The 72089-nt window shown below is 39.3% G+C and overlaps 3 protein-coding genes across 6 annotated transcripts; 2 read left to right on the forward strand and 1 right to left on the reverse strand.

Annotated features, from left to right (window-relative positions):
- Positions 1-2116: 2116 nt before the first annotated feature.
- LOC143849955 (Syntaxin/t-SNARE family protein) lies at positions 2117-14387 on the reverse strand. 3 transcript variants are annotated; one of them, XM_077359273.1, is made up of 7 exons: positions 14157-14387; positions 13224-13341; positions 12374-13000; positions 12057-12243; positions 2969-3070; positions 2358-2417; positions 2117-2261 (listed from the first exon to the last, which is right to left on the reverse strand). In XM_077359273.1, the coding sequence occupies exons 1-5, from the start codon at positions 14231-14233 to the stop codon at positions 3045-3047; spliced, it is 1035 nt and encodes a 344-aa protein (XP_077215388.1). In that variant the 5' UTR covers positions 14234-14387; the 3' UTR covers positions 2117-2261; positions 2358-2417; positions 2969-3044. The 3 variants fall into 3 exon arrangements, with proteins under 3 accessions (XP_077215388.1, XP_077215387.1, XP_077215389.1); XM_077359272.1 differs by having other exon boundaries at positions 2117-2417; XM_077359274.1 differs by lacking the exon at positions 13224-13341 and having other exon boundaries at positions 2117-2417; positions 14157-14365.
- A 5398-nt stretch (positions 14388-19785) lies between these two features.
- LOC143850772 (myosin-2 heavy chain-like protein) lies at positions 19786-29069 on the forward strand. 2 transcript variants are annotated; one of them, XM_077360023.1, is made up of 6 exons: positions 19788-20149; positions 25322-25492; positions 26216-26377; positions 26505-26677; positions 27215-28772; positions 28855-29069. In XM_077360023.1, exons 3-6 carry the CDS (start codon positions 26354-26356, stop codon positions 28915-28917), a joined length of 1818 nt encoding a protein of 605 aa, XP_077216138.1. In that variant the 5' UTR covers positions 19788-20149; positions 25322-25492; positions 26216-26353; the 3' UTR covers positions 28918-29069. The 2 variants fall into 2 exon arrangements, with proteins under 2 accessions (XP_077216137.1, XP_077216138.1); XM_077360022.1 differs by lacking the exon at positions 25322-25492 and having other exon boundaries at positions 19786-20149.
- An 8743-nt stretch (positions 29070-37812) lies between these two features.
- On the forward strand, positions 37813-50929 carry LOC143850704 (uncharacterized protein At2g23090-like). The gene is made up of 3 exons (XM_077359928.1): positions 37813-38044; positions 38187-38227; positions 50574-50929. The coding sequence occupies exons 1-3, from the start codon at positions 37972-37974 to the stop codon at positions 50691-50693; spliced, it is 234 nt and encodes a 77-aa protein (XP_077216043.1). The 5' UTR covers positions 37813-37971; the 3' UTR covers positions 50694-50929.
- Positions 50930-72089: the final 21160 nt, after the last annotated feature.

Genomic DNA, 72089 nt, shown 5'->3' on the forward strand with positions numbered 1-72089 from the left:
ATGAAGGATATGCTCTTCATGCTTACTTTTTGGGCTGGAAAGAATTGATATTTCCACTACCCTTGCTATTAGAGCAGTCCAAAAGGAAAAGCGAAAACTACTAAAAAAAACACACATACATCAAATATCTACATGAATCCTCTACAAATTGAGCTAAGTTAAGCAGCCTATAACGTGTTTTGCATAAAAGGTGTATTGGAACCATACACATAAAGAGCATCAATGTATACATCTCCCTTTCTTTGTCATATAATCAATGTTTTAAATTGGAAGGGGGACACTATTTTATTTCATGCTTTGATGCCGTGGGTCTCATGATCTCCACCCAAGTCCATGTGTGGGATGGGGCCCACTATTTTACACCGGCAATTTTTTTACACCTCATTTTTGAATGGTGTGGGACCCTCTATTTTACACCAATGAATAGCAGTGGCCAAGAAGTAAGCTTAAGCATTGATCAATCATTTGAGAGAGAGAGAGAGTTAATTCCGTACAAAAAATGGAGGAGATTCCATATTATGGTGAGGAGAAGGGATTCAATTTGGTTGGTAGAGAGCTTTTCAAAGAATAGTGTTTTTAATGAGTTTCTAATACGATCAATAGAGGGGGAGAGATTTTAAGGATTTATCTATATTTTCCTTAATTTTCTAAGTAAAAGTAAACTTTATTTATAATTAAGGGTAAACTTAGAAAAGAAAATTTTAAAAAGTTGTTTGAGGCAGTGGACGGTAGCATCCATAATTAAGAAAATTTCTTGGAGATACAATTTTCCCAAAAGATAACTACTAAAGTGCTACACTTCAATGGTCATAAAAGAAGGGTTATTCCCATTTCCAAACATGAAAGTTCATTAGTGTGACACTACCTTGTTAATTATTTATCAGATTGTGGTTATATGTTGGTGGTTCAAATCTCTCAGATTGTGGAAAATGTAGTGTGTCGGGCTATTATATCCTTTGGTGATTGTGTTGAGATCTGCTACACTGAAGTTTATATTCCTGCAGAGTCACCGCTTATAATGGTTTGGACATATCCAGCGTAAGCCTTTGGATGCTCTAGTAAAAAGAGGTAGAGACGGACCGAAAACAACTTGGGTAGAAACAATGAGTAAAGACTTGATAGCTAGGAACATAACAGAGAACATGACCTTGAATAGGATAGAATGGAAGAAAATGATCCACATGGAAGAACCAACTAAAGCCATGATTACAGCCAGGTAGATTCCTTTCACCTTCTTCAGGAGTTTTTATGAAGGATACATTTAGCCGACCCAAACTAGTTTGAGACAAAGGCTTTGTCGAGTTGAGATGAAAGTCACAAATTAACGTTAAAGAGGACCTAGCATGTGGTTCTTCTCGCCGCATTCCAGGTTTTTTGTAAAATTTTACTTGTTTTTTTAGCTACAAACAGATATGTCCAAAATCTCTCTCTCTCTCTCTCTCTCTCTCTCTCTCTCTCTCTCTCTCTCTCTCTCTCTCTCTTGAGGGATGATCTCAACATCTTTCACTTGAAATGTATTGTTATTGAAAAGATGGTGCTTGTAATCAGTCCTTACAGGAGAAAGGACAGGAGAAGAGGGTACAATGGCCAGAAAGTGGGGTGAAAATATCATTTCTCCGGTAAGCTCAAGCAATTAAAGGCCGAACCACCTTAATTATATAAATTCTTCCACACAACCACCCCATTCTTCGCAAGAAAGAAATGCCTTTTATCATTTTTAACATAAGTGGTAACCCCCTGCAGCAACCCTTCGCATGCTTCTCTGTTGCTAAAGTAGCTCCCATACCGTACCATTTAGCACTCATTTGGGGTATTTGTAGAACAATCTTTCTTTTGAGACCTTTGTAGACTCAGAACTGGCTGCAAGAAATAAGCTACTAATCTGATTGCTAGGATCACCTGATCAGTGTGTTTTGAATGATTACCCTCCACAATAGGCCCACCGTATGAACGGGCAGGATCCCATGTAGTATCATTGATCCAAGGTCAATTCTGAAGTAATAAAATCTGACCAATGTAGCATGTGGGTTCTCCAGTCTTTGGGTCCATGCCTTTGAACCATAACCCACAAAATTTAGAGTGCACATAAACATCTAAGCAAATTACCCCCATGCCAAGCATAAATAACAAGGAGATTGGATGAAATTGGAGCAAGAAATGGGATAACAACAGCATTCTGTATCAGCTATCCTAACCTGTTTGGATGAGGAGCACTTCGTCTCTACTTGTATTAAAGACAATTGTTGGATGAATCTCTCTACCTGCTTCAATCTACGACTTACACTTCATACAGCAAAAAATTTACACGATTTTTGGTATTAACAACCACAATTTACAAATAGGGAAATTTACCAGACCTGGAAAGCACAACCATTGGGGTGATAACTTCCGTGGTCTTCGTTCACAAACTATAAGCCCTGTCATTTGTCAACAATAAAATAAATAAATAACACATCCAAAAATGATGTCCAACAATAACCCAAAAAGAAAACATAGCAGTTTACATCCTATCAATTACCAACGTATGGGTGTGTATCTCGACAAATTCTTATATAGATCCATGTGTTTGGATGCAACATGATACAAGTGCATGCATTTCTATTTCATCTTAACGCATTTGTCTACAATGCTGATTAATAAACCATGAGCATTCCTTCATGCTTCCACACGCATGTACATGTGCCCCTTGAGATGCATTGGATTCCTTATGCATGCAAGGTTGATAAAGCATCTACCAAACAACACCAGAGCAGTGGAAAAACTGTAGAGTTGACCCCGGTTCAGAACACATGGGCCATGCACAAATTGGGTCATGCATAAAGACATATGTTTGCATGTGTTTCTGTGCGGTGGTAATACTTAAAAGCATGCATGGACATGAAAACACATTTTTTCGGAAAGCTATGAATGTAATTAAAAAAGAAATAACTACAAAAGAGGCAAAGTTTGCATTCTAAAATATGGATACCTCAATCAGCCGCCAAAAGAATTCTGCAACTCCAGATCCCATGTACCAATGACATATAGGGAGTTTGAATACTCCTTTAAATTGAATGCATCACAAAAAAGACTGCAAAGAAAAGTAAAATGGTCAAGGTTCCATCCTTGCAACTAGAAAATAATCTAAAAGTTCCATTCACTAGTGTATTAATGTAGCACATACATCACACAAGGCAGCTGACAAGTCAATTCAAGACATGCAATTAAATCTCGCTAGGAAAAAGGCGCTAGAGGTGGTTGCAAAATTTACAAATGACCATTTGTTAGATTAATACTTATTTCTGAGCCAGATGATTCATCTTGGTCTTCCTTGGAACGGTGCACCAGTAGAGTCCTTTTAATAGAAGGCAAAGATCATTGACAGAAGGCCAAATCCGTGCAGGGCAGTAGATACTCTTAAGTCTTAACAAACAATGAAGTAATCCTTCACAATAGGTAATGCTGCAGTGTTGCCAGTATTTTTATTTTTTTTAAATTGACAATTTTATTGAATATTGGTTGGGACAAGCAGTCCCTTCCATATTACATGATAGGGATCAATGATCCAGAAACATTCCCTCAAGGGATTACAAAGAACTGACCACTAACATTTCCTCCCTCGAAACACAGTGCTCTCAGATTCCGTACTCCAACATTGAGTAGCAACTTTCCTTTCAGATGATGATTATACCCCCTTTAGTCCCCCACGCATCTTTAGCCACCCATTGTTGATTTGAACTACCCCATATGCCATTGATTAGCGATTCTGATACACTCATCGACTTCGATTCAACAATAGCCATGACATCCGGTTGCCATGCTCGACACAATTCCTTCACGGCCAATCATTTTCTTCCTGACCCCAAGCCCCTGATAGTCCAGATAATTATCTTCATTGATAAATGATTTGATAAAGACCCCTTGGCTTCTCTCAAAGCAACCGCTTCAATTCCCTCCTTCCTTTCTCCTTGACTTTTTTCGCAGTTCAGGTCGTTGAATCCCTATTATTCCCAGACATATATTTTCAGACTCATCCCCGCGGCCGCAAATTACATCCAGCCGAAGGTTTGGAAGCTTTTTTGAGTTCTCAGCCAGCCTTTGCAATGATTCCAGAGACTTGTTGGCATTTAACAAATGGGAATCGACAGGTACGCCACCCAATCCATTACTCGAAGTGACACCGATATTTGGCCGAATTTTTTTCCATTTTGGGGCAAGATATTCCTGCATAATATCCTCTCTATCAGTGTCTTTCTCCTTTCTAACTAACCACTTTGCTTTGGGAGGCTGTGCAAACTGCAGATTCGCCTCCACAAAAGTCCGGTGGATGAGTTGATTGATCTCCTTTTTCAGAAACCTTAGTTGAGATGGAAGGGAGGCATCCATTTTTTGCCGCTTCATGTCACCGGTATCGCAAGCCGGCCACCGGACACTCGATCTACGACGCTGTAGGGGGAAAGTTCTCTTATTTTTTCTCCCCGTTCTCATTTCAGCATTTTTCTTTCTGCTTTCCTCCATTAGTGGACAAAAGTTATCTTGCCTGACAGGCACCACCTCCCAGGCAGACTGAGCTTGTGCCACCTGCAATTGATTCATGCTTGATTTCACCACGATATCACTATCTGTTCCCTTAGATTTCCGAAGACCATGCTCAAAAGCCTTATTTTCCTTTATTTTCTCTTTTACCACAGACGTGACCGGCGATAACGTCAAGGTGCATGGATCTTGTGCCACCTGTCCCCATATTCCTTTTGATATGGCCACGTTGATGTTATCTGGTCCCGTCATTTTCTGCCTCGTGTTTGTCCAGCTAGCGTTTTGACAGCTCTCATCTAGGGCCTTCCTCTCTTTAATCCTGATTGGTTGTTCCTTAGCCACGTATTCATTTGACTGAGCCTCATTCCTCGTATCTTTTTTATGTTTGAATTTTAACCCATCGATCTGACAAGAATCCCGCCTTTCCCAGGAATTTGAATGGACGGACCTGATTTCCCCCACCACCGATCCATCCCGATCGTTCATCCTCCCTTTGCCTTTTTGCATCCTCTCAGACAACCAATGAGATTCATCAGGTGAGTAGCCGTTGAAAATTGTTTTTTAGAGGTTTAACGATTCTGCCCTGGTCTTCTCGGCGAACTAATTTCCTCAGTATTCCGCGGCTTAAGTGGTAGTTTTTCCCCGTTCATAGACCTTTCAGGCTTCTTGTGATTGGCGATCAGATCAAATGGATAAGTCTCCTTCAAACTAGTGAATTCGATGGCTGCATTCTTTGTATCTTCGTCGGCAACACCTATCGAATAATACCGGTTCTCCACTTTTAATCTTACTACTGATCTAAGAAATGCCCATTCAGAGGTGAAGACCTTGGCCTTAGCATATTCAAGACTTTGAGGGTTGTCCCCTTCTAATTGAATCTCCATTACCGTTCCGAAAAGACTAGCGAGGGCGTAGACCGTAGTGTATGCCCAGGCATGCATCGGGATCCCATAGAATCGAATCCATCTAGCTTTCGCCCCCGTTTTTAAAGCAGGGTTCCAAGGATATAGAGATAAGAGAAATTCTCCGAATACGCTTGCGCCTCTTTGGAATATCATATTAGCCTGCTCTTCATTTTGAAATCCAAACAGAACTTAATTCTTACTAACTGTGAATGGTTCTGGAAGTTCAGGGAGTCCCCAAAACCATTTCGCCCATGCCCAAATTGAGGCAAGATCCCAATCTTGTTTCTTTAAACGGCCAACGAGATAGGTTTTTAGCAGTTTGATTCTGTCCTGAACTTCTCACCCGGAAATTTCCACTGTTTTAGCAACTCCATCATCTACTGTCCTTGCATCACCATTTTCAGGCCATCTACCTCCATTGACATCATGGTTCCCTCGTTCTTTTCTAACGCCCTATTTGTTCGATGTCTGCTTTTCTCCACATCTTCGGCATTAAAATCTTCATTTGAAATTATGATAATCACATCTCCCACACATCCAATCTCCAGGTACAACTTTTATTTTACGTCCAATGGCAGTACCATAAACATCTTCCTTCTCGATTACTCCTCCCATCCCCCTACCCCCCGTAAAACCCAACTCCAACTAAACTTTCAGTGTTATAACTAGCTAAAGTTTCATTTTTTTTTGAATGATATAGCTAGGAAAAGTTATTGCCGATCCAAGATAATTGAAGGTCAAATCTATACAAGCCACACTCTACTCTACATTCAAAGATATTCTTTTATTGAATGTGAAAATAAACTTTAAAAAAAAAAAAACTGGAAAATAAACTTATTAAATACATCTAAAGATATTAGTGAAGTCCCCATAGTTTGCTTGTCTACTAGCACCACTATGACCATTGGTTTAGCAAAATTAATTTGTTGCACTGAAGATAATTAATAGAATCTAAATATCACTGTGAGATTAAGAACTTGCACCATGAGATATCCCAAGAAAGAAAATAAGTTATCATCTGCAAATTGTATATGGGGAAGTTGCAAATTAGAATATTAGGTTTTCCACCAACCTGTTGAACACTTCCCAAGGTTCGCCACAACCTTGAACAAGAAGGGAGACTAAGGTTTCACCTTTCCTGGGTATCAAACCCCTCCAGCTTTTGGCAAGCCTTTTAGGGAGGCAATAATGAGTATAGAGGACCAATGCTCCAAATCAGAACATTAGCTTTACCACCAACTTGTTAAACAATTCCATAGTTCTGCCGCAACCAGGAAGAAGAAGGGGGAACAAGGGTTCACCTTTCCTGGGTATCAAACCCCTCCAAGCTTTTGACAAGCCTTTTAGGGGGGCCATTAATGATTACAGGGGACCATGCGAATGATACACGCACCGACGCACCATAATCTACAATTGCAATTTCTCACCAAACCCAACTTACCCAGCAGTCTGAAATCCCACCCCAACATAGGTGTTTTCCATGATTATCGTCGACATAGTTGCCCCTCTCACAGCTTTATTAAGAGAGTTAATGCACTCATGAGACCACGATATAATGTCCTTGTATAAAAGCCCCTTGAGACCACAATATAAGAAGGCGAGCACCTTCCTCAATCTGGCCGCTAGCACCATGGACAAAATTGTGCACACACATTGCCTACTAAATTTATTTATATGAAGTTCCTCAATACTGCCTCTTCATCCTTCGTTGATACGACTTATAAATTAGGCATCAACACTCCTGTCAAGGCAAGCTTTCTCTCATGGAACTCTTCGCAAAAGAAAATTAATATAAAATATTAAAAAAATGGGTCCTCTTTAATAATTCCATACATGAAAGAAATCCAGGCAAAGAACCATCCAGACTAGTGCCTTGCGTCCTTTCATCGCAAATACTGCTTCAATTGCTTACCAATAATTATTCATCTATAGTGCCATGACCACTTCCTCAATGATACCAAAATCAATTGCATCTAACTTTGGTTTAAATCTCTCAACTGCCTTATATAGAGATTAGTAAAAGGAGACAGTTGGATTGGTGGTTACCATTCAAAAAAAAAAAAAAACAATTGTATTGGTGGGTACCTCAATGATGAATGTTACATTTATGTCGTTCGAAGGCGGAGAACTCTAGACCTAAGATCAGACCATTTCGGACCATCTGAGGGTCGGACGGATCGGTGCCACGGATAGATGATCAAGACTATGCCAGATCATGTTTTCCCAAGGCCAAAAAACATCATCCAGATATCAGACGGCGAGCAAATCAACAACCCTTGTTTCACCAAGGGTCTTGATTTTTAATTTATTTTAGCTAGTTATAAGCAAGGTTTTAAATTTCGGTTTCGGAAGGAGTTTCGGTCCTCACCGAAAACGAAATTTCGGAAATTTTGTTCGAAATCCCACGAAATCAGAAAATGTAAGATTTTATCCCGCACGAAATTTCTGCCGATATGGCCGAAATCTCGGTAATTTCGCCCGAAATTTTAGGGAAATATTAGATTATGAATAAAATCCCGTTTTTGAAGTGATTTTCCTAAATTTTCGGACCGAAATTACGTTTCGAGTTTACTTAATTTCGATTTCAGTCTCGAACAAAACCCGAAATTTCGGGTTCGGGTGTCAGTCGAAATATAAATCCTTGGTTATAAGTTGAAATATTCAATTGGCAGAACATAATCTTGTTTTAGTTATTTTAGGAGTTTAGGTTGCTTTTTCTATATTAGAAGAATTTTAGCTTTACCAAGGGAGATTTTAGGGAAGTTTGAGGTATTTTAGGATGTCTTTTTTTAAGAGTATTTAGGATATTATCATTTGTGTTTTAGTAGAATTATGAAGTTTAGTTTGAGGAGAACTTTGTCATGGCAAGTTCTGTAAATTCGCATGATGTAAAACATTTTTTCATGGCTGGGTTATTTTGAAATAAAGTGAAATTTTCTAAGATATTTTCCTTTGATCCATCTTCAAGTTGAATCAAGAACTCCAATGAGAGCTCCTTGTTCCTCTTGTTATCTCATAAATTATTTGATTGGATTCCGGCAGCAACTCCATATTGAACCTTCTTCCTGCTTCAACTTTCACGATTTCTCACAAAGATTTGTCACATGAAGCAGCCTTCTCTACTTCTGCAAGAGAAGCCGCTTACTTGCTCCAAGTTGCCAATCCAAAATACCGAAGATCGCCTCGATCAACAACCTGGAGACCTGATAAGTTTCAGCCCAAAATCCCTTCAATCCAGTCAATTTCTCCACCTTCTGGTTCCCTAAGGTTTCTTTTTTAAATGGCTGCAAATTTTAATAAAAGAGGGGGAGAGACCGAGATGGTCAATACAAACTTTACAAGAGCAAAAGAAACAAGCACAGCATAAAAAAACAAGGAACCTATAAATCAAGGAGGGATAAAATCAAACATTTCAAGCCCCGCCTTAACTGCACTGTCCCTAGCCAGTTTGTCCGCCATGCTTTTGGCCGACCTCCGACAATGCATGAAAGTAATCGAAGATCCTTCAACAATAGCTTGCATCTCGTCAAAATAGGGGTTAAATCTCCAAGGGGGGCACCGAAGAGCCCCTAAGCCATAGGATGCCGCTTAGGGAATCTCCTTCCATGATCACCCTATCCAAGCAACCTCCATCTAAACTTTTAATCCCCTGATGGACGGCTCTAACTTCCACCTCACTTGCATCCCTAACTCCAATAGGCCCTGCAAAAGCCCAAATGATTTCGCCCCTCGAGTTTCTTAGGACACCTCCAATGCCCACCAAACCCAGGTTCCCTATACTCAATTTGTCAAAATTCATTTTAAGAAGCCCTTGATGCGGGAGCTCCCATTTTTTAACAATTTCAATGGGTACTTCAGAACTCGTATAGATTTCCTTCCAAGCCTCCTTTAATGAATAAGAAGTGGGGAGACTTAGCAACACCTTCAAACACTCTATTATTCCTCTCTCCATAGCTCCCACAAGGTAGCTAGAAGAGAGAATATTGTAGAGGGTTTTGACTTTCTTTTTTCAAGAAACTGTCTACCATCCCTACAAAAGGTCTGAAAGCTTAGGCAGAAAGACCAATAAGATCCCGAATCTGTTAAGGATTTTACCCCGGACCTCCCTATCTAAATTACAATGAATGAAAAGGTGGTCAATAGACTCCCCTGCCGCTATGCACATGATACAGTGGTCATCAATCAGAATTTCTCTCTTCCATAGAAAGCCTACAATTTGAATCCAATCACGAAAGGCTGCCCAGCTGAAAAATGGTGACTATAGGAGGCGTTTTGATTTTCCATACTCTGGCTCTTCTTAAGAGCACAGGGCAAGGCACAAGCATGTTGTAGAAGGATTTGACAGTGAACACCCCAGTAGAGTCCCAGCTCCATATCCTTTGATCCATTCCAGACCGCTTCACATAGAACCCTTCTAACAATTCAAGTAATCTAGCCACTGCCACCATCTCTCTTTAAAAGAAGTTCCTTCTAAAGGCTGGCCTCCATCTATGAAGCACGGGTGCGGGTGCGGGGTGCGGGTGCGGGGTGCGGGTGCGACACGACACGGGTACGTGGGTACGTGATTTTCCAAAAAACTTGGGTGCGGGTGCGTTGAATATAATAATAATTTTTATTAAAAAAAAAAATTAAAAATAGGAAAGCAATCAAATAACCATAACATCACCATTCACCAAAATGGAAAAAGGGCTTTTATAATTTAAACCCCCCTCCCCCCAAAAAAAAATGTTATTGGCAGCCCTCCTCTTTTTTTCTTTTTTTTTTGTTTTAAAACACTTAAAAACGTGTCGGGTGCGTCGGGGTGCGCACCCGACACGCACCCGACCGTCAAAATTTAAAAAAAAGGGTTTTTGAATCGGGTGCGCACCCGACACGCACCCGGGACGCACCCGAGCGCACCCGTGTCGGATACGCACCCGATACGGGTACGCGGGCCTTTTGAAGCACCCGTACTTCATAGGCCTCCATAAAATCCGATCTCCACTCCTCTCAAAACAATCTTTCACTAAGCCATAGGAAATCCTAACCAAGAACACTTGGTTCTCAGTTGACCAACACAACAGCCTACCTATGGGCTTTTCGCCAACCTCCATCCATCACAGCCGCCCAGCCATCAACCACATATACCAACTCTTCAACAGCCGCCCAGCCATCAACCACATACACCACCTCTTCAACAGTAAAAAATCGACTTGCATAGCCCAACAGCTGCAAGCCTTAACCTTCAGCCAATCCTTCACCCAGAATAAGCACCCCTATTTCAAATTCGATTGAAACCCAGCCACAAATTTACTGTTTGTTTTGCGCAAACCAGTCCTTTACAATATCCTCACTGAACCACCATCCTAACACCCTTATTTAAGACCTCCTAGCAGCAACCTCTTCACCTTATAGTTTGCTGCCAACACCCAGCCCACATCAATTGATTTTACACAATCCTAAAGTCGCATAAACCCAGCCTATCTTCACCCGCAACACTCCCATGCAGCCACTTAAATTCTACCCAAGAACCCTAAACTTACAGTTGCAATCCTCCACTTTACATCTTAAAACAGCAAGCCTTAAACCCAGCCGTTACCACTTTGTTTCAGCCGATCCTAACTAATCCAAACTCCTTCAACAGCCATCTTGATTCTTTAACACTTTCTTAAATCCTTAACAACTTCTTGATATCCACCACCCAATTCCTTTCATCTAAACCATTCACCAAGAAATCCTTCCTCGCCACCCAACAACTTCTTTAAACCCCAAGAGCTTCCAACCACTATTCCACCTCAAACCAAACCTCCAATAATTTAAACCATAACCTTCCCTCTGACCACTTTTGATCTTGTACTTTCAATTAAGATTTTCATTAGTTTCAGCCCCTTTTGGGCCCTTTTCTAACAGTTTCACGTGCCCCTTTCAACCCTTTCAATCACCCTTTTCGTTAGTTTCCCTTCCCTTTTCCCTTGGTTTTCTAACCTAAGACCACCACCATACTCTTAAGCTTCCACCACACCATCTGTTTGTTTGGTATCAAAGCTTCCACTATCTGCCTCTACATTACTCAAGGTCTTCAAACTCCGTACCATATACCAATGGGCTGCTGATGTGATTATTTCTTCTCCTTGTATTCACAATATGGTGGAAGAAAGGTGTGTTCTTGTCACCATCCTTTAACCACTTTTCTCCTTGCATGCTGCTTTACACAAGCAAGTTTTACATAAGATAATCAAAGTTGAAGAGAATCTTTGACTTTAAAAATTACACTGCCAGACAAAAATAGCGAAATGCAGTATATGGATGTTCTAGAATCACATACGCATTGTGACCCAGAGATAGCAAAACTAAGTAAAAAGCATATTCCATGAAAGAAGTACACCAACAAAAAGAGTGTGCATATAGAGATACTAAAATATATGTCATACGACTATCATCAGCTGCACAAACATAAAGAACTTTTCGTTTCATAGTGAACATTAATTAAGCCTCCTTTACAGTTTCAAAGTAATTATTCGATGAAAAGGCAGAAATTTTTCAAACAATGCAAAAACAACTTCTGTGAGAAAATTTACTCATCTCTACAAACACAATTTACAGTTAAGAAAGAAATTATAAAATGAAAGAAGTAATCTTTAATTTAGAGCAGCTTACCAATCAGACAAAGAACAAGAATGACCCAAAAGGCTAATTGAATGGGCCGACTATATTGAATTTGATACTGAGACCTTTGAAGCTGTCGTTGAACAGCTCCAAGCCATCCATACAGCTGCTTATTATAAGATTCATCATTACAGCTATCCAGGCAGCTCTTACTTTTTTCATAGCAAGCATTGATGCCCTTTAAGAAAAAAAAACAAAATAAGGAAAATCCTCATAAATATCATATTGCTGTAAGCATGAAATAATCAAGAAATGAAATTCTAATTACAATAAGAATAATATAGAAAGAAAAAAAACAAAATTCTCACCCTACTCAATTGATAAGACCGCAATGGCATGGTATCCGCAGCTTGGTGACAATCCCCACCCTTCCATTTCCTGAAACCATTCTTCAACCACTTCAGTTTAGGCGTTGATGATTCCGTTGACCTGGTGAAGGTAGTAAAGCTGGGAATCTTTGGCGGCAAATCTGGTTGTCCATCAAACGGCCGCGGCGGGGTGTCCTCAACTGAGACTGCAATTTTCCAGGTGCCAATGTCGGCACTGGCACTTGCCGTCCTCCGATACCCATTCACCTTCTCCTCCCTTGTCTCTTTCATATCCAACTCAAGTGAATGGCACGAATTCTTTGAACAATCAGGTATTGTGTCAGCAACCATCTGTTCCAAATTCCTTTCTTCATCCTTCCCAGCAGGAATTGTCACAATCATGTCACCGTCGGGTAAGGGTCCGGTAAGAAACAAAGCAAGCTCGTCACTTTCTCCTTCATCCAATCTCACCCAAGGCAGCACAGTCTTTCCATCCTCGAGGACCAAATTCCTGATTGAATCCTCTATAGTTAAAATCTGATTCTCAATTGCAACCACAAATTGGCGATGTCTGGTTCTTGCATCCTCCGTCAAGCATGATCTCACCGCCCGCTCGAACTCCTCCAGCTGCATCAACAGCCCGAAAATCAATTCTCAAAATTCAAAAAAAAAAAAAAAAAAAACCTAATCCACCCCAAAAAAAAACCTTATTCCACCAAAAAAAAAACCCTAATCCACGCCAGAAAAATGCTAATCTACCCATTTTTAAAAAGAAAAGCCCTAATCCACCCCAAAAAACCCTATTCCACCCGAAAAAAAAACCTAAAAACTAAGCAAACAATAAAACCACCTGCCATTTCGCAGTGCCGAGTGCGGTTTGCATCTCTCTGCGAAGTTCATCATAATTTCCAACGAATTCAGAATCATCCTTCCTTCCACGGATCCATCTTCTATAAGCAGATTCCATCCTTCAAAAAGAAAGACAAAACAAACCCTAAGACAAACCAAATGCAAACAAAAGAAAAAACACCAAATACCAAAACAAATAATATATTGAAATCCTACAAGTAACACTAGAAATTTACAATTCCAGATCCAACAAACAGAAATCATCAAATAAAAAGAATCAACAAAATCCACCTAAAAACTAAGAAAAAACAAAACCTTCAAAAATAATATATTGAAACCACTCCAGATCCAACAAACGAAAATCATCAAATAAAGGATCAACAAAATCCACCTAAAAACTAAGAAAAAACAAATCTTCCTTAAAACTAAGAAAAAACAAATCTTCACAAATAATATATTGAAACCCTACAAGTAACACTAGAAATTTACAATTCCAGATCCAACAAACGTAAATCATCGAATAAATGATCAACAAAATCCACCTAAAAATTAAGAAAAAACAAACCTTCAGAGATAATATAATGAAACCCTACAAGTAACATAGAAATTACCCAAAAAAAACGTAAATCATCAAATAAAGGATGAACAAAATCCACCTAAAAACTAAGAAAAAAACAAACCTTAAAAAATAATAGATTGAAACCCTACAAGTAACACTAGAAATTACCATTCCAGATCCAACAAACGTAAATTATCAACAAAATCTGCCTAAAAACTAAGAAAAAAACAAGCCTTCAAAAATAATATATTGAAACCCTACAAGTAACACTAGAAATTACCATTCCAGATCCCCCCCCCAAAAAAAAAAAAAAAAAAAAACGTAAATCATCAAATAAAGGATCAACAAAACCATAAGACAAACCCTAACCCTAACCTGTCGGCGGATTCCTGAACTTCCTCTGCGGCAGAAAAAAACGGATCTTTCTCCCATCGATCGAAATTCGAAGTCATCTGATCCTCTTTCTCGCGATAAAAAAAAAACTACAAGGAAAATAAATTAAAATTTGTATTTCAAATTAAAAACCCTAACCCTTGAAATGGGGTTGGTGGGGAGATGAGAAAAGAAGTTTTTCTCCCTCTTCTCAGGCGTTCTTCTTGAACCACGAGCGAGTTTGGGGATGGACCAACGGCTACGATCTTTATTTCTGGAACAAGTGGTATCATCTCAGCCGTTCGTTTCAATCACGAGCGCCAATGGAGAGTGCTACTTTGTCGGTTAGTACGGAAGCCTCCAAGTACTGTCGGGTTCCAAAGGTTGCTGATATTCCCACTACCATTTTTTATAACGAGATGAACTCGCCTTGTCAATTATTACTGACTAACTGTCGAAAGTGGTGGGGTAAATGGATATTCGAAAATTCCATTACTGTCCGCATCCGAATCCGTTTAAAGCAAATATTGTCCGCATCCGAATCTGTTTAAAGCAAATATTACCTGGTTAATGGTATATCCGATCCGTTTAACATTCGATTATGAGAAGAACATCATTTGTAGTTATTAATAATAATATCATTAAATTTATTTTTAATAATGACACACTATCTTTTGTTTCTAAAAGAAAAATGAATTTTCTTTTTGGAAAAAAAAATAAGTGTTTTAGAGACGAAATAGAGTAATAAGGAAAAGAAAGATAAAGTGATGCAGTAAAATGTTCAAATTTACTGGATAAACGGATATGGATAATATCCGAATTTGAACAATATCTGTCAGAATCAAATTTGGTAATAGATATTAAATATTCGTTGAATTTGAATCCGAATCCGAATTCAGATAGCGTATACTGTAATCAAATTCGGATATAGCCATATCCGCTTCGAATTCGATCCGTTTACACCACTAGTCAAAAGTTATTACAATTCCCAAAAACCTCTCGAGCTAATTAAAGAGGAAAAGATAATGTGAGTTAGTTCAAATATCTGTATCCTTTGCGTAACCTGTAAACCTGTGACATATATAGCTAGTGAAATTGTATATAATCATCCCCATTTCTTCCCCGCACCCCCTTGTAGTATGAGAAGAGAAATCATAAATGAACTAGAAGGAGGGTGGCAGGGAGGGAAAGATGAGGGATACATCACTTACAAATTATATATATTCATCCCCATTTCTTACCACGGCCACCCCCTTTTAGCGTGAAAAGAGTAATCATAAATGCACTAGGGTGGGGGGGGGGGAGAGGGAGAGATGATGAATATATCATATATTCACTTCCCTGTATACTTGTGGGAATATGGAAAATCCATCTCTGTTTAGTAAGCATAGTTACAATGTTTGAATTCAAGAATCAGAGGCAAAAATATTTAGAAATTTGGGAAAATATTTGGAAAGTAAATAATATCATAACTAAGGGAGACGAATGGGAGAGCCCAACAATGACAATGTTACATTTGTGCAAAAGAAAAAAAAAATCTAGTCTTTGTTGATTTTCCTAAACCTAAGGTGAGGCTTACCACACTTGTGACATTGTGGTGAGAACCCATTTGGTCGGTCTCACCGTTCAAAAAAAAAAAAACATTTCCTCGGTCTCCTCGATCCTACTCTCAGTCTCACTCGCACGACACCAATTGTTTTGGAAAATTATGAAAACTATATGCATTTTTCTATTTACTATGCATGTATCTATTATATAGACTTATTTTTTTAAAGGAAAACACGTCTAAAATGGGATCCCATACAGAAGACAAAGACGATGGTGAAAATCACCGAAGATTTAGGCATTTCAACTGATTTTTTTTCACTTCGGCTCTGTTCCTTTCGACGTAAGATTTGTTTTATGTTCGACGTAAAATTTGTTTTATTTTCATTTTTACAATATGAAACAAATCTTACGTCCATTTTTACGTTGAAAGGAACAGAGCCTTCATCGGGGTGTGAGCTCACTGTATTGTATTCTTGCACATCAGAGGATATTGTTCTTTTCTTTTTCTTTTTTCCAAACGAAATCATGTTTTCCTAGCAACCCTTTTTTCTAATTAGGATACAAAAAAGACATGAAATCATGGTTTTAAATTTCGACCGAAATTCGAAATTTCGGGTTTTGGTAGGTACCGACACCGAAATGTCACATACCCGAAACGGTATTTTATTTCGTCCGAAATTTAGGAATTTCGGTCGAAATTCGTGTTTTCCGAAATTTCACCCAAAATTTTTTTTTTTAAAATTTATTTAATATTTTGCCAAAATTTCAGCCGAAATTTGGTATCAAATATAATATTGTTTTTATCGTTTCACCGGATTTCGGCCAAAATTTCGATTTCAGTGGGGTCCGAAACCGAAATTTAAAACCATGAATGAAATGATGGTTAAATGCATGTGTTTATTAGATTGATGTGAGTTCAATTTTTTGTTTTGAATTTTATGAGATATTTAAAAATAATGAATGTGAATTTCACGAATTATTTTTAACTTGTAGTGTAGTAATCTTTTTAATGGGCTTCTGAGAGCTTTTGGGAATTGTAATCACGTTTGACAGGTTAAATAATAAATGACAAGGTGAGTTAGTGCCGGTGTCAGAACATTGTAGTGCAGATATTAGTAGCCTAACTTTTGTATCCACAGCCTGTGAAAATATAAAGTAGGGGAGTATGACAATATTTAAAAAGGGATTGGCTAGCATGCATCGCAAATGGCATTTCGCGGATGGCCTGCCACATAAGCTCACTTTTCAGCAGATTTTGTCTTCATTCACGAGGTGGATGCTCTCACATGAAACAGATTATCTGCGAAATGGCTTCTGCGATGGAGGCTAGCAAAATCGATTTAAAAAATAGTGAGGATATCAATTCATCTTATAAAACTAATTTCGGGGTTTGACAAAGCCAACGGCCTCATTATTTGACTGTCCTCATGAATGACGAGAACAAAGAGACTCCTAATTTGGATTTTCTTCTCATAAGAATGAAGGACCAACGCCAAGTTGCTAAATAGTTTTGTCCAACCAATCGGTGAGATGAGAGAAAGCACCAATACACCTGGTTTGAAGTGTTATGCTTTTTATTCTGTTTTGCCAATCTTCTGGTTCATGATTTATAAATTCAAGTTTGGGTACCATGAATTTTGTTTCACGATAAATTAGTTCTGTCAAGCGATGAGAGAGGGTGAGAGGATTAAGGGTGTCAATTTTGGCTCGGGCTCGGAGGCTCGCTCGAGCTCGGCTCGAGTCCTTAACGAGCCGAGCCGAGCCGGCTCACCAGGCTCGTTAAGCTTAATGAGCCGAGCCTAATTTAGGCTAGGCTCGGCTCGGCTCGGCTCGTTAAGAATTTAATATATTTAAATATATATATATATATATATATATATATATATATATATATATATTATATATTAATTTATACATTAAAAGGGTTGTCCAGGGAGTGAAAGGGGGGGGGGGGCAAAATATGTCACTTCATTTTTGGAACCCCATTTGTTACTAGGACCACCCCCATAGTGTAAAAAAAGTAGTCAAATTACACTAGTAGGGCTGTCCAGGGAAGATGAGGGGTGTGAACATAATATAACCCGAGCTCGGTAAGGCTCGCGAGCTGCTCGCGAGCCTGGCCGAGCCGAGCCGAGACCGAGCCTGGTTCGAGCCCGAGCCGAGCCTGGCCAAGCTCGGCTCGTTTACACCCCTATAGAGGATAGACAAAGAGCATGAATGAGTAGAGGGTGAGATGTGGCTAAAAAACGAGGAAAATTCCCCAAAATTGTAGTAATTAGAAATAGAACGGTCTTGTGCCTTAAATAGCTTTAGCTTTTAATTTTTTTTCTTTTACCCATTTACCCTTTCTTATTGATAAAGGCACATTAATCCTCTAAAAATCTCTCTCTCTATGGGGTGCAACTCGGGTCGGGCTCAACCCAAACCTGACGGATTCAACCCTATTTTGGCTTGGGTTGGGTTGGCATTTCATCGGGTTGGGTTTTAGGCCATTATCCTAATTGAGGCCTACAAAATGGATGGTTTAGATAAATCTTAGGTGGGGCCAGCAATACAAAAGTGGTTGGGTGCTGCTGAAGCATTCCTCTTAGTTTTTATACCTACAACTTAGGAATTTGCACCTGGTTCGGACATCTTCTTTTATCCTTCCTCTATGCGCTTTGAACTTTTTCTATATGTAAAGAATTATAAAACACTAAAACTGAAAATTATGAGTAGTTCTGAAACTAGGTGAGTCTATGGGTATACTTTGAAGGAGAAAATAACAACCTCAAATGAATTAAAATAATAAGACAAAATCTACTAAAATGTGACCCTATGTGGCTATTCCCTTTGCAAAGAGGGTGGTGATATTTTCACCCTCCTGCAGTACTTGCACACCCCCTTTTTGACATAAAGTTGCCCACTTTTAACATCAAATCAGGTTCTAAGGAGGGTGTGTACGTAATGCCCGCGGGGCGTGGGGGGTGGGGGTGAAAATATCATATAGCCTCAAATGGCTTACTGCGAAATTGCCTGGGGATTTTGCTAGGCACTTTCACATAAAACTATTTCATGGTGGACTTTGCACTAGCGAATGGCCACACGAGCTCACTTCTTAACATATTTTGTCTTGTTCACTTAATTCACATGAGGTGGTTCTTCTCTCTTGCAAAAGTCAATCGTGAAATGGCTTCACTTGAAATTGCCTAGCAAGTCTCCCTTATTATAAAGATTAAAACAGAAAAATTGACAAATTGTTATGGTTTGATCGAATGACCCAAAACATTGATCTTATCATTGAGGATTTTTAAGAAAATCTCGAGCATTCTATGCCTTAATCTTCTGGAAATGACATCCTTTCTGCACAATTCTACAACCATGTGGATTAAATTATGATGATCCACTAGATCAACGATCCAGATTACATACATATATCCTAACGTTGATAAGCGATCGTACATGTAGTCGGACAAAAAGAAGGTGAATGATATCCCCCCTACCGGATGAGATCCAGCCCTTTAAAATGCTCCGTTTGGTTGCTAGGGATGGCTCGGAAAAGTAGTAGAATATGAAGTTAAAGGGAGTCAAACAGGATGAGAAGCATTTTAATTTGTCTAGAATTACTTCGGAGAATAGTGAACCAGTGTTTGGTTGCACGGCATATCCTCGGAAAGTAGGAGAAAATGTACGGGTGTCATTACTAATATAGGGATAGAGGGAAGAAAAGAAAGAGAGAGCATCATTCCCTAGAAAATTCAACCAAATTTTTTTATCTTTGCAAGGATTTGCTTTTAAAGGGGACGAGAAATCCACATCATCACACAAGTAATTATTACATGAGTAAAATCCAAGAGAGTCCAATGCTATTTTGGCAACCAAACATGGAATGGGATGCCAAATCCAAACGGCGACCGAGCTTTTATGCAACCAAACGAAGCAAACTTACGTTTGTTCGTCAAGTTTTTAAGGCAAAGAAAAATGTTAAAGGGGGTGAATTTATCCTCAAGCAGTGAACCACTCGTAGAAACCGTTACAGGGGATTTTATCGGTCCAATTGGGGGGACAAATATCATTCCCCAAAAAGAATTACAAATAAAACTAACGTTGGAGATGCGTTTCAAAATTGTGCCGTTACAAGAACCCTTTTTGAATTTTGCCTATAAATACCCCATTTTTTGTTCTCTTATCAGAAAGAAAGAAACTCCACACGCATTTCCATCTCCAATCCATAAAATCGAAACCCTACATTCTTCCCTCTGGTTTTATCCTCTCGTGATCTCTTCTCGAGATTGATCCCGTTTTAAAGAGCTTTTTGTCCTTAGATCCCTCAATCTCTCTTCTTCGTGTTTTTTTTTGGATCCTGAATCTGCTTTTTAGATCTGGTTCTAAGAAATCCAGCCATGGATCTCGAAAAGAAGGCGAATGATACTGAAGAGTCCGGAGTGGCAACGCCAAAGATAGGAAAGGTAATTCTCGAACTGCTAGATGAATTTTATTTTTTTAATGGATGAAAGATGAATTTTATTTTTGTAATGGATGAAAGATGAGTTTTATTTTGTTCTTCATATGCTGTTTCATCTTCTTTAGTATCTAGGGTTTGCTCATGAGAGTTTTTTCTAATTAGTTGCTCGTCATTTTCGTCATTAGGGTTTTATGGCCATTAATATTGATTCCAAGGAGTAAAAACCCTAAGGGATAGGGAACCAAAACGGGCATTCCTGATTTATGCGGAATCTTCATTTCTTTTCAGTTACAGATTTTTGCCCTTTTTGGATTTGTTTAGAGCTTAAAATCTAGTTAATTTTTGCGAAGATGTGAAAAAACAGAGACACAGATTTGAATGTACTTATCACTTATATTCTTAAATTCTCAGATATATATATCTAAATCCAGACTAGAGAGAGGGTGCTTTGCCCTTTTGGGCTACAAAATCGATTGGTAGATTTCCACGTTGAAGTCTCGTTGAGATTTGCATATTGAAAAACAACTACTGAAAAACAAAGAAGAAGAGCAAACTGTGTTTAGAAATCCTGTTTGAATTTTGAATGTCTTGGAGACAAAAGATGGTTAAATAACTTGGTCTCAAATGAGATGTTAGATATTTGCAATAGGAGGAATGCTTGTGTTAGGCACTACCAGATACTCATACAATGGTATAGTACATCTTAGAACATGGTACATCGGTCCCACCTTAGGGCAGTGTATACAACAATTCATGTGATAGAGTACCCCTTTGGGGATCTCCAAAGGTCAAAAAGCATGTTGATTGGTGTGATCCTAACAGTTTAACCGAGCGCCCATTGATGAAGGTAGTGTTAGAAATGGAGATAAGGTAGAGAGGAAGAATAAGAGGAATGGGGAAGATGGGAGAGTCTCCAATAATGAGTCCTCCCATGTAAATGATGTATATATAGGCCCAAAGTAGGGAAAACTTGTACAAAGACTACAATACCCCTCATCATACACATAATACCTGAACTACCCTTACATACCCTTCAACACTCCCTCTCAAGCTGGAGTGTATAAAGTATGGAACTCCAGCTTGGTACGAAGAAAACTACAATGCCCATGGAAACAACTTTAAAACCCATGCAACAAAAAAGGATAATCACTCATGGATAAAGACAGCATGGTACACAACACTCCCCCTCAAGCTGGTGTGATAAATACATAGTGACATAAAAAAAAAGGGACAACGGCAATAAAAAACAACGAGCTCCCCTTGAATCAGCACTACTACCATTAGAGCGATCACCACAGAGCCTCCCCCCGAATCAGAGCACAAAGATCAAATCTGTATACTAATAACGATCGAACGGAAGCGCCTCGGGGGGAAATAACAACGAAGCATGAACAAAATATGCACACCTTTACCAAAGGTGTGCACAATGAATATAACAGCGAAGCACCACGAGTAGACATCAGCGGGACAATACATCGCCAAAACTTCAACCACCAGAAAGGTGAGAAGAGCCAACAACCAACCAACAAACAGGGTGATAGAAAATCAGCCCATCACAACAACAATCAACAACTAGAGCTCAACAAAGGAGCGCACGACAACCAACCAATGATGGCCAAATAGCACGTCGCCTGAGAGAAACAACCAACCACCAACGGCTAAACAGCTCGTCGCCTAGACAACAACAACAAGGCTGAAAGTAACACCAACGACCGGGCATATAGCCACCAACAACGACAAGGCCGAAAGCAACGCTAACTACTCGGCATATAGCTACCAACCACCAACCACCAACAAGGCCGAATGCAACACAAACGAACCGGGCATATAGCCACCAACAATGACAAGGCTGAATGCAAATACAAATGATAGGGCATATAGCCACCAACAACGACAAGGCTGAAAGCAACACTAACGACCGGGCATATAGTCCACCAACGACATGGATTGCAACGCAAACCACTACAACCACAACAAAGGCATAAAAGTACGTCAAGCAACTACACTCACCATGTAGAAGCATCAACAATACGACTCGTAAAGCGAGTCCACCCACAACCAACCACAACAACCAACAATAACCCAACCAACCAACAATCCAACCAAACAACCAACCAAACAACAACCAACCAACAACCAACCAAATAACCAACAAACAAACAAAGCAACAACCAATAGGGCGCACATACCACCAACCAAGCGGGAACAAGCCACCAACTAAACACCAACAAACAGCCAAAAAATCAGCAACCAAACATCAACCAACCATTCACAAATCACCAACTAGGCAACACATCAGTACGCAAAGAAGCCACCAACCGGCCAACAAATCACCAACAAAGAAGAGTGAACAACATAAAAGGAATCCCACCAAGAAACACCAAGCATGGAAGGAACCAACGAAGAACACAGAGAAGAAACCAACCAACCAATGAACTACCAACAAAGAAGACGAAACTAGATCATGCAACACCAAGACAACACGAAGATAACACTCGACAACACTTTGTCCATGAAACGACATGAGGTCTTCAACACTCCCCCTCAAGTTGAGGTCGAACTTGCAACGAAAAGAACAACTTCAACGCACAACACCTCTCTCTCGGACATTTCACCACATACTTGGTGTGCACCTTTAAGATCCAGATAAAGGCCATATAATATATAGAGAGAAAAACAAAGATTAAGATGGAGTGGAAAGGGAGGAGGATTTCAAGAAAGAAAAAGAAAGGGAGGAGGATTTCAAGAAAGAAAAAGAAAGGGAGGATTTAAACCATGAAGAATGTTTAAAGAGCTAGAAAGAACCCAACAAGGGTATGGATTCAAAAGAGAGAGATTTAGGGATTTTGAACCAAAAAAAAAGGGATTTAGGATTTAGAATAAGAGAAAAAAAACAAGAAAGAAAGAAACTAATGGAGGGATTTGGGGTTTTGGATGGAGAATATGGTAGAATAGCTGGTGGAGGAGGATTTGAGGTTTTGGATGGAGAAGAAACCCAAAATGGGTTTTTACAGCAAAGCCGTATGGGGTGGGAGAGAGCTTACAGCAAAGAGAGTGGGGTTGTGGGGTTGTTAGGAAAGAGAGTGGAGAGAGATGGATTTTTGTTTTAGGTGGATATAGACAACACCTCTCTTAGACATTTCACCACACACTTGGTGTGCACCTTTAAGATAAAGGCGATAGAATATATAGAGAGAGAAAGAAATGGGAGGAGGATTTCAAGAAGAAAGAAATGGAGGATTTAAACCATGAAGAATGTTTAAAGAACTAGAAAGAACCCAACAAGGGTATGAATTCATTAGAGAAAGAGATTTAGGGATTTAGAACAAAAAAAAGAAAGGGATTTAGGATTTAGAATAAGAAAAAAAAACAAGAAAGAAAGAAACGGATGGAGGGATTTGAGGTTTTGGATGGAGAATATGGTAGAATAGGTGGTGGAGGAGGATTTGAGGTTTTGGATGGAGAAGAAACCCAAAATGGGTTTACGGGCAAAGCCGAATGGGGTGGGAGAGAGCTTACGGCAAAGAGAGTGGGGTTGTGGGTAGGGGTGCAACTCGGGTCGGGCTGAGGCCAACCCGAACCCGACCTGACCAACCATTTGCTCAACCCGAACCCGACCCAACCCGAGTTCCAACCCGACGAGGTTCAAGCCAACCCGACCCGACCCGAGGAACCCTTTTTGCCAACCTGAACCCGACCCGACCCGAGTTCAACCCGACCCAACCTGAGATTTTAAGCTTAAAAACTAAAAAACATGATTAAAAATGTCGGGTTGCTCAAGCCCTCAACCCGAACCCGACCCGAACTCAACCCTAGTTGAGAAAACTCAACCAGAAAACCCAAGTTGCACCCCTAGTTGTGGGGTTGTTAGGAAAGAGAGTGGAGAGAGATGGATTTTTGTTTTGGGGGGATGCGAAATTGATTTTTGTTTTGGGTTTACGTTAAGAGTGGGCAAGATGGGTACCGAGAGTGATACAAGAGAGAATGACATGAGGGACTCCTCCCTCTCCACGTCATTCTAGGTGTAAATCCCTTTAATACATCCTATTAAAGGGATATACACCTAGAGAGAATGACATGGATTAGGGTTAGGATCAGAAACCCTAGAGCTCTCATACCATGTTAGAAATGGAGATAAGGTAGAGAAGAATAAAAAGAGGAATGGAGAGTCTTAGTAAGGAGTCCTCCCATGTAAATGATGTATATATATAGGCCCAAAGTAGGGCAACCTTGCACAAAGACTGCAATACCCCTCATCATACACATATTGGGTGATTGGAAACTCCTTTATTTTCCCAAAGGTGTTAGCCCCAGTTCCTACTCTACTTGAAGTGAGAATCAGAATGAGAGCCAGAAAGACAGAGGGGATAATGGTTGTGGTGAGGGTTACTAGCTGCTTCATAGCAAAGAGAAAGAGGCTAAATCTGTTAGAAGAGATCTTATGGCTGCTAAGGCTTCCCCGAACATAGGAGTTGGACGTGAACCATAGGATGGAAATCATTGATGAAGTAGAAATGTCCATAATCCGTGTGGGCCTTTGTGTCATTGATGAAGTAGAAATGTCATTAACGTCCAAATCATTGATGAAGTAGAAATGTCCATAATCTGGGCCTTTGTGTCATATCCGTTAGTAAGGCAAGTGTTCAGTCTGTGTCGGTCAATTAGTTTAGTACAATCCCTTTGGTTGAGGGGAGGTTGTTGCCTCCTCCCTTGGGGAGTTGGGCGGGAGACTTAATCAAACTATCTAATCGGATCACACTTCACTTCACGCTTTATTGGCGGGACTTGTACACTTGAGTCGTCCATAGCTACGAGGCACGCATAAGAGCCCTATAATAGATGAGAGCCCTACGCCCGCTGCATCTAGGCTAATCACATGAGAAGTTACCAAGACTCTAATGCCTTTTTTGGGGACCTCTGCCTGTTAGAGTGATATGTATGAGTAGTTTCATAACAATAAATGGTTGTTCATTCCTTTCCACTGAGCCGCAAGCCAAGACTAGTTCATGTTATCAACAAGAAGAATTGTCTGTGCCCATTAAATCTTGTGAGTAGGTCCATAACCATAAATATTTATTCATTCCTCTCCAATGGCGTTGTTGGATTTGTGCTATGATTCATTACAAGAAGGAATAGTTTTTCACTTTTTCTTATACAGCAATGGATGATGATGCAGGCGTATCTTGACTATTCCAACCCCCCCGCGAATTGAAAGAACAATGAGGAAAGAGGAAGGGGATAAAGCCAGTGCCCCCATCTAAGCAAAGTCATCAGCAGCATACATGTGAAAAAAGAGGCACATGTACTGAGCAAGTCCCCATGGAGAGGCTCATATCCAGGGGCTGAGGTGACACTCTTTCTGAGGATGGAAGTGGTAGATACAATGACAAAGAAAAGGGATGAATCACATGCTTGCCCCACTTCCGACTCAATTAAAATATGAAGAAAGATGCACGCATGTCAAGGTCCTGTTGGAGAAACTCGCTAGGAGGTGTCCAACAAAGGAGCTTACATACAATGCCTTTGAGAAACTCACTAGATAAAGATGTTTAACAAAGGAGGTTACATATAATGCCTTAGAGAAACTCACTAGGATAAAGATGTCCAACAAAGGTGGTCACATACAATGCCTTAGGCATATTTTGCTCTCTGGGGAGGCGCAAGGTGTATCCCTTTAATAGGATGTATCTTCTTAAAATGTACTTGTGAGAATACAATTAAATTTATTTGGGGACATTGGAATTTCTAAGGACCAACAGCCATATCATATCTCACTTTCTATGTACGCTTGAACTCTACTAATTAAGAAACTGAAGCTTCCGCCGATAATAAGCATGCAGAAAGTTATGACATGGAAGCTTATACTTCTACCAATTATGTCACACATGCAGTTTTTACCATTTGTACTCTCTTCCCGCATACCTATATATGTCAATCAAAACAGCTGTACTCAGTTTTTATGGGACATTCTTTTATATAGTATATGCAATAAAATTTTGATGGACAATTTGCAGCATGGTAAAGAACTTCCATCCTTACTGTCAAAATTTTCTGTTTTTTTTTCTTGCAGAATAGCGCATCGAAAGAGACTTGCCAATCGGTCTTAAATTCTGTCAACAAATGTGCATCACAAATCAAGAAGCCTCCTCGCCGAAGAGCTGCTTCTCCACTCAATTGGTTCCCTCGGAAAAAGACTGACTCTTTCTTGATGAGGAAGATAAGGCTTCTGCAGGTTTTCTTATTTTCCTTCCCTATCCAGAAATTTTTTTTTATGAAAAGATCAGAAGGTTATTTCTGATTTTCCCATAAAAACCAAATTTTTTGGGAGTTCTAAAGTTTCTTAGCTATCTCTGTCGCAGGAAGTAGGAGGCATGAATTCATCTCTTGGTGAAACTCTGGGTGATTCAAATCCTCATTACTCGAGGATAGAGAGAGAAAAGATTGCAGCTAGAGAGGCAGCGCGTAAAGCTATGGAGGCTCGTAAAGCTGCAATGGTGGAAGCATCTTGGTGTCGAATACTTCGAGCAGCCAGGTTACTTTTTATCCATGTCACAAATTTCATTCTCGGGAATTTCTTGGCAAGGGAAAATCTCGGGATATATATATATATATATATATATATATATATATATATTTTCAGGGTTATATCGGGAAAAAGGATAAAAATAAAATTATTTAGAAAATATGTAAATATATAAAATTTTTAAAAATATATAAAATAAAAATATTGGGATAAGAACCTATTGAAGAGCTTTTCCTTACCTATGTCCCTTGCCTCTCTGTCCCTTAGCCAATCAAGCCTTACTTTCCCTTTTCTTCTTTTGTTTCCTGCCCCGGTCTGCTTATCGTGAAATTATCGCGATACTTTATGATAAAAATGGAAATATCACCATAATTTTAATATCTCGGGATTATTTTGGGATTTTGTTGTTTTATCAAAATGTCACGATAAAAATATCTTGAAAATATCGGAGATATTTGTGATAGCTTTTTATTTTATTACGATATTAGAATTAAAAGAGGCATACAAGAACTTGGTATTTTCTTGCTCACTTCAAGTATTTCTCAGGATTCCAAGCAAAGAGGCAGAATCCCAACTTGTGAAAGCAGAGAAAAGTGTAGCAGAAGCTTTTGAAGAGGCGGCAGCAATGGGAGTGACAATGTATGACAGACCCGATTGTCCACGGCAACCATGTGAAATAGAAACTTCCCCAACTACTGGAGGAGGTTCCACTCACACTGTAACTGCGTCTTTTGAGACTGCTTTCGAGGTAGATAAGGAAGTTGCAGCAGCGGTTAAGACTGCATTCATACAGTTGGCACATTGTCCCACTTCTTTAAATAAAGATGAATTTCGAGACTTGCTACGAAAGATCAGTCAAAATCCAGATGCAAGTGAAACTAATCAAGAACTATCGGATTTATGTTCCGAATGTGAATCAGATGCCGGGTCAGAATTGGAATCAGAATCAAATGCCAGTTTTAGTTATAATGACATAAATGCATCAAACATTGAAATTCAACAAAATAAGAAAGGGCATCATGAAAAGCTTGTTGGCATAATGCTTGAGAGACTTAAACGTTTGAAAGAAGACGAACTTTCTTCTCTTGCCGCTATTGTTGCAACGTGTGGCTTGAATGCTGCTCTTCTTGAAGTAGAAAATGGTAAGCAAAATGGCTCTGACTCTAACACTGATTGTACTGTGGGCCCAGCAGTAACTTCTCAGTTGAAAAGGAAGCAAGGCGGGACAGAACTTCCCAGTTTGGACAAGTTTTTAGTGAAGCATGTTTCAAGACTCGAAAGAGAGGTTCAAGAAGCTAAGAACACGAGAAAAAATGATCTTTTGAAAGAAAGAAGGAAAACCATGGATGGGCACATTTCTGAAAGCAAAAGGGCTGATTCAAATGGCATTGCAACTCTATCTGAGGCTGTCCCAAATTTAGGAAGTATCCTTATAAAACACACTTCACGGTTTGAAAAAGAGATTCAAGAGGCAAAAAAATTACAGAAGACAATTGAAAAGGACTGTGAAAGGTTGGGAGACATGCAGGAAAGACCACAAATGTGTAAAGAAAATATAGACTTGAACATTCCTATGCAAGTTGAAATGGATCAGATAACAAGAAGGTTGCCACAGCACAGCTCTACAGTTAAACATATGTCAAGAATTGAAAAGGCGAAACTGGAGGTGCTAGAGGCATTTTCAGTTCGAGATGGAAAAGGAATGAAAGAGTCATGTGAAGACAATGGCCTTGACAAGATCTTAGTCAAGCGAGTGCACAGATTGGAGAGGGAAAAAATGCAAGCATTGGCACTAGGGAAGAGTGATATAATTTCAAAGGACCAAAAGAAGCAAGGTATTGAAGTTACAGCTTCAGAGGCCTTAGACAAGGTTCTAGTAAAGCATGTCTCTAATCTTGAAAAGGAAAAAATGGCAGCTCTTCAAACAAAGAACCCATCAAGACTTGAAACAAAGTCGCACCCAGCTCAACAGCCAGTAGTTGATCATATCAAACATGCAGAAACTCGTCAAGAGGCTAGGGAGAGAGAGATGCGAGAAGCATGGGGAGGGTTGAGCTTGGGAAATTCTATAAGGCCCCATCTCTCGAGACTTGAGCGAGACAAGGCAAGTTACTTGTTAATTCTTATTTCATATCTTTAAGTGTTGTAGACAATTCCAAGTTATCTCATTATATATGTGTTTGCAGGCTGCTTGGATAAGAGCTGAAGAGGAGGAGAGAAGGCGATCAAAGGGCATAGATCCTATCTGATACTGACTTTTTGTTGCTATGGTTCTGCTCCTATGAAGATGTTAAAATTTCTTTTATGTTTGTTCCCAAAATAATGAATCAAAACAGTATTCTTTCCAAGTTTCTGTGGATCATTGTTCATTTTGTACTAAGATTAGCTCATGTTTGTAATCCGCCTTCATCTTTTGAGGTGCCAAGTTGTGCACTGCAATCTACATTTCAGCATGTAAAGGGCGGCAACCAGTAGGGTTGTGTGTTCTTGAAAAGGAGCAAATCTAAAGGTGAGCAACCTGACAGACTTCTTGTTTTGTGGAGCTCATTTCTTTGACGAGTCTGCTCTCAAACTTTGGGTTTGGACTCATGATTGTAATAATGTAATATATTATTTCACCATGGGGAGGACATGGTGTTATGTGAATCAAAATGACACTAAGGCCATGTTTGGCAACTGTGATTTTTTTTTTTTCATATTGTGGACAGGGGGGGGGGGGGGGGGGTGTTGTTGGATTGAGCAGGCAACAAAACTCTGTTTTGAGTAGAGTTTTTCTTTGTCCCTGTTTTCCAGCCACTTCTCACTCTCTCCCCTCACTCATGCCCTCTCAATTCTTCCCCCTCTCACCCTCCTTTGCTCCCTCCCTCACCGCTTGATAAACTAATATTCCGCGAAAAAAAAAACTTCCATGGCTGCCAAACATGTTCTAAACAAATATGGGGCAAACAATATTCACTTTTTCTTGTGGTATAGTTAGTTCTCCTATTCAATTGAGGGGCACCTCAGTGGCTTACTTTTGAAAACCTTGATGTGAATGTCTTTACTCTTTAATATCATAACATGTAAATCTCAAGCATGAATGAGTCCCTGATTCACAGCAGCATTGTGCTCCATTCTATCTAGATTGATTATTGTCTCATAGGCCTTGTCTCTAGCTTCCCTTAATACCTTCTTAGCTTCTTTTTTAGCTAATTTATACTTCTCAACGTTCTCCTCATTTCTACACTTATGCAAACATCTATAACACTCCCCTTTATAACTTCTCTACCTAAAATTAACAACGAAAGAAAAAGAAAAATCACTAGTAAAGAATCTTATATAAATTTCGAATGGGAAATGATAAATGCGCCCTTTTCATCACATGGCAATCAAATCCGTTGAATCTTTATGACGTGAAGTACATCGGCTCTGCAGTCATTGATACATTGTTGTTGGGTGTCCCAAGTGATGAAAAGGGGCGCATTTATCATTTCCCTTTCGAATTTCATACCAAAACGTTTCTGTAATTTTATATGTTTTGGGGAGAAATTTCGTATGGAAACCAAAATGTTTTTGAGGCCGGAATCGAAACCGTATATTAAAGCCTTGCAAAAAAGCACTGAAACATTGCCGAGAAGGGTTAAAGAATGTGACCTTAGCTTATAACTCCTATCCCTAATAGAAAGAGAAGAGAGATTGCTTGCGCGCTTCGTCAAGTGAGTATTTAGAAGAATTTGAGAATGGTCTTGAGAGCAGCCAAAGACTTCTTTCTCTTATTATACGATTTACTAGAACCCTAAACAGGCTTGATGGATCAAGGGCATAGAATACTTTGACCAAGGCGTTCTTAATGGCACATTGCCGGAACTAAGGTTGGGCTTCACATAATTGGGGCAGAAGTAAGGCCCACAAAATGTCTTTTAGGAACTACATAAAAGTGTCTTTTAGGATGAATACTTTCATTTTAGCATTTTAGGAAGGGTGATGATATTTTCACCCCCCCCTGCATCACTTGCACGCTCCCTTATAATGTGATTTGACATAAAGTTGCCCACTTTTCACGTCAAATCAGATTATAAGGGGAACGTGCACGTAATGCGGGGAGAGTGAAAAAATCATCTCCCTTTAGGAAATACCATAAAAGTGATTTTAAATAGGGTGATGATAAATTCACACCCCCTGTGGGATGATTCACACTCCTTTAATGTGAATTAATGTTGAAAAGCGAGATGATGCTTTTTGACGTCAATTCACGTTGAAGTGGTGTGAATCAACCTATAGGTGAAGCGAATTTATCATCTCCCTTTTAAATATTGCCATATTTAAAAGATTCACGTCTGCATGAACACTAAAACACCCATCTAGCTATATGATAATGGTAATAACAGGGAATTGCTAGATTCACGTCTGCATGAACACTAAAACACCCATCTAGCTATATGATAATGGTAATAACAGGGAATTGCTAGGGTCCATCGCAAAGGGCATTTCACAAAACGTTTGTTGCTGAGAGAGGAGCCACCCCATGAAATCTGTTGGAAAGTGACCTTATGTGGCTGCTCTCCACGAAATGCCCTTTGCGATGGACCCTATCAAATCCCGTAATAATAGATATAAGAGGAATGATAGATGCAAGGGCCCTCTTTAAACAAGGGCTAAAGAAGGACCTTTGAATAGATCCACGTCATTAAGTTCAACCGATTGCATCTATCATTCCTCTAGATATAAATGTCGTATTAGGCTTAATATGCCGGATATATTATTCTCGAATATATTATTCCTGAATATTTCTGAATATTCCCAATATAACGGCTGAAAAAATCAGTATCCGAGGGTCTGACTTGGCCACGTATGAGCAAGGTTTTAAATTTCGGTTTCGGTAAAGATTTCGGACCTCACCGAAATCTGAAATTTCAGGCCGAAATTCCGTATTTCAGTTCGAAATTCCCGACCAAATTTCCGAAATTCTGGATAAAATTTTGTAACACTTTAAAAAAAAAATGGTCATTTTCTCGAAATTTCGAATGGCCAAATTTTGGTTTCGGTCCCACGGTCGAAATTTAAAACCATGCGTACGAGTAAGGTTTAAAATTTCGGTCGAAATCTGGTACAAAAATCGAAACCAATATTTTATTCAATATTAAATTTTCGGTCAAAATTTCAGTGAAATATTAAATTAATTTTTAAAAAAAGATTTTTTGGTCAAATTTTGGAAAAACCAAAATTTTGGCCGAAATTTCGAAATTCCGAAATAAATTACCGTTTCTGTTTTTGGTGGTTTCGGTATCGGTCTCCACCGAAATCCGGATTTCGGTCAAAATTTAAAACCATGCTTATGAGAACCTCTGAAGTCTAAGGGTGTGTTTGGCGTACCGTTTGAAATAGCGTTTGAAACGCCGTTTTGCAAAACAGCGTTTTGCCAAACGGCGTTTTGGTGTTTGGTTGGCAAGATCAAAACGGCATTTTAAACGGCAAACGGAGGTATTGTGTGTTTGGTTGCAAATACCCCAAATCAGAGTTTTAGTGGTAAAATGACAAAAAAGGGCATTGTTTGGTTGGCCTCAATGTAACTCAACTACTCTCTCATTAGGCCCAATATTAGAAGGTCATTAGGATCTCATTCAACACAATTAAAATTAAACATCATTGCCATAAATAGTTATACTATTGTTCACAAAAAAATAAATTTAAAAAGTGGCACATTGAGTAATTTATATAGAACATAATTCATCACGAATGCTGTCCCGAACCGAACCCATGAAAGCATCATCATGTGCATAGTCAAATGTATCATTCTGATCCATAGCATGATCATAACCCAAACCAACATTAACAGTAGGCATATATGTATCATCATGGTCAGTTCTATCGAACTCCTCATCACGACTTGCATGCTTTCTGATGTAGTTGTGCAGTGACATTGATGCTACAATTAGTTGTATCTGGGTTTTTAAATCGAATTTAGGCATTCTGGATAGCAAGGCCCATCTATTTTTCCATACACCAAATGTGCACTCTATAATGTTCCTAAGAGATGCGTGTGCTTGATTAAATTGCTCATTTGAACCACTTATTGGTTGAGTACCATGTCGAAAAGCTGGAACATGTGACCTTTCTCCCTTGTACGGGGCCAAGTATCCCTTCATATTGGGGTAGCCGGCATCAACCACATAATATTTATCTACATCAAAATTTGAAAAGAAAGTTATGTAAGATATTATATATTATATTATATTAAATTTATAGTATTATTTGTGTACTTAACTCCCCTTGGGTGAGGAAAATTAAGATCCGACGTACGCAGTGCTTCTGAAAAAATCCTTGTGTCATGAGCAGCACCTTCCCATCCTGCCCATGTAAAGGTGAAGCACATGTCAAAGTCACAGCATGCCATGACATTTGTTGAGGTGTAACATTTCCTTCCTCGATATGGAATTTGCTCTGCTTGAGGCACAATCACTTGAATGTGGGTGCCATCAATAGCTCCAATACAATCTTTGAAGTATGGATAAAATTTTGCCCTATTTTGGATGTATGCAGGAATAATATCATTGTAATTAGGCTCTGGCTTAATCATATCAGACGAAAATCGCATTGCACAAGTTAAGATTTTATGAAATTGCCGGCTAATTGTCTCTCCAGAATGTTGGAACCGCTCTTGCATATACTTATTAGAAACGCCATGTCCTAATGTCATCAGAAACATTGCCATTATCTCCTCAATAGACATTGCTTTCGTTGGTGTTAACCCATATCTTGTTTTGAATAAATTACACAAGTTCTTAAATACATGTTTCTCCATACGAAGTTGCTCATAGCATCGGTTTGGTGCACCATCTAATAGGTCCATGATAAATTTATGCCCAATGTATTTACTTGTTCGGCAAGGTGTCTTGCAAAAATACATAGAATAATACATAATTGCATCTTGCACACCTTCAACAACCATGGCCATCAAATCTTCATCATCATAATCTTCGTCACTGCCAATTGATTCAATTGATGCATCTGAACCATCTCCTGAATCCATATTCCCTGCAAATAAAAAACCAACAACTAGCATATTCAAATCCCGTATGGCACACCAAGGGAAGATGTTACTGGTATGCTCCAGGCCTCTGTAGTGTAAAAACAGTTCAAAATAAATTGTATACAAATGAAAAAGTTATACATTGTCTTGAGCTTGTTCAACTAACATATAAAAACCAACCAGTTCAAAATAAAAGTAACAACCAACAAGTTGCAATACCCAAAAAACTATCAGAAGTTCACAACCATCGATCACAAGATAAAAAATAACGTCACTTGTCAACATCCAAGTAACACAAGTTCACAACCAACAGATAGAAAACTAATCAATGGGCTGGGGATAGTAAACATCGTCATCATCGAATGACGGTTGCAATGGGACTGCCAACTCATAATGTAGCCAACCAATCTTTGTTTTGTCATCTCTCATAGCCACCCACAATGCACGATTCTCTTTCACCTTGAACAATTTGCAAGCGGCATAAAAATTTAGTGACCCCCTCTCATAACCTGGCAACAAGGCTAATTGCCTCACGATTTTAGCCATGTCAGCATCAAACTTCTCCACACGGACAGATGTAGTCGTGCTCCTGCTTTCCACTGCAGTCGCGAGACGCTCTAAGTTTTTGAAAATATGATTTGCAACCGATCTTCTTCTTGCAACCCTTTCTTTTACATTTGGATCTTTCTTCCTTGCTACTACATCTGGTTCCGTCTCATCTTCACCATAAACAGGCTCATTCGAAGATACTGGTGTGCCTACATCTTCATCTCCCTCTTCTTCTATATCAAATGGGGTAGATGGTTTGCTATTTTGTGTCTCAACTTGGCTTGCAGAAGGAGAAAATGCAAGTCTTCCAGTTGCAGAAACATCTAAGAACAACTCCTCAAGATCTCAGCACCTTTCCAAGGCTCGACTCCTAAAGCACGCATACTTTTTATTTCTCTACACAAAACAAAAAAAGAAACATTATCATTTTAGTGAAATGGAAAAAAACTTATAATAAAAATAAATTAAGTTTAAGTTTATTGATTACCTTAATTTGAGTATCCCACCAATCATCTGATGCATCTATGCAATGCTTCGCATGATCAAAACCCAAACCAGTTGCACTGGTCAACAAAGAATGCCACAACTGCCACTCCTTTTTAGTCGAGTCCCAATGATTTTTCATTTGTTCCTTAGTGAATCCATTGCCCGTCTTCTCATTAAAACCATCAGTTGCTAGCGCCCACCCTTCCTTACTCAAGTGTGAACCGGGTCTAAATCCCCTCCTAACTAAGTCCTTACATATGTCAATCCAAGCATAATGGCTATCAGTGTCCCATTGAGCTTTCTTAATAATCTCTTTTCCATTTGCCTTCCCTTTTGTAGTCTGGGAAGATTTTTTTGCTTGATCACTTTCCATCTAAAAAATTCAAAGCGTAAGCAAGAAATTCTCTACACAACTCTACAAGGTCAAGCTACAATAGAGAGTATAAACACAAAAAGCTAAATAAGCACCCAAATAAGAAGCCCCAAAGTAGGGTTTTCCGATGGTTGAGACCACACAAAAATAGCACCCAAATTAAATCACATTTAAGCACCCAAATTAAATCACATTTAAATACTCAGGCGGATGTTGGGCTCGAAAATAATTCCTTGATCTGGGCCACCTTTTATATGTTGTAAGATGCGAAGAATTGCATACCAAGTGGAAATCTTGAATGAGTTCTTCAAGTATCTCTCCTTACAAGGGAGGAAAAAAAATGAAACAACAAGAAATCCTTGGTTGCATAAATATCGAGGACAACCCAAAATAAGAAATCTCGAATAAATACCTGCTCCTGTATACAAGTTGATAAAAACGGAAAACAAAGGCTCCTTCAATTAAATCCAGTAAAACAGAATGTCCATTTGAATTTCATGAAAATTTTCTTCGACTTAAGATGAAAAGAATAACAATTAGCATACAAAAACATTAAGGAAAGACAACCCTTTTTTTGAAGTATCAAGCTAGAGTGATACAGAAAAAATCAAAGTAAACCCTCTTCTAATAGTTGACCTACGCTGATCATAGGAAATGATATCTACGTATTACGCCTAAAAACATCAAACAAAAAGTGAGATGAAATATAAACCTAAGCACGGATCAGGCAAAAATGTGAATGAGATAAACACATCAAGATAAATAGCAAAAGATTTAAAGAAGGGGGGATTCATACAGACTCAAGAGATCTTCTTTATGTCCCTTTAAAAGTAGTAGAAACCGTGGAAACCAGATGTACCGGGTCGAAATTCATGAATTATGCTTTCCTCATAGAAGCAAAAGATAGAAATTGATAGAGAAAATCTCAAAGCACATAAACCCCCTTTGTTGACAAATAAATCAGATGCGACAAGGACTATTCATCATCTACAATCAGCAACAATCCATCATTGTCAACCTGAAAAACCAGACATTGGCTAATTTCTCGTCCAACAGTAGACGCTACTACACCAACCATTCAATAAATCCATGTTCGCAAAATTATCAGCGCAAAACCCACAATAGCATGACTCGCATAAAAACCTACTCAAGTAAAGAAATCGATAGTACAGAAACCCCAACAAACAAAGAACCACAAAACCCTATTTTGGGTTTTTAGAAACCCTGTTTTCTGAGATTTAACAAGATAAAAAAAAGGAAAAAAAAACCACTGAGTGGAAAGAAGAGAGAGAGAGATCCGTACCTGCTATGAAGCTTGGAGAGTCTGAGGTTGCTTGGGAGACGTCTGGAGGTTGAAGACAAGTATCGTGTCTTTTTTTTTTGGAGCACAGTGAGAGTCGGGGAAAACTATCGAAAATTCTCGTTTTAACTTGTGCCAAAAAAACAAAGGTGTAAAAATGGGTTTGGTGAGGGTAAACATGTAAAAACCCACACCCCAAAAACTCCGTTCAAAACGGCGTTTTGCAAACGGAGGGGGGGAGGTCCGTTTGCAAAACGCCGTTTTGAACTGAGTTTTTGGGCTGTGGGTTTTTACGTGTTTGCCCTCACCAAAACCCATTTTTAGATATATGCGTGCGACTTTATGCGTTACGTCAAATACCAAAAAAGTGGGGGTGTTAATATCATTCTTGATGACACAAATTTGTTAAATTGTTAATATTTAATTCAAAACAAGGGGCTGCTGATATCATTATATGATCTCTTAATTTTGATTTTTAAAGACAAAAGAATTAAAAAAAACCCTAGTTTCTTACTTTCTTCATCTACTTTGCAAAGTTGCAAACCCACTCGTCCGCCTCACTGCCTCAACGCTTCCACTCGTTCGTCAAATCCGGCCGTTAAGAAGAAGGAGAAGACCCCAAAGGTATAGCAATTTTTTTTTGGCAATGATGTTTAATTTTAATAGTGTTTGAATGAGATCCTAATGACCTTTTAATATTGGGCCTAATGAGAGAGTAGTTGAGTTACATTGAAGCCAACCAAACTTTTTGGTCATTTTACCACTAAAACTCCGTTTTGGGGCATTTGCAACCAAACATACAATACCTCCATTTGCCGTTTAAAACACCGTTTTGATCTGGCAAACCAAACATGAAAACGCCGTTCGGCAAAATACCGTTTTGAACCAAAACACCATTTTGCAAAACAGCGTTTTAAACGCTATTTCAAACTGTACGCCAAACACACCCTAAACCTTGCGCACAAGTTGAAACTTGAAAATCGAGGGATGGGTGTCTCCATAAAAAGAGGGCGGGAGATTATTTTCCTTGGGATAAAACACCGTTTTGATCTGGCAAACCAAACATGAAAACGCCGTTCGGCAAAATACCGTTTTGAACCAAAACACCATTTTGCAAAACAGCGTTTTAAACGCTATTTCAAACTGTACGCCAAACACACCCTAAACCTTGCGCACAAGTTGAAACTTGAAAATCGAGGGATGGGTGTCTCCATAAAAAGAGGGCGGGAGATTATTTTCCTTGGGAACATTGTTTTCTTAATAAAGGGCGCTGATATTTTCACCCTCCTGTAGTACGCAGTCGCCCTGATTTTTTACGTGATTTAACGTCAAGAAGCGTTAAAAAGTTGTCCTTTGTTCACGTTACTAGGGGGGCGAATAGGTACTGTGGGGCGGCGGGGTTGAAAATATCATCGCCCCTTATAAATTAAATTAAGAAATAAAAGAAGAAAAAAGAAAGATTGAGCAGCTCTGAGGTTGATAAAAAGGAGAGAAGGTCTCTCTCTCTCTCTCTGAAAATCTAGGGTTTCTCTCTATCTGTTTCTCTTTCTCTGAAAATCTAGGGTTTCGATCTGATTGAAGAAGCGATGGGAGGAGGCAACGCGCAAAAGGCGAAGATGGCTCGCGAGAGAAATCTCGAGAAGCAGAAAGGTGCCAAAGGTATAAATTAATCTAACTTTCCTCCATCCATTATTAGGGTTTTTTTTTCTCTTCTCCCTCTTCTTCTTCCTTTTCTCCAAATCTCTCTCTCTCTCTCTCTGTGCTTCTGATTCTTTGGTTTCACCCTCATTGATTTGTGCAGGAAGCCAGCTGGAATCCAACAAGAAAGCCATGAGTATCCAGGTATAATTCTTTGATACATCTCTAATTGAGATTGATTTTTTTCTTACTGTTTTCTTTTTACTAGAATAAATCACAGGGAATTAGTTTTAAAGTTATGAAAATTCTTCTTCTTCTTTGTTTCTGATGAATTTGTTTTTTTTTTCTCTTAGGACTTTTATTATCCAATTACAATTCTTATTTTTCACCTATCATATCAAGAAGTCATGAATTCACACTTCAATTGATTGTTTGATATCTATTATATTGTCATACTAGATGGCTTTCTAATTCAGAGTTTATATATAATCTGTATAAAATTCGAATGATCATGATTCTTGTTTTGTTTTAAGGATCATGGCATCATATAACTTAAAATTCAGGCCATGTTTGTCAACCATGATTTTTTTTTTGTCATGATAAATTAGTTTCTCAAGTGGTTTGAGAGGGGTAGCAGTACAGGGTACAAGATAAAATTCAATCATATTTTTGGTGGAACTTTTTGTTTCCTCGTTTTTTCAGGCTTTTCTTACAATCTCCTTACTTAGGCCCTCTTTTATCTTTCCCACTCCCACCTTCCCTCACCATTGGATAGGCTATCAGGGAAAAAAAATTCATGGTAGCCAAACATGCCCTTAATCTCATTGGTTTTCATGATTCATATATGAACAAACAAGTATGTATATGAAGTTCATAGGCACCGGTGCTTGCAGATAACCATTTCAATGTATTTCATTGGGCCGATATGAGTTTAATAATTTAGAAGTAATAAATCATCCACACATATTGTGTATACCATGCTATGTAATATTAAGTAGGAACCGTGACTGAAAGCTTGAGGGATGTGTCTAGGAGTCAGCCAGCCAGCTGTCCTTGCGCCTCAGGTGCTTTTAACATCTGTTACATTGAATTCATCAAAGAGGGGAGGAGTGGGAGATTCTTGCAACTATAGTCTAGAGTCCATAGAGGATCTTGTTGGTGGTGTTGAAGCTCCAACCTACAATCACCCAAGTTTGCTAACTAGTCCATTGAGGTGCTTTTAACATCTGTTACATTGAATTCATCAAAGAGGGGAGGAGTGGGAGATTCTTGCAACTATAGTCTAGAGTCCATAGAGGATCTTGTTGGTGGTGTTGAAGCTCCAGCCTACAATCACCCAAGTTTGCTAACTAGTCCATTGCTTTTGTTCAAACTATGTTTATTCCTTCTTGCTTTTGTTCTTTAAAAGTCAATGAAGGAAGTAATGAATGCTTTTGTCAAAACTCTAATCCCCCATCACCTTCCATGCTCTCTACCTATTAACAAGCCTGTTTAGGAGCTTTCATCTTGGTGCCAGTAGCCCTTTTTTCTGTCTGATTGACTGCATTTTTTTTATTGAAATAAGAAAGTTTTTCCATAGAACTATAGTTCGGCCAGCATGTAATCTAATTGCATTTTACATTTGATGCATTGCTGTGCTAATTTCTCAGCCATATAATTTTCTTTGTGATAGTTATGTGAGAGATATCTCACTGAGATTGAGGAGAGTAGTTGACAAATTTCATGGAGACAAACACTTGGGGCTGGAGACAAACACTTGGAGTTGATAAATTTCCGAGTGACATTGTCCAGTTGTTTGATTGTTCTTTTTTCGCTCCGTGGAGTCAAAAAGGCAAAACTTTGTGGCTTATTTCCTCCTTAGCGGTGATATGGGTGCTGTGGAAGGAAAGGGATGCTAGCAAAATAGGATCTGCGTGAGAAGGATGGAAACGGGGTTTGCTCCTCACTTTCCATGACAAATCTAGAGATTTCTAGGGATTTCTCCCTTGAACTCCTGGATCGGGGTCAGTAAGAAGGAAGCCCTATTCCCACTCAACTTTAGCTGAAGATGGCACAGGGATGTAATCACATACACAATATAGAAAGAAAACTATCTATCACAAACACACGACATCCACAAGATAAGGGAGGGTTGATATTAGCGTCATGCAACCTTGGATGATACACTAGAATCCGCCGTCATCCCTCTTTATATAATAAATCGCTCAAATAATACATCCATAATGCTTGAATGATCAATCAAAGAGGCCATGGCGGGAGAGACTAGTGCAACTCCAACGTTGCATGACCCTAATACCTGTCTCCAGCTACAACTAAGTAACATATAGCGCTAAGAAAGCAGTAGCCAATCATATGCTGAAAAGTTAACACACAAGCAAACTAAAAGTAAACATACAAGCAAACTAAAAGTAAATGCACAAGCAAGCAATAAGCAAAAGAAAGAGAAATCCGAATGAGGATCAAGAAATCCAATGGAGTGGGAAAATACAATGGAAAAAGGAGAGGAAAATAAAGACGATAGGCTCAGGAAGGTGTCGTCGTCACTTATTGCCGGGCTCAACGAGAGTAATCTTGAAAATAGGAAGCAGTCTCGCAAGGTCCTCGCCCATGGGCTCAATGAGAATGATCCCTACATCAGGTGTCGAACTCATCATGCCGTTGCCCAAAACCAAGGAAAAATGCGGAAAGTTACGGAAAAATCGATGAAATCTGGAAATTGCGATCAAAATCAAAGATGGATGGAAAAGTGGGCTCCAAATGACCTGGCGATCACCATCCTTGCCCTTTTTGATTTTTGTGTTTTTTAGTTTTTTTTGCAAAAAACCGAAGGTTTTCAAAATCGATGGAATCTCGAGTTAAGCGAGCAGAAAAGATTCCCGAAAAACCAGATAGATAGAAATCTCCAAAAACCACAAAAAAATCCCGAAACAGAGAGAAGGAGAAAAAGAAAGTGGGGGCTCCGAGTAGCCTCATTATCGCCCAAACCCACGATTGTATTGGAATTTTTTTTTTCACTTTTCTATTTTTGTTGATTTCGTGTTTAATTTTTTGTATTTTTTTTTATGTTTTTACCCTTTTTTGCAAAGGGGGTTTTGGCTCAGAAGGTTTCCGTCCGTCGTCGCCTAAAACCGACGGAAAATTTCTAAAAATCGATGGAATCCCTAGATCGATTGAAATCTCGAAAACCGAAGGAGAAGTCGAAGAGGGAAAACAGAGGAAAGAAGGTAAGGGGATACTGAGAAGAACTAGAAATCGTGCAAAACCGGTAATTTTGGACATTTAAATGCAACTTTGAGAGCAAAAAGGCGACTGAACTCGAGAATTCATTATCAAAGCCGATGGCTCAAGGCTTCGAACACTCAAGTGCGAGAATCATGAATTGAGATGATAAGAATAGCTTCTTATGCCAGACTCAATGTCTTCTTACAATCAGGTTTGCACATGCAAAGTCACAAGATCAACACAAAACTGACGTTAAAGAATAAATCTCATGTTTTCTGTCATGTTAATGCGGGTGCTTATGAGGGAAGAAGAAGAGAAATTAGAAATCAAGAACACAACAAGAGAAGAAGAACCAAAATGGGAGCAATGCTCAACCCAATTGATATTCCATCAATTACATAAGTTTATCAACATCCAAAATCCCCTCTAAAGATGGTTTCTAACCATTTAAATAAAAGGCAAGCAAAGAAATTCGTTCAAGCTCCTCCACTAGCTAACTTAGGGACTAACATAACATTAGTTGCATTGGAACTCGCTAACTTTGACTGGTTTGGGAACCCACATACACAGTCCACTAAAACTGTCATAACTTTCTAACCACTTGTCCAATTTTCGAGCACAAATACTTGTTGGAAAGATCTCAAAAAGACCTACAACTTTGTAGTTTACCATTTTCCATGATTCTGCCATTTAATAGCCCAAAAACTTGGTTGAAAATCGGTCAGAAGCTTTAATGTGGGAATGCACCTTGGAACTCCACCAAAGACACCTAAGCATGACGTGGTTGTCATGTTGGCACTGCATCACATGTATCAAGAAGGCAAATGGATATTAACTTGAAATCATATTGAGGAATTAGCCTCCCTGTTTGTCTCCCTCCTAGCATATGCAACAGGGGCTGGGAATTTGAAGGACAATAAAGTTGTAAAACAAACCATGGCTGCCCTTTTCGAACGCGAATCTTAAAGCTGAACACAAATGAAATCGAGTTTTACGAGTGAAATGTCTTTGCTTTCTTCCTTGGGCCATAAAAAGCATAGGAGAAATTGAAGGGAAGAGATCTATTTACTAACCCTTACCCATAACAAAACTTAAAAGGTATGGATCTAATAAAGGATCTGACCTCACATCTTGCAACCAAACTACAATAGATCGAAACTATGCTCACTTAGATGCTCAAAAGACATCTAATTTCTCTCTAAATCATGGAAAGGAAAAAAGTCTGCGGAAATATTTTCCATCAGAATTTTTTTTTTTCAAAAAAAATATTTTCCATCATAAATATTTTGCTTGGAATCAAACGAGGCCTTAGTTCATTCTTTTTGGTGCTATTTTTGTCTTTCATATACGGTACGAGTTTTCTTTTAAGAGTATCACGTTTGTCTCTCCCAACTCAATTTCTAATCCATCTGGGTCTACTTTGCAACTCATTTTAGTCTCTTCACCTCCTTTTTTTTCATCATTTAAGGTTCCCCACCTTTTAGTCTCTACTCTGCAAATCAGTAATCACCTATGAAGCACGGGTACGGGGTGCAGGTACGACACAACACGGGTATGTGGGTACGTGATTTTCCAAAAAAACCCGAGTGCGGCTACGCTCGGGTGCACCGAATATAATAATATATTTTAATATTTTATTATATATTTATAAAAATAAAAATAATAATAATTGGAGAGCAATTAAATAACAATAACATCACCAAAATGAAAAATTCTAATTTTCTTCATTTCATTAGTGATTAAGTTCCATATTCATAACATGAGGCATCAATACATCATTCATTAGAAAAAAAGTCTGTCGCCAGTGTGCTGACCAGTGTGTTGACCAGTGCCTGGCAAGATGAATAATTTTTAGAGACCAAATTATGAGATTTTTATACCAGACTTTTGGGATTTAATAATGTTTGGGCATGATAGATTTTATGAATTTTTAAAATTTAAAAAATACCCTACCGTTTGGAAGTTAAGTAAGTTAAAATTTTGACCCAACCCTTTTTCTTCGGATTTTGTACTAGAATTGGAGAGTTGACTTTTTTTTCTATTAGATTTGGGTCTTGAAACTATTTTTAATAAATCCAAATTGGGGGTATTCCGTTATTTACATGTAAATCTTAAGTAAATGGACTATTAAATAGTAAAGACATTTACTTGTAAATACCAAGTACAGGAGAGGACAGAGAAGAAGCACAAGAAGGATTTAAACTAGATAAGAGAAGCAGGAGGTGTCGGGTACTCGTGGGTGCGCACCCTAAACGCACTCGACATGCACCCAACAACCAAAATTGGGGTTTTTTCCAAAACAATTGGGGTACGTACCCAGGACGTACCCGAACGTACCCGCACCCCATACGTGTCGGGTACGGGTACGGGAGCCCCGAGAGAGTACCCTTGCTTCCTAGGTAATCGCCTTCTTCTCTCCCATCTCATTTCTCATTTCTCGAACAGAGTAATCGCTTTCTTCTACTCTGCAACTCGTCTTTACCTCAATTTTTCCGTATTTCAGATTTCCCTAACATAGTAATCACCCTCTAGTCTCTACTCTGCAACTCATTAATCACCTTCGTCTCTCCCTACTCATTTCCCATTTTTTTTAACACTGTAATCCCTTTTGTCTACTCCGGAACTGGTTTTTTTTTTTTCACCTCAATTTTTTCGGCATTTTCGATTACCCTAACACAACAATCACCCTCTCTCTAGCACAGATTTCTCCATTTTCGACATTTCCGATTTCCCTAACACAGTAATCACCCTCTAGTCTCTACTCTGCAACTCAGTAATCACCTCCGTCTTTCCCAACTCTTTTTTCATTTCTTTTCCCAAGGTCCATCATGTTGATGACATTGGATTTGCGACCTCCGGCATATTCATCTCTCGTTCTGAGATGTGAAATGGAAGCACAACCAAGGTCCACCCAGCTCCTTGCCTAGTGTTTTCATGAGTCTTGTTTTTGTTTTCTTTTTACTAATTTTCTACCATTTTTTTTCACAGAAGGGTTACCCATTATAGCTCGTTCCAAAAACTTCTCCTCGTAGAAGAAGACGTTTTTTCTTTTTCCCTTTCGTTAGCAAAATGTTTTAAGTCAGGATCAAATATGACTCTGACATTATTAGGTTCAGAAGATATATTATTCCTGCTATGCATAGAATATTGTTTCAAATCCTTCTTTCTTTGTTTTTTTCCTTGCATGTAGACGGCATATTTCCACTGAGCTATGATGCCCAAATTTGACGCAAGACGATCGAATGAAGGGCCTATACTTTGCTCTAATACCAAATGTCATGTAGGATAATCAGAGGTGGAACTAATATTTCTCTATGATTCCAAATACGATGCAAAATGGATCTAAAGAAGGGGCTTTAGGGGTGAAAATAAGGTTTTGGTTTATAAAATATGTTATGAGATTGGAAAAATATGTCTACTAGATTTAGGATATGTTTGGAGTGGTGCAAACATATGCTGGGAAGTTGTCGAAAGATGCCAGGAAGGTGTAAATTGAATTTTGGCGCAAAACGAGAAGGGCACAAGGCATGGATATGCTTGAATGATGCTTCTATGGTTGAAAATATGTTTTTAATGGTGATTTCAGGAGTTTGGGTAGATGATAGGTGAAAAACAATGCAAGAGAAGTTCAGGGTGAGGTTAATAGAGGTTTGGGGTTCCCGAGACGGTGGATTTGAAACTGAGAAAGAAAAATTTGAAACAAAATTCTATGCATAGCTATTATTTTAGGAATAATATAACTTTTGGATCAAATGATGTCGGAGTCATATTTGATCCTGACTTAAAACCTTTCGCCAAGGAAAGGGAAAAAGAAAAATTCCCTTATTCTACGAGGAGAAGTTTTTGGACCGAGCTATAATGGGCAACCCTTGTATGAAAAAAATGGTAGAAAATCAGTAAAAATAAAAAAAACCAAGCCTCTTAAAAACACCAGGCAAAGAGCTGGGAGGACTTTGGCTGTGCTTCCATTACACCTCTCAGAATGAGAGATGAATATGCCGGGGTCGCAAATCCGATATCATCAACATGGTGGACCTTGGCTGTGCTTTCATTCCACTTCTCAGAATGATAGATGAATATGCTGAGGGTCGCAAATCCGATATCATCAACATGATATGAAATGGTGAAGAACGAGAGATGAATATGCCGAGGACACAAATTCGATATCATCAACATGATATGAAATGGTGAAGAGACGACATAGTAGAGAGTAGAGGGTGATTACTGTGTTAGAGAAATTGAAAATGGCTAAAATGGAGAAATCTGTGCTTGAGAGATAAGGTGATTATTGAGTTGCAGAGTACCTGTGTTAGGGAAATCGGAAATGTTGAAAAAAAGAGACGAAGAGGCTAAAATGAGTTGTAGGTAGACGAGAGGGATTACTTTGTTAGAGAGTAGAGAGATGGTTATTACTGTGTTAGGAAAATCGGAAAGAGAAATCGGAAATGGCAAAAATGGAGAAATCTGTGCTAAAGAGAGGGTGATTACTTAGTTGCAGAGTAGAGACAGAGGGTGCTTACTGTGTCAGGGTAATCGAAAATGCTGAAAAAATGGAGGTGAAGAACAAAAACCAGTTGCAGAGTAGACAAAAGGGATTATAGTGTTAAAGAAATGGGAAATGAGTTGGGAGAGACGAAGGTGATTAATGAGACTATAGGTTGATTACTATGTTAGGGAAATCTGAAATGCTGAAAAAATGGAGGTGAAGACGAGTTGCAGAGTAGAAGAAAGGGATTACTCTGTCCGAGAAATAGGAAATGCGATGGGAGAGAGGAAGGTGATTACTGATTTGCAGAGTAAAGACTAAAGGGTGGGGAATCTTAAAATGGTGAAAAAAATGGAAGTGAAGAGACTAAAATGAGTTGTAGAGTAGATCGAGATGGATTAGGAAATGAGTTGAGAGAGACGAAGGTGATACTCTTAAAAGGAAACTCGTATCGTATATGAAAGGACAAAAATAGCCCCAAAAAGAAATGAACTAATGCCTCATTTGAATCCAAGAAAAACATTTCTGATGGAAAATATTTCCGTGGAATTTTTTTTCTTTCTATAATTTAGAGAGAAGTTAGACGTCTTTTGAGCATTTAAGTGAGCATAGTTTCCACATGGATTTTGGAACTATGCTCACTTAGAGAAAAAAACCTTTTAAGCATATCTATGATTGTTGTGTTTTAGAAACAAACTAATAGAGCCAAAAACGGTTTTACCTATGTGCTTGTTTCGGAAATAAATTACAAAAGGAGTTTTTATTTCAACAAGGTTTCCTAACTCAATGAGTGCCTTAGGAGGAAATGAATTCTGATGGGAGCTCTATATAAAGGATTGTGGGGCTGGTCGTTTTTTAGAGATCACTCTTTTGGAAATTCCTAAAACCCAAATTCGTCCAAGCTGTCCTCTACCAAAAGAATTCGTTTTTCCTCTCTCTCTCTCTCTCTCTCTCTCTCTTCTAATTATTCCTTCTAGTTCTTGAAAGAACAAGGAATCCATAAGGATTTCATTTATGTGTTGCGATTTGATCTAACAAGGATCATCTCTTCTTCCTCCTTCATCTGCACAACGAGAGGAGAAACTATGACTTCTCGAGGGGCGCGTGCTTGAGAAACACCGAGCACGTAGCGCGGAGTAGATCAAGCGGTGATTGGTGGTAACGGTCAATCGATTGGTATGTTTTATATTCTTGTATTATAATTCATTACTATGAATTCATCTAGTAACTAGGATCTTGGTTCGGTCGGTGGAAAGAAATTTTGTTTGTTTGTAGTGCAATTATGCTTCTTCTGCGCGTATTGATTTTCAACCGTCTTTCACTTCTTTCTTCTCAAAGAAGAAGATTAGAAAAGAAATGGATAGAATAGCATAGGCATAATCTTGAAAATGGACCGAGACACAACTTCAAATCGCTAGCACTTCAAAGTACAAAATATATGAAAGCTCATTCACCTATATGAGCCACTTGCTTTAAGGAATTCCAAGGACATCAATGATCCTGCTGAAAAGACAAGATTATCTGGATGAACAAAGGGCAGCCATGTGTGTCGTACATTTGAAGAGTGTTGCACTCTGTTACAATTTCTTGACGACGGACCTATCGTTCGCCCTGAGCTTAGGTACGGTTCGAACAATCTCCGATGTCGTCGATTGGTTTGTATGCCGCACCAAGACCCAGTTACTTTCATGACACTAGAGGGTGTCTACACAGATAGGCTTATCCAAGCCTATGCTCCCGTTGGAGACTCAAAAGACCTACTGTTCCAACAATATCGTCACAAAGCCTATGTATTCTGCATGTATGCGAGGTACCTGTTGTGTCAGAGATCAGACCTAGCTTCCCTTTCCATCCTTAGTGCGATCGATCAGTTACCAGAAGATGCTAACCCGATACCTACCATACTCGCAGAGGCCTGGACTTGATATCGTCCAGTATTCTCATTTCCCATTCACAGGGTGTCCAACCCTATATCATCTGCCAGTATCCCCGGCATATTCTTCTCTCGTTTTGAAAGGTGGAATGGAAGCACAGCCAAGGTCCACCATGTTGTTGAGTTGCAGGTAGACGAGAGGGATTACTTTGTTGAAGAAATAGGAAAGAGGAAGGTGATTACTGAGTTGCAAAGTAGAGACTAGAGGGTGATTATTGTGTTAGGAAATCGGAAAGAGAAATCGAAAATGACGAAAATGGAGAAATCTGTGCTAGAGAGAGAGAGAGAGAGAGAGAGAGAGAGAGAGAGAGAGAGAGAGAGAGAGATTACTGAGTTGTAGAGTAGAGACGAGAGAGTTATTGCTGTGTTAGAGTAATCGAAAATGCTGAAAAAAAATGGAGGTGAAGAACAAAAACCAGTTGCAGAGTAGACAAAAGGGATTACAGTGTTAAAGAAATGGGAAATGAGTTGGGAGAGACGAAGGTGATTAATGAGTTGCAAAGCAGAGGGTGATTACTATATAAAATGAATTTTGGAGCAAAACGAGAAGGGCACAAGGCATGAATATGTTTGACTGATGCTTCTAAGGTTGAAAATCTGTTTTTAATGGTGATTTTAGGAGTTTTGGGTGGATGATAGGTGAAAAATAATGCAAGAGAGGTTCGGGGTGAGGTTAATAGAGGTTTGGAGGTTCCTAAGAAGGTGGATCACGGGAACCCCCCCACCCCCACCCCCACCCCCACCCCCACGACAAACCCGCAACCACCCTCCCACGCACCCACACACACAATAAAAAAGAAGTGAAAACTATAGAGCTGGAATCTCACCAACCATAATTCAAGGCATCACACCTGAGGGAAAAAGATCAAGGCATCGCAATAGGAAAGATCAAGGCATCACACCTTTGCAAGGAGTAAACATCCCATCTACACTAGAGAAGAAGCTTTCAAATTCTTTTTTCAATCATCATTTATTTCATCATGGCTAAATAAAAGTGCGAAAAATGATTTGAGAAAGAGTACTAACAACTGAGGAACACTACAATCTACTATTTTATTTATTATTATTATTTTTTGAAATGGAACACTGCAATCGACTTATATTCTAAAATCAGCTCAAAATACTAAAAGAACCTTAATAACCTAATGACTTAACAAATCACTCATAATTATCTCTACAATCTTAAATTTCCTAAACAGCAGATGACAAAGTAAAAGATTCCATACTACCCTTGTGCCCTTGCTTGGCATCATACGTGATTGAAAACTCAGTCTTGTTGAGCCGAGTATGAATATCCTTGAAGTAACTTGGGCACTTGTGATTTATCTATTCTCTATCCATCTATTGAATTAGAATCAAGTTTTCCTTGAGCTTTCTATCTCTTCTTCACCACCCAAATTTTAAGTTGAACATATTGAGGTGCTCTCTTTTTCCTCTTTGAGCTGATTTCTGTTAAAAACTCAAATGAGGCTGAGGTGAAGGCCCTTTTATGGGGTAATCAGGTTCTGGTCCACGCACCATTGGAATCATTTAGTCATTGAAGGTGATTCTAGCAATGTCATCTAATGGACCCATTCGAAGGTGGGATTCCCTTGGTGCTTTGCCGATAAATTTCTAGAGATCATTGATTATGGCTGTTCACGTGAGGGTCCATTATACCCACAGTTATGAGAATAACGGCGCTGATTCTTTGGAAGCAAGGGGGTTCATTGTGTTGCTATTGTTTCAGCAACTTCCTTTCTATTGATGTAGAGCATTGATGCTTCTTTGGTTTCATTTGTCTTCTTGCAAATGACCACCCCCATCTTTGGTTTGTAGCTTGTCGTTTTTTCCTAAATAATTTCTCTCTTACCTCTCAAATAAAATAAAATAAAAATAAAAATAAAATTACAGCTAATTTTTTGTTAAAGAACATTTCCAGATTCTTTATGACCGCCTTATTGCTTTTTATCTCGACTTAAGTGCTGCTGCTCAACTATCCGTGGGCCTTAACCTGGAATTCTTCTGGCATGACCTATACTGGTCTGTTAATAATTAAGTTGCTGACACCTTGATATTCCTGAGATTGGACCTGTTCTGACACTTCCATAATCATTCGCTAATACTTGAAAGAAATCAGTGAAAATATGTACTTATCTCCCTCCATACATCCCACATAATGAAGAAAAATAACAGTATCTAATGATATTCTGCTCTCTCTATACGCAATGCGTGCATGCTTTTCGATGCCCTGATCCCAGGGTACCCCCACCACCCACGCACCCAAGCGCTTTCCTATTCAAATGCTTACAACGGCTGGCATACAGAGCGATGGATTAGTGAGTTTTGACTAATCCTTGACTCATGTTTCTAACAGAAACCCCCTCTTGCTGCACTCAGTAAGTTTCTAGGCCCAATTTATCATTTACATATTTGTTCAATATTGTTATTATATCCTTTCTAGAGAAAAAAAAAAACACTTGCAGAAGTTAATTTTTGATCTCAAAAGGACAGTCATTCATATTTTTCTTATTCAGTGATCATGTAGAACTGAAAATGAAAAACATTCTATGTTGCTTTGCTTACTGAGACACATTATCAGGAAAAAGAAGCCAGTGGAACCAGTACAAAACCTCCAATTTTTTTTTTTTTTTAATGATGTGTCTGAAAACAGAGAGGCTGTTGTGATGAAATCCCCATGGCATTTTCACTGAAACTCTTTCTGAACTTTCTGTTCTGCTTTGGATCTGTATACTTGATTGTGAAGTGGGCCTGTGCGTGATTATGTTCTAGCCTTTGATAGTGTTGTTGGCCAAGTAAGTCTTGGCTTGTGACATGTAAACCTTGCCTAATGCTATAATTTTCACCTATCGTTCCTTTTCTTTCGTTCCCTCTTTTTTCATTTTGTGTTTTTGTGTGGTGAATGCCAGTGCAAGGTGTGCATGCAGACATTCATCTGCACCACATCAGAGGTGAAGTGCAGGGAGCACGCAGAAGCAAAGCACCCGAAGACGGACGTCTATCAGTGCTTCCCTCATCTCAAGAAATAGCAGTGTTAAGAATGGGAACAAGTTGTAGATGGTTGGGGATGAAAATTACCAATTATACTATAGATATATTCTTCTTATTTCAATTCCATAGGAATCCAGACTCCAGATTGCCGTCCGTTAGACCAGTTGTTGAATATGTATGACCTGGGTTGGTTCTTTTCTTCAGGTATGTGGTTTGAATTGCTGAGAAAGTGAACATGGTCTTTCATTAATCAACTGGCTGTTCTTTCTTGTCTCATGTGGATCACTTGTGATTAATATTGATTGGTACTTGGTATTTAGAGAACTTCTGCATCAGCCACTACACTAGTGGAAGGTGTTTATCTTTTGTTCTCAACTGTTGATATTTAGATTAGATTGTTAGTTTGACAAATGATCTTGTGCAACTCATCTATTTCTCATATGTTTGACACGTACGTGGCCCGGATCATCCAATACATGTTAGTTGAATCGTAAACCATGCAAATGAGTCAGCTTGGTATTATTCCTCTTTGTTTAATCAACTCTTCTGAATCTCATGTTCATTTTTTTGAACGGTAATCTGATGTTCATTCTGAGCATTTTTTTGTTGTCTCTAGAGTTGGTATTGCCACACTTCTTTTGGTTTTGGTACATTTCTACCAGTTATTTTAAGTAGAGGAATTTTATTGATTACTTATTACATTACACTATCCCACCTCATACATCCCCATCTAAGGACCCCTGAAGTTGAACTTGATCCACCCAATCGGTAGAGGGCGCCACTTCGGAGCCACCTTGGTTTCTGATTCTCTCCCTCCCAACTGGCCATCCTCCACCCTCTTAATAGGTCTCCCATCGAGTATGTCGCTAAGGTGAAATCATCCTGTCCCAAGTGACCATGTCTACTTTATCGTTGCAAGTATTTTCTCTATTTCTTTGAGACTATGATTGTTCCTTTCTCTACAAATGTGCCAAATGAGGGTGTACCTGACGAACCTCCACTTGGGAGCCACCTTGTTACATTTCTACAATCTTGTGAGCCAATGAAAAGATTAGAGGTGGGTGGAAAGGTACCAAAAAAACTAGTGGAGGACCAGAGTATGTTCTTCCTATTTTCTTTTAGATGCTTCATTCACATACCTTCAATTTTTCGAGACCTCTTTCTTGTCTTTCTTATACTGCCAATGGTTAGAAATATAGTTGACAGTAAGAATGTGATTTTATCTTGCTTCAGGAAATTGAATGCAGTCAGTCGTTACTTTTTTAGAAGCAAAGTTTCTATTTCTATCTATCACTGTTACAATGTTGGGAAGAATTATATGGTATTCAAGCTTAAAGGGCAGGGAAAACTGCAGTTGGGTAGTTCCTGTTCAATGATCCAAACCATTCAATTTTGTCCCCATCATGGATAGTTTATGCCTGAAAATTCTTCCTATTGGACAATCTCAACCGTTAAAACCTTTTGGTTTGCAAATGGATGGTTAGAAAGTTCAAGTAACTTCTGTGGAAATCTCCACAAATCAGAGGCTTAGGATGGGTGGTATAGAGGGATTTGCTAGGCAATTTCACGGAAAGCAATTTGGCGGCTCACTTTTGCAGGAGAAAACTGCCTCATCAGATGAATTAAATTAATATAAGACAAAATCTGCTAAAAAGTGAGCCTCTGTGGCTGTTCTCTAGCAAGGGACTAATTTGATTGAGTAAACCGCAGACACACTAATAATGGACAACATTGTGAATTTATTGGGCCCACAAAACACCTGGGACAATAACGATTACGGAAATGATATATTTGCCCCAATTTTCTGCTTGGGACAGACCACTCTAATGTAGAAGAGTATTCATGAATACACTAGAGGGGGCTTTCCCAAGTAAACAAAAGGGTTAATATATCACTTCCCAACGATTAAGCTCCCATGCCCACCGTGACACAAATATCAAAGAGTCAAATTGTGTTTGACAAATCCTTTACAACTAAAAGGGAAAATCCCTGAAAAATTGTCAGCTTCTTTCCTGCTATTGCCTTATGTAACCCGCCTTAATTTCCGTAAAACTCCCACGTATGTCCGTCATTTCCTCAAAAAAAGCCAGCTTTCTCCTTTTATGCCTTTTTTTTTTTCCGTAATTGTCATAATTTTTCAATTTTATTTGTAGTTTGGGCCGTAATTGTCATATTTTAGTACCTTCGTTCGGTATTTTTTCGTAATTTTTCTGCTTTGCTTCAATTTTTCATTTAAAACTTATTACCCGCGTGATTATTATTTATTGCTAGCCACCTTTGCACAAATAGTACTTCTACCAATCTTCGCAGCAAAGGATGGGTGACAAGCAGACAAGTACGCTCGGCAAAGGTGGCTAGCAAATCCCTATACAAAAAAAAAAAAAAAAAAAAAAATCTTAAAAACATACGTCAAAAATCCGGTTGACTCACGGGCCAGATGCGGATCCAAGCCCAATGACCCGTAAAATTTTCCGCGTCACTTTGACCCGTCCGTTTGACCCGTTTCCCCATGATTTAGAGGGAAATGATGTGATTATGAGAGTTTTTATATATAGTGTAAGTCCTTACAGTGAGTATTGTTTTTCAAAAAGTATTGTATGCCTTACATCTTAGGATGATCCAAACCGTCCATTTGATGGGCCACAATGTAAGTAGGTTGTGTGCCAAAATTCATTTCCATAGGATAATTACAACCCTCCAATCAATAAATGTTTCCTAAATATGCCGTTCCTCTATAGACTGCGGGGCTAGGATCATCGCATGGAAATATGTTTTTTGGGAACATCCTATTTACGACGTGGCCTATCAATTGGACGGTTTAGATCATCCTATGGTGTAAGTTATACAGTACTTTTTTTTAATAGGGAGTGTAAGAAATATGTTTTTGGTTTGCAAGCTCTGTCACAAAATTCTTGTTACAATATATATGGTGTAAGCCCATGTAGTGAACTATTTTTTAATAAGCCGGTAGGGGTCCCCACAAGACCCCAACTTACTTAAAAAAAAGTGGAGTGAATATTTTACGGCCTACACCATAGGATGATCCAAACCGTCCACTTGATCATTCCCAAATGATGATCTCATCCCTACAATCTATAGATAAATGACATATTTTGGAAACCCCGTAACTGTGTTGGGATCATCCTATGGAAATGATTTTTGGCATACAACCTATGGTGTAAGTCCGTACAATCAAGTATTTTTCAAAAGAATCGTACGCCCTGTATCATAGGACGATCCAAACCGTCCATTTAATGGGCCACAATATAAATTGATTGTTCCCAAAAAATAATTTACATATGATAATTCCATGCCCTTCTTTTAGAAAAACTTCCTACTGTATCCTATTAGTTGGGGGCATTTACATCATTTTGATGCTAGAAGTTTCTCTGAATGAGAAATGAGTTGAGGGTACAATCGTCAATTGCATACGAAAAGTACCGACATATGGCACCTGTCTATGACAATTATGGAAAAAACTACCAAAAAGAGGTATAGACATATGGCAATGACGAAAAAACTACGTTATATGACGTATTCGGGACAAGTTACAAAATATTGACAGATGCCGAGCACCTGAAGAGGAACAACAATTATGGAAACCTCTATTGATTGGAGGGCTACGATCAGCCTATGGAAATGATTTTACGGGCACAACCGATTGATGTTGTGTTCCATCACATGGACGGTTTGGATCAACCTATAACCCTCTATAGATCGGAGAGTTAGGATCAACCTATGAAAATTATTTTTAGGGCACAACCTATTTAGACAGTGGCCCATCTAATGGACGGTTTGGATCATCCTATGGTACGGGCCATACCGTACATTTTAATAAAGTGAGGAGTGCGACCATCAAAATACGGTGAGTAGTGCCATTATAAAATATGGCAGTGAGGACATTAGCACTATATATAATTTGAAACCATTGATGTTCTTGGCTGTTCCCACGCGGGTCGGGTTCAACCTGAACCCGATGGGTTCAACCCGAATTTGGGTTGGGTCGGGTTAAGATTTTTCGCAAATTGGGTTGGGTTGGGAAAAATCAACCCGAATTGGAAATCGGGTTGAGTCAGGTTGGGGTGTCGGGCAACCCGACCCGACCCGAAACCTGAATTTGGGTTCCATCTGAAGAAGTTCTGTATATGTGTTTTTCTTTTTCAACATTGAAATAGTCTCCATAGTCAACAATGGACGGTTTGGATAATCCTATGGTTCGGGCCATACCGTTCTTTAATCAAGTGAGGACTGTGATCATCAAAATATAGTAGTGCGGATAACATTTCCCTTTGTTAATTGTTAGTCCCTGTTTGTTTTGGATTTTGAGAACCAATTGTGAGTTAAAAACTGATTATTGGTGACTCACTATTGGTTCCCAAAATCCAAAACAACCCGGCTTGAGTTGAGGTGGTCAACAATTGGTACCATATCAAATCGGGTCAACCCGACCCAACCCAGCCCGAATTGGAAATCGGGTTGGTTTGGGTTGAGGAAATTGCAAATCGAGTTGGGTCGGGTTGAACCCAGCCGGGTTGGACATCGGGTTGGCCTCAACCCGACCTGAGTTACACCACTAACGATGACGAAAAAACTACTTTTCCTTATTCACTATGTGAGGGTCAAATTACGGAAAGTTTGATATTACGAATGCAGGACACGTGTAAAAATATTGATGAATTTCGGGCACCTTAAGAGGAACAACAATTATGGAAATCTATAGATTGGAGGGCTAGGATCAGCCTATGGAAATGATTTTACGGGCACAACCTATTTATGTTGTGTTCCATCACATGGACGGTTTGGATCAACCTATGATGTGGTCTGTACAATTCTTTGTCGGCCCGTGCATTGCACGGGGCCCTTTCCTTCAAAAGTTTCCACTAAGTCGGATTTGTCTAGGGTACTTTCGCCATTTCATTGCTGCAATGTCCTTGCCATTTGCCATATTATTTGTATGAATTTTTATTTCTGTATATATTTTTATTTCTCAGTCCGAAATCCTGATCAGATGCCTATGGTTTTCAAAAGAAAATCCGTATAGACTGTATAGTATCCATTCTAACTTGATTTACATTTTATTTTTATCAATCTTAGTAGGTAAAATTGTTACTAAGAGCCCAGTCTCTCCGATGGATCAAAAGCTTCGGGGAGAGAGAGTTGTGCGTGTTCTGCTGATGTTTTGAAATAGGGTTTGAAGATTTTTATCATGCTTTTTGTTTTTTGGTTCCTAGAAACTGCTAGATAGCGAGATCTTGTTCGGTGGTAGAAGCTGGCAATTGGAGAATTACATGTTGATAGGTTACTGAAATGATAGAATTAGGTTCTGCTGAAACTATCATTATGATTTGATTTTTTATAGATTCGAAACTTGATGCAGATTTGCTTAGGTTTGTGATATGTATTTGATACGTTTACAGTCTTATCTCTTTGCCTCTCAAACACTCTCTCCTCTTTGCAAAAAAATATCCCATTTCTTTCAAGAAGAATGTTGAATTGAAGGGAGCCATTGGAAAAACTCAGTTGTAGGCAAACATTTGATCGATGCCACCCCACAACATTTATTTCTTCCTCCAATAAATCAGAGAAGTTTATTTGTTCTTTCAAAGAAAAATTTCCCCTGTTTCTTCTACTAATTGATCATGTTGCCATTTCTTTGATTATTCTAATATAAAATTTCTTCTGAAATTAACAATAATTACGTAGTAATATTGAATAATATTTGAACAATATTTTTAAAAATTTATACTAATTCATTAATAAAATATTGAAATAAACAAATTGTAAAATACCTTAGTGGCACATGCGGTGCACGTGCATATTTTACTAGTTGCTAAAAAAGTTTTAATCGAGGGTCACGAATATCAAGCTAAACCAATGATTTATACTAGCTTTAAACCTGTCAGGCTGAAATGAGCATTCTACAATCGAAAGATCAAGTTTATGGACAGAAACCCTTACAAAGGACAAAGGATCATGGGCCCCACTCTATATAAGTTAGTTAGAGTAGGACACGTGTTGCTGTCTTTGTATAGCCACATGTAGGGCTGCAACATGGTCGGGTTGGGTCGGGTTTTTCAAAACCCTAGCCCAACCCTGGATCCAATTATCTCGGCCCTGACCCGCCCTGACCCTGAGTCAGGGCCGAAAAACCTCAACCCATTGCCCGCTCTACAGGGCTCAGTGCTGGCCCTAGCCCGCGCTGATTGGCCTTGATTGGGCAGGGCCGGGCCGGGCCGGCCAATTGACCCTAGTGCAAATACCTGTTAAGAGTGCCAAAAATAAAGCAACCACTTATCATATAGAACAAAATGATCAATAAACAGAGAAAGGGAACAAAATAAGACAATATGAATTCAACAACATGACAGGCAACTGAGACAGTTAATAATAATAAGAGGAATTCTAGACTGAAGAGAGCCCTTGCAAAAAGAGGTAAAAGGGCTCTCCTATTGGCTGCACATCACCATCATGCATTAATATCGGCTGAAAAGTCAAACATGATGGTGATGTGCAGCCAATGGGGGAGCCCTTTCACCTCTTTTTTCAAGGGCTCCCTTCACTTTAGACTTCCTCTAATAATAATCTAAAGAAACATCAATCCAAGATAATATAAAACATTAGCAAAAGAAACAGGCACAGATGGTTCAATTATATAATAGAAAACTCAGGGTCAGGCCGGGTCAGCGTACCCGAGGCATTAACCCAGAACCCGACCCGACATGAGTCAGGGTCTAAAAAAATGAACCCTGACCCGCCCTCAGGGTTGGAAAATCCAGCCCTGACCTTGTTTGGGCTCAGGGCGGGTTAGGGCTGACAGGCCAAACTTGCACCCCTAGCCACATGGCATGTTAATGAAGCCGCTACTATGTACGTGGATAATGTAAGAACGGGCCCCACATAATCAATGTGGACGTGATCAAGACTGTAAACCCAGATTAGATGCTCCCACTTTCATCAAATGATCCTATCCCATTGTTCATCCGTACCTTCCCACCAACTGTTGATTTCTGTGGACCTAGAGAAATGATATATTCGCCCCTTTAATTTACTTGGTACAGCCCCAGTTTTGAAAAAGTGCAATCATAAATACGCTAGAGGGGGCTGTCCCAAGTAAAAAAAAAGGGGCCAATCTATCACTTCCCATTGTTTAAATAAGGAAGGCCTACTATACATTGTGACAAGGAGTAGGAGCTTCAATATTTAGGCTTATGGGAAGATAGAGAGAGCCTCATAAGGTTGAGATGAGAAGATTGTTGAGACCCACATTTTAGGTGGGTCCTTAATACACCTCAAGAACTGAGAGGGAGAGTTTCAGCAAGTTGCAGAGAAAAATGGGAAGAGAAGAGGGAGAAGAGGAAGACGAAGAGAAAGGAAGAAAAGAGATATTTCATTCGTTGATTCCTTTTTCTATAAAAAAGGGAATAAGTCACCATCAGTTGGTTACAAGAATCATGGCCAACTAATCACTTTTATTGGTTAATCTAATCCTTAACATAATCACTCATCCAAATCGGTTTTCGCTTAATTCTTCCTCCCTTGTTCTGCTCTTGATTCCCTGGGTTGATTTCTTGGGTTGCCTCTGGATCATTTTGCCACTGCTGATCTGACCGTTGATTGGGAGATCTATCAGTCCTCATAGGCTTATGGGCGGGGTAAATTTTTTTTTAAAGAATAATTTCCCTAAAATTATCTTGCAACCCACATTTTAACCTGCATCAAGATTAAATTCTGCTCAAACATTGATCTGAGTTAATTGTGCATCAAGAACTGTGGAACCAACTGGACTCTATATTCCATAATTATAATTTTGTATACCTCTAAATTTGCTATATATCCCATTCATTGTGGCATAGCAATTTTTTCTTTTAATTTAAAGTTCATAGTAGATAAGGAAATTAAAAAAAAATGATTTTCATGTTACTTTCTAGGATCATCTTTGTATTATTAAAAATACTTATTTGTGGTTACATATAGGCCTAATTACTCTCCTTTTATGTGTCTTACTCTTTCTCATGCCAAACAGTCTGTCAATATTAAGGCCTAGACTTGCTGGATGGTGCTAATCTACTATGGTTTTTCAACTTTTCAAGTATTTTACATATTTTTTAGTTAAAAAATGAACATATGAAACGAATTTGTCTTCAACCGCAAGAGAGGAATTTTAGAAAAACAACCCTAAAAATCAGGTTTGGTGTGATTTTGGAAAGGCCTGACTTTCTTTCGGCTTGAAAATGATTGAAATCTCCTTCTCCCCATCTAACATGTTTAGAAAAATATCCCTTAAAATCATGCTGTTGCGATTTTAGAAAATCATGACTTCATATTTTTTTTTTGGGGGCAGGAGGGTAAATATCTGAAATAATTCCATTTGCCCCCTCTCTCACAAAGAGTAGGAAATTTAACTGGGAAAAGGGTACTTTTGTCATTTTCAAAAGGTTGAATTGATTTTTTTTTGTCAGATTTTTAAGGTTTTAAATTTCGGTCTTCACCGAAACTGAAATTTCAGCCAAAATCCTGAAATTTTGGTCGAAATTCGGTAGAAGCTAACGAAATGTCGGATTTTTCTCCCGAAATTTCGTCTGAAATTTTGTAAAGAAATTAAAAAATATAATATTTTATTAAAATTTCGACCGAAATTGACAAAATTTCTGAAATTTTGACCGAAATTTGTTACCTTCTTGGGATTTTGGTTTTGGAAAGTTTCGGTTTTGGTGTTGACCGAAATCCAAAATTTCGGGTCGAAATTTAAAACCTTGCTTCTATCTCCCTCAATTTAAATAGAAGTACTAGAAAGACTATTACGTTTGCTCATAATAGTCGTTCTAGTACTTCTATCTTCCTAAAAACTCCCTGTTAGGCCTAAAATCGGTAACAGGTTATGGTAGGGCTGGGTGGTCCGAACTAACGAGCCACGACTGAGGGGCTGGTTGAGTCCTGCGCTGCACAAGAGTACAGACAAGAAAGAAAAGGGTCAGAGGACCAACCCGGAGTGATACTCCGGACGGGCGCTTCGACACTCAAGTCAGTATGAGCAGGAGTGCAGAGCAATGTCAGAGCAAAAAGCTTAGAGTTTTGGTTCTCAGATTTTCAGGACCCTCACCTTAGCACAAGTGAAGGCTATTTATAGTGATTCTGAGCCACCTGTCTAGGACAGGTGGTAGTTCTGAGCCAGGTGGTGGCCTCTGTATGGACCAGGTTTCATACCTAAGGAGGGCAGGTGGAGGTCCCTGATTGGTCCAGGTGTCACACCTAGTGGAGACAGGTGTTGGCCTTCCAAGGGTCCTTGTGAGGGCCACGTGCCAGAAGCTAATTGGATGCTGAGTTCGGACCCCTCAGTGCTGAGTACGGATTGCTGAGTCCGGATTCCCTCAGTGCTGAGTCCGGACCCTATCAGTTGCCCCCTGGTTCTTCAAGCCATGAAAGTGGCTAGAAGAAGCAAAGAGAAGGTATGGCAGCGTCGGGCCGGCCTTAAGACCTCCAGGCAGCTGAGGCCGGGCTCAGACTCAGCTAGGAGAAATAGTGGCCGGACAGGAGACTCCGGGCGCCCTGGCCTGGCCTTGGCGTTTGGCCTGAAGGAGTACGGCCGGGCAGAAGGCATTCGGCTATCCAGAAGAAGCAAAGAGAAGGTAAAGACAGCGTCGGGCCGGCCTTAAGACCTCCAGGCAGCTGAGGCCGGGCTCAGACTCAGCTAGGAGAAATAGTGGCCGGACAGGAGACTCCGGGCGCCCTGGCCTGGCCTTGGCGTTTGGCCTGAAGGAGTACGGCCGGGCAGAAGGCATTCGGCTATCCAGCACGGCTAAATTTTTGACCAGAGGTCTGGGCGGCCAGGCTTCCTGGACGTCCTTGGTTCAGGAGGTTACGTGGTCCTGTTCGGCTAAGGCTGTGAACGGCCAGCCGGGCAGGTTTTTGCTGGTAAAGCTTTTTGTCGCCTAGCGCTTTTGTCGTCTAGCGAACGCGCCATATCCTGTCCGGACAGCCGGACAGGTCTTTTGTCGTCTAGCACTTTTGTCGTCTAGGGAACGCGCCATATCCTGTCCGGACAGCCGGACAGGTCTTTTATCGTCTAGCGCTTTTGTCGTCTAGCGAACGCGCCATATCCTGTCCGGACAGCCGGACAGGTCTTTTGTCGTCTAGCGCTTTTGTCGTCTAGCGAACGCGCCATATCCTGTTCGGACAGCCGGACAGGTCTTTTGTCGTCTAGCGCTTTTGTCGTCTAGCGAACGCGCCATATCCTGTCCGGACAGCCGGACAGGTCTTTTGTCGTCTAGCGCTTTTGTCGTCTAGCGAACGCGCCATATCCTGTCCGGACAGCCGGACAGGTCTTTTGTCTTCTGAATGCACCATATCCTGTCCGGACAACCGGACAGGTCTTTTGTCTTCTAGCGCTTTTGTCGCCTAGCGAACGCGCCATATCCTGTCCGGACAGCCGGACAGGTCTTTTGTCTTCTAGCGCTTTTGTCGCCTAGCGAACGCGCCATATCCTGTCCGGACAGCCGGACAGGTCTTTTGTCTTCTAGCGCTTTTGTCGCCTAGCGAACGCGCCATATCCTGTCCGGACAGCCGGACAGGTCTTTTGAATTATCCTGTCCGGACAGCCGGACAGGTCTTTTGTCGCCTAGCGCTTTTGTCGTCTAGCGAACGCGCCATATCCTGTCCGGACACCCGGACAGGTCTTTTGTCTTTTAGCGCTTTTGTCGTCTAGCGAACGCGCCATATCCTGTCCGGACAGTGTGGACCCCGATCCGAGAGAGGCGGCGGTGAGGGACGTGTGCCCCCACGCGCGAACAGTCTCTATGGATCATCCACGTGAATGGAGAGCTCTACCAAGGAACTCTCTAAAGAAGTGCCCCTCACAGCATGAGTGGCGATACAAAGGTGAGATACCTCTCGATTCGGGGACTAGCCCAGATTCGAGGCGTACCTTAAACAAAGAAGAGTCGCCATCCAAGGAAAAAGGCAAATGGGCCCTGGATCCCATACTATGCTCTGTTGCAACGGATAACCAGAGATTATAAAAGAAGGTTCGTGCCTGGTTACGAATTTGGAAGGTCTAAAGAGCACCTCATCCGCCCAAGTGTAAACACCTGGTCTCTTATGTCATTTATTTAATGATTTTGAAGAGTTTTGAGCAAAAGTCATATGAAATGAGAATCAATGTCTCCGAGAAGACGTCTATCTAATCATGCATGTCTCGGAGATGAATTACAATCACACATAAAAGAAATGAAATAAGTGTCGCCTAAGCAAAACTAGGTTATAAGTGACATGCCTAATGGGTGTCTAAGTTCTGGTGAACAAACACATGCATGATACACCAAAAAAGTATAAGGTCTGCGCAATAAAGTAAGAAAACACAGCAAAACATAGAAAATGACTCGATACCATACAACCCTAAAACTCTAATCTATACCTAGGCCCGAGTCTTTAGATGATCTGATGTTCATCCATAGAAGCCTACGTATCCCCGCCTCCACGAGAATCAAGGCAACGTAGTTCTTCGCACCTATTCTAAGCTATGATGCCTAAGACATCTAGACCTCTATCCTAGACTCGATTTAAAAGACCGGACTAGTTCTTAAAGCTTCTTGTGTGATTATTTAAATTCCAATGGATTGTAGATTTTAGGACACCCTATATGCCCTAACTAAATGCAGGTTAGCCCTAAGCTAATGCAGGTGGTTCCTATAATCTATGTGTAGCTAGGCTGTATATCCTAAGAAAAACAGTAGGATCTATCGCATCTTAGACCTAGTCATCAATTGGCGATGTGGATCGCCAACTGACCGGACGGAGGCGTAAAACTTCTAGCTAGGACTCACTCCTAACTCTAACACAAACAAATAAAACACACAACAAACAAACAACGAACTAGGGAGCAACTCCCGACTCAAAAACTCTCTAACTAGGACAAGCTCCTAACTCTAGAGGAAGATCCTTTCGAAAAAAACAATATTTTGAAAGATTTTTGTAATTTTGAAAGATTTAAAATGCTTATTTTTAAAAGTTTGGCTGGACTTGGGATGTGGATCCTAAGCTGCACTACGTACCCTGTTGAAAGGGATCAAGCCAACGTAGTTCGGAACAGATTTCCTAACTACTCTCCTATGACTCAAGATTTTTGAGATTTTTGGTTTTCCAGATGTTTTTGATATTTTGGTTATTTTATAGTGTTTTTTGAGTTTTTGACACAAGAGGATTGAATCCTATCATCATAAGGGGAGGACAGACTCCTGATATCCCGCAAAGGTTGGACAGCATCCTATGCTTTGCGGGGGAAAAGAACAGAAACACAGCTCTGCAAGGGTTGGATAGCATCCTATACCTTGCACGAGTGGATAAAAACATGATACAATGAGAGGTAGAATAGAATCCTAACCCCTATGATGATAGAATTTGATTCCTGAACAAGAGGACTGACTCTCTAGACTAAGGACGGATTCCTATGCTAGTGGACTGATCAAACTAAGATAAGGCTCAACAAGTAATAAGGAAAGACCTTGCGCATATTTAGCAAAGGTAAAACATCCAGCCGGGCCGGACAGCTACCTAGCCATAGGGTGCAACAAATGTGCAACCCAATACCCATAAGGGTAAGGGGTATGTTGCCAAGCCGAGTAGGATGTTCTCCCAAAACCAAATGATGCGCAAAGAGGAGGTTTAGCAAGAAAATGAGACTAGGTAAGTCTCTTAGACACAGAGGTAGGATAGAGAAAAATACTAACAAGGAAAAAGAGACCTTGTGCATATTTGGCAAAGGTAAAACACCCAGCCGGGCCGGACAGCTACCTAGCCCTAGGGTGCAACAAATGTGCAACCCAATACCCATAAGGTAAGGGGTATGATGCCAAGCCGAGTAAGGTGTTCTCCCAAAACCAAAAGACGCACAAAGAGGAGGTTTAGCAAGAAAATGAGACTGAGAAAAATGCTAGCAAGATTGAGCAAGTCTCCTAGAATGGGCTTCAAGTAACCTTATCATTGCCTAAACAATAGTAAGAAAAGAGATAACTGATAGACCAAGTTGGTCTTCGACTAGAAGAGGGTTTAAGACCTGTGAGACTAGAGGTAGTCTCCTAGGAGTTGACTTAGGTTGATTCATTAATGAGACAATGCCTGTCTCCAAAGATTTGGATTTAAAAGACTAGGCAAGTCTTTTGAGAAAATAGAATGCTATTTGGACTGAGCAAGTTCCCTAAGGATGGGCTTGGGCTATCACCTTCATTGCCCTACAAGAAAAGGGGATTCTAGTATCTAAAGAAAATTAACAGCAATCTATAAGACTGTGTTAGTCTATCAAAGAGAGAAGAAAAGGCTACCAGATAATCACAAATTCCATTCTATTCTTATAAAAATAAATCAAGTACTAAACAAAGAAAAATTTTCAATAGAACAATACACGATCTATAGCAATTATAAAAGGATAACAACATTAATTAGTCCAGACCAGCCGCTGGATAGCCTAATAAAGCAAAAACAATATCAAACACTTCAAAAACCAACCACAAACCCCAATACGGGGACTCCAATGAAATCAGATGATGCCAAAGTAATCATCTGATATCATATACACATGATAATATTTCTAATCCCGCCTTGAGATCAGACAGTACTCATGTCGATAATATCGAATAGAGTAGTCATCTGATCTCCTTCTTCCTATTAACAATTTATTTAAATAAATAAATAAACAAGTATTATAAGCCTCAAGATATTCTTACCTGAACAATCTATTTATTACCGTCTTTGGGGTGTCTAAGAAGATTGTATAGAATATAAAAAAATAAAACTGCAGGAGGATTTTGTTAATACAAAATGAAATATTGTAAACATAATAAAATGTCAGCAGTCTATACCTTTCTTAAAGAAATGACATCATCCCAGCTTAAAATATTATCAATGACAAGTTCTTTTTAGAAAATTTAAACAAGCATAAATTATTATCTAAGAATATAGCCACTTACAAAGGCAGCAGCTATGTGCAATAATAGGCATCAAACAGTGAACCACAATGAACAGCAACTATGTGCTAGTGAAAAGAAACAATAGGCAGCTTGTTTATATAAAATAATGGGCAGCAATTTGTACAAGATAATGGGCAGCAAGCGGTGAATAAAAAAGGACAACAGCTTTGTTCATAAAAATTCGTACACAAGTCCAACATGTTATTATGAGAAGCCAAGGTTAATACAATTTATCAAGCATGTTACGACCTAAAGCATTTCTTAGCTAACATATTCCATATATAATACTTTGTTTCAAAATATGAGAACAACACAGTTCTTTTTTTTTTTTTTTTCTTTTTTTCAGATCCATTAAAAACTAACAGGGTAAGCAATGCTATTATCTCATAATATGACCGGACCAAACAAAAGAATAAGCTAAACACTACCATGTTTTAACTTATACATCAAAAAAAGGCACACACACATACATCTGTAACAAATGACCACTTGATGGGCATGTATGATAAAAGTTAATCAACAGATTACTCATCTAAATAGGAATTTCCATAAAACATCACATTAGAATTGAGATAATAACACTTTAAACCACTGTGAGCTTACCTATAATCAAAGATTCAATGCTACACAAAATATTTTTCATAAAAAAAATTATATTATATAATTATGGTTCCAAAAAAAAAACTAATGGAAGTATCAAAATCTTAAGAACTCAAAGATGTATGAACTTGTGCAAATTCCAGAAAAAAAAAAAACTGAAAGAAAATTCAGTCGAGTCTCAAAAGAAATCTATTACATTCACAGATCTAGGGTAAAGCTTGGTGGCGGAGATTGAGAACAACTAGGATTATGCCCTAAAAAAAAAATATAGTATATCAATCTAAAAACACACAGGTTTGAAATTATTAAAAATTTCTATTGGAATTTGTAAATATATCACTAGAACCACATTTATAAAATTAATAGATCAGTAGAATATTATTTCCATATATTAACCATTCATATCATATAATCCAAGAAGAAAATTGAATATTTATCAAGGAAAAAGAATTAAGGAATCATTCAGATATTTCAAAGCATATATATAAAAAATTAATAAGAAGTTATGAAGAATACCTGCTACAATGAATCTATCTCCCTTCTTTTATCTTCTTTTTCTTTATTCACACAAATTCTAGTTGCAGAAGAGAACAAATCCTCTGCTTCTTTCTCGAAAACTGCCGAAAAGAGTTAGGATTTTACAGATCGGAGCACGATCAGAGTCACGGCGTTGCCGAAACTTGCAGAGGTTATCAGAGAAGAAGAGAAAATAGGGGATCTAAATCTGAGGAAAAGTAATAATGAACCAGATCTACTCAATTTTTATCTCTTTTTAATTTTTCATCTCTTAGATCTAATATCCATTTTTTTTAGATCTGAAATTCTTCTCTCAACCGGAGTATTGCTGGAAGAAAACGATTGGAGAAAATGAAGCTTGGATCGGAGATCAGAAATGATAAACGAAAGCAAGGCAAAAGGAATTAATCAGATAATGACAAGGCTGAAGAAATGACCAGATTCTGGTAGACATTCACCGGAGCAGATTGGAAAAGATGAACAAAATTAGGTTTTCTAAGATCTACAGAGGAAAATAGGAGTTTCTAAATGAACAGATGAAAGAGATATGCCTATGATTGATTATTCTTACCGGAGAATGTGAATCGGCCGGAGCTCCGGCTAGCTCGCCGGAGATGATGAAGTTAAGGCTTGAGGAATTTGGGGGTTTCTAATGGAGAAAAATGGCAGATCCACTTAATACAAGAAGAAACAAAGTTGACTGATATTCAAGCTTGTCGGAGAAATCAATTCGGCCAAAAAACCTACCGGAATCCGTCAGATCTACTTGGAGAAGATGATTAAACTAGGGTTTCAGAACTTTGGGGTATTTTTCTCTAAGCTCGTTTTGCTCTGCTAGGGTTTTCCATCCACACATCATCAAAGAAAGTTAACAGAAGAAGGGATCTATCAAAGGATTGCCTCGCCGGAGCTCTGATACACTCGCCGGAGAAGATGATATCAATCGAAAAATGGGGGAAAAGCTTGGATTTAAAATTTTCTAGGGCTTGCAACAGAGAGGAGAAGAAGCTCATGAAGAAGGAAAAATAAAATTGTAGCCGGCCGGGGTTTGACCGGAATTGGATCGGAGAAGATGATCGGATGCACGAAAATCTCTCGATCTCTTCTCTCTGCGAAAATCTTCCTCTTCTTTTTCTCTAAAAAAATGAGATAAAAACGGTATTTAAGGATATTTTCGAGACTTGATATCGGCACTCCACTTGATGGGCGCGCGATTTTGCGCGTCCCATTCGGATAAAAAAAAAAATCATTCCAGAATAAAATCGCCCCCCTTTCAGGATAAACACACCCCCCTCTTCTGCTTTACACTACGACTTCGCCTGGGTTCGTTTGCTAGGCAAACGCGCTCGGATTCTGACGAAATTTTACAGGGGCTTAGCTGGGACCCTAAGCTAGCTTGGGGTGAAATTTGGGGTTCTATCTCATTTATTTGATGAAGCTTTGCTCAAACATGAAGGGATTAGGGCACGGTCAAAATGGGGTGTCTACAGATGCCCCTCTTTGGCAGAGCGTGCTTGTCGCGCGAATGTCAAAGCTGAACAGACAAACCATTTTGGCCGACCCGAAAAAGAAAGTAAATCAAATTTTTATTTTTATTTTTGAAAATGATATTCACAAAGATAATACGGTGAAATAGCCTTTCGCCGGACTCTGACTCTGCAAACGCTGGTGAGATAGCCTCTCTCCAACTCTTAACTCAGTACATATTGACGAGATAACCTCTCTTGCAAAACATTAAAGGATAGATTTGATTGTAAATAATCTTGAAATTTGAAGAGAAAATGAATCTGGATGCCGTGTGAAAACGGTCTTGAATGCCGTGTGGAAACGGACTTGAAATACTTTGAATGCCGTGTGAAAACGGACTTTGAATGCCATATGAAAATGGACTTGAATGCCATGTGAAAATGGACTTGAAATAACTCGAATGCCGTGTGAAAACGGACTTAGAATGCCATGTGAAAATGGACTTGGAATACTATGAATGCCGTGTGAAAACGGACTTAAATGCCATGGCGAAAACATTTTTTTTTTTAAAAAATCTTTCAAATGGTGAAAGAAATGACCAAACTCCAAATCGCGGAGCCATTGGCGAAAACAGCTTTTAAAATCTTTCAAACGGTGAAAGAAATGACCAAACTCCAAATCGCGGAGCCATTGGCGAAAACAGCTTTTAAAATCTTTCAAATGGTGAAAGAAAGGACCAAACTCCAAATCGCGAAGCCATTGGCAAAAACAGCTTTTAAAATCTTTCAAATGGTGAAAGAAAAGACCAAACTCCAAATCGCGGAGCCATTTGCGAAAACAGCTTTTAAAATCTTTCAAATGGTGAAAGAAATGACCAAACTCCAAATCGCGGAGCCATTGGCAAAAATAGCTTTTAAAAATCTTTCAAATGGTGAAAGAAATGACCAAACTCCAAATCGCGAAGCCATTGGCAAAAACAGCTTTTAAAATCTTTCAAATGGTGAAAGAAAAGACCAAACTCCAAATCGCGGAGCCATTTGCGAAAACAGCTTTTAAAATCTTTCAAATGGTGAAAGAAATGACCAAACTCCAAATCGCGGAGCCATTGGCAAAAATAGCTTTTAAAAATCTTTCAAATGGTGAAAGAAATGGCCAAACTCCAAATCGCGGAGCCATTGGCAAAAACAGCTTTTAAAATCTTTCAAATGGTGAAAGAAAAGACCAAACTCCAAATCGCGGAGCCATTGGCGAAAACAACTTTTAAAAAATCTTTCAAATGGTGAAAGAAAAGACCAAACTCTAAATCGCGGAGCCATTGGCGGACATATATTTTTTAAATGAAAGGAAAATTCATTGAAACGATTGAAGAAATGACCAACTTTGATCGATTTCACAAAGTGAATAAGTCATTCTTTGCCAAGAATGATTGAAAATGCATGATCTTCGCCGAAGATAAAACTCAAGGAACTTGAAGAAAATTTCAGGTATTGACCCTTTTAGAATGAGTGAAAAATATTTTGCTGAGGATTTGACGATTACAGGAGCAAATTCTAAACTCCGCTAGGGATAAAATTTTCTGAAAACTTGACTTTAAAAGAAAATAATTTGATTGAAGAGATTGGCTCAAAGATTGTACTCAAGCTTCTCTGGTTTTCATTTGCTGAGAATAGCTATCCTAGTTATTATCACGCTTGATATCTTTTATGACGTAAGTCATAAAAGATGCCCCTAGTATGAAATACTTCCATAACAGATTCATAAGAGAGCAAAACACAGGAAATGGTTAAAAAAATTTCATTTCATTGAACATCTGAGGTTACAAAGCTTTCAGGTTTACAACAGGCTGTATCTGCCCGACAATTGCCTTTCAATTCTGACGATCTCTGCCATTTCATATGGGCTTGAAAGACTGCCATATGGACTTGAGAATCAATCATCTTCTGAACTTCACTCTGCTGCGCATCACTCTTGAGGGGATAGAAATTCATCATTTTTTTCATCACCCCAGCCTTGGGAGGAATATTAACCACACAGGACTCTGGAATTTGACCTTGACTCGACATAGAAAAAGACTTGGACAACCAGCAAATGAGAGCTTCGACGGGCACAATGACTTAAACTCTAAGAGAGACTGAATCTGCTTCTTAGTCTGATAAGTATTTTTAAAATGGTACAGTCTACCACTCTTAAAATCTTTTGAAAACCGTATTTAAAGGTGTTTCATTCCTTTTTCCAGTATTTCCATCATGGTTATTATTCTCTTGGATTGCTTAGTCTTAACCCCTTAGCCTTGAGAGTGTCAGAAGAATTTCTGTCGGTGCTTACTCAGACTTTTGAAGTAGTGCCGCCGAAGAAATGAAAGTCTTGTTGGCTTTCAGAGGTTCTGTCCTTTATGAAGTCACTGCCATGACCAAATTGCCTTTTCAGGTTTTCGATTTGGCGGACCGCACGCCTTAATTTTTGTCTAAGCCGACCTTTCAGGTTTTCAGCTTAGCGGGCAAATGACCCTAACTTTTGCCTAGACTGCCCTTGCGGGTTTTCAGTCTAGCGGGTCTTAGACTCCATCATTTTTATTTTCTTTCTGTTTCTCTACAAACCTGGGCTTAAGTACACCAGAAGGACTTTTAGGTAGGTTTGGGTTCAAACAGGTTAACATTTGGTAAGTTTTCATGTATTTGACCGAATCTGGCCTTCCAGATTGCCTACGTATCCCCAAAGAAATGAGAATCAGGTCCGCGTAGTTCGCCCATTTGGGTTTCAAAAATTGTTTATTTTGTTCTTTCTTTCCTTCTTCTTTTTTTTTTAAGGATTTGAAAGGTTTGAAGGATTTGACCGAACCCGAATTAATCAGGCTACCTACGTACCCTGTAGAGAGGGATCAGGTCATGACGTAGTTCAGGTTATTATCTTTTATGACGCAAGTCATAAAAGATGCCCCTGGTTTGAGTTTATCAAAGAATGAAAGTTTTTTTTTTTTATTTAGGCCCAAAGTGTTTGCAAATGGTTTTTGACTTTGAGGTTGTTGGCTTTTGAGCTCTGATCGATCAAAGACGGTCTCCTGGTGTATCTAAGCATAGTACTTTTTTAGTTGGTTCAGGTTTGTAGGTTCTGTTAATTTTTCTCCATTTTCATTGAGGAGTCTCACGGCTTTTCCAGGCAGGACTTCATCAACAATGTAAGGACCAGACCAATTTGGTCTGAACTTCCCTCTGGGATCAAACACCGGTGCCCGGTAAGACTTCAAGACGAGATCTCCTGGTTTCAAGTCTCGGACCTTGACTTTCTTGTTAAAGGCTCTTTCGATTCTCCTCTGATACCCTTGGATGTGATACAAGGCTCTCAACCTCTTTTCATCAATCATCTGCAATTCCTGATGTCTGGCTTTGGCCCACTCAGACTCTGGCAGATTTGCTTCCATCATAACTCTTAGAGACGGGATTCTCACTTCAACAGGGAGGACTGCTTCCATTCCATACACTAGAGAATATGGAGTTACACCTGTAGAGGATCTGATTGATGTCCTGTAAGCCCACAAAGCAAAAGGAAGCTTGTTCGACCAGTCTTTATAAGTCTCGGTCATCTTACTGATTATGACCTTGATGTTCTTATTAGCTGCCTCTACAGCCCCGTTGGTCTGCGGTCTGTAAGGAGATGACTTATGATGCTTGATTTTGTACTCTTCGCACAGGTGGACTACCTCTTTCTTGAAGTGAGATCCATTATCAGAAATCAGCTCATTAGGTACTCCATATCTGCAAATGATATTCGCACGAATGAACTTCGCAACTGTATTGGAAGTTATGGAAGCAAATGAAGCAGCTTCTATCCATTTAGTGAAATAATCAATGGCCACCAAGATGTACTCGTGTCCACTTGACGATTTGGGATAGACTTTGCCAATGATATCAATTCCCCATACTGAGAATGGCCATGGCGAGGTCATAGAATGCAGCTCTGACGGAGGCACATGAATAAGATTCGCATAGACTTGGCATTTATGACATTTCTTCACGAATGTGAAACAATCTGTTTCCATTGAGGGCCAATAGAAACCAAGTCTAAGGATTTTCCTTGACAGCATCTTACCATTCATGTGAGGACCACAAACACCTTCATGTGTTTGCTCTATGAGCTCTGCAGCCTGATCTTCATCAACACACAGAAGCTGAATACCGTCAAATGACATTCTGTACAACTCTTCACCACAAATGATGAAGTTAGCAGCGAACTTCTGAAGAGTTTTTCTCTCTTTGCTGGAAGCTTCAGGCGGATGCCCCTTGCCTGAAATGAAATTTCTGATATCTGTATACCATGGTTTTCCATCTGGACACCTGGCAGATATTTCAATGGCATTCACATGTGCTGGAGCCCATTGCAACGTTACAGCTAAAGGTTGAACCTCCATTGTAGCAGAAATGTCCAACATTGATGCCAGAGTAGCCAGAGCATCAGCAAAGTGATTTCTTGTCCTTGACAGATGAGTAAAGGTGACATTCCTGAACTTTTTGACCAGAGATTCGAGATAAGTGTGATATGAGATCAACCTCGCCTCTTTTGTCTTCCAATCCCCATTTATTTGACAAATGATCAGGATTGAATCTCCAAATACATCGATGTCTTGAATTCGCAAAGCCAAAGCTGCCTCAAGTCCTGCGATGCATGCTTCATATTCAGCCATGTTATTGGTGCACTCAAATTGCAACTTGATGGATAACGGAATGTACTCCTTCTTTGGAGATACCAAAACTGCCCCTATTCCTTGACCATGATTATTGACAGCTCCGTCAAAGTACATAAGCCACTTGGAACTCGGAGTTTCTTCTTCAATGTCCATAATCTCCTCATCAGGAAAATCAGCTTTCAGAAAAGCATTCTCCTCAACAGGAGCATCAG

The sequence above is a fragment of the Tasmannia lanceolata genome, unplaced genomic scaffold (assembly GCF_043159265.1).
Source record: "Tasmannia lanceolata isolate RefF3 unplaced genomic scaffold, GAP_Taslan_0.1 ptg000018l, whole genome shotgun sequence".
NCBI lineage: Eukaryota > Viridiplantae > Streptophyta > Magnoliopsida > Canellales > Winteraceae > Tasmannia > Tasmannia lanceolata.

Coding starts and splice junctions, on each gene's coding strand:
- LOC143849955 (XM_077359273.1), bottom strand. CDS start 14,233: ATGACTTCGAATTTCGATCGATGGGAGAAAGATCCGTTTTTTTCTGCC. Junction 13,342..14,156: donor GTTCAGGAATCCGCCGACAG/GTTAGGGTTAGG, acceptor TTCTTTTTGAAG/GATGGAATCTGCTTATAGAA. Junction 3,071..12,056: donor TCTTGTTCTTTGTCTGATTG/GTAAGCTGCTCT, acceptor TTTTCTTTGCAG/TCTTTTTTGTGATGCATTCA.
- LOC143850772 (XM_077360022.1), top strand. CDS start 20,084: ATGGATCTCGAAAAGAAGGCGAATGATACTGAAGAGTCCGGAGTGGCA. Junction 26,378..26,504: donor GGAAGATAAGGCTTCTGCAG/GTTTTCTTATTT, acceptor TCTCTGTCGCAG/GAAGTAGGAGGCATGAATTC. Junction 28,773..28,854: donor CGAGACTTGAGCGAGACAAG/GCAAGTTACTTG, acceptor ATGTGTTTGCAG/GCTGCTTGGATAAGAGCTGA.
- LOC143850704 (XM_077359928.1), top strand. CDS start 37,972: ATGGGAGGAGGCAACGCGCAAAAGGCGAAGATGGCTCGCGAGAGAAAT. Junction 38,045..38,186: donor GAAGCAGAAAGGTGCCAAAG/GTATAAATTAAT, acceptor TGATTTGTGCAG/GAAGCCAGCTGGAATCCAAC. Junction 38,228..50,573: donor AGAAAGCCATGAGTATCCAG/GTATAATTCTTT, acceptor GGTGAATGCCAG/TGCAAGGTGTGCATGCAGAC.